Here is a 72,089-nt window from a genome sequence, read left to right on the forward strand (position 1 = left end):
TACCGTCAGTGATGTTCCTATTGTTCGGGATTTCCCGGATGTGTTTCCAGATGATTTGTCAGATGTGCCATCAGATCGCGAGGTCGAGTTCCAGATAGACCTTGTGACGGGTGCAAAACCCGTTGCTCGAGCCCTTATCGTCCAGCACCAAATGAAATGAAAGAACTTATGGCTAAATTGGAAGACTTACTCGACAAGGGCTTCATTCCACCGAGCATCTCACCTTGGGGTGCCCCGGTCCTATTCGTAAAGAAGAAGGATGGTACCATGCGGATGTGCATCGACTACGGTGAATTGAATAAACTCACTTTGAAAAATCAGTACCCTCTACCAAGGATCGATGACTTATTTGATCAGCTCCAAGGAGCTAGTTGATTCTCGAAGATTGACCTTAGGTCCGGGTATCATCTGTTGAAAATTTGTGAGGAAGATATCCGTAAGACTTCCTTCCGCACTCATTATGGACATTATGATTTTCTCGTGATGTCTTTCGGTTTAACCAACACACCGGCTGCATTCATGGATCTTATGAACCGGGTGTGTAGGCCGATGCTTGATCGTTCTGTTATTGTATTCGTCGACGACATTCTTATGTATTCCAAAAGCGAATCCGATCATGCCAGTCATCTCACGAAAGTTTTGGAAGCACTGCGAAAGAATAAGTTGTACGCGAAATTTTCTAAGTGTTCATTTGGTTACGCGAGGTTCAGTTCTTGAGTCATGTTATTAACCCGAGTGGTATTTTAGTTAACCCTGCAAAGGTGGAAGCCGTAAACAAATGGGAATCTTCTAAGTCTCTGTCTGAAAATCGTAGTTTTCTGGGCTTGGCGGGGTATTACCGCCGCTTTATTCCCGACTTTTCAAACGCTTTGTCGTTGACCAAGTTGACTAAGAAGAGCGTTAAGTTTGTTTGGGGTACTAAGCAGGAGGAGGCTTTTCTCGAATTAAAGAACAGGTTGACGCATGCTCCGATTCTAGCTTTACCAATGGCACTGACGATCTGGTTGTCTATTCTGACGCCTCTTACCAGGGGCTTGGGTGTGTTCTGATGCAGCGGGGCCGAGTCATAGCCTATGCCTCGCGGCACTTAAAGCCTCGCGAGGCGAATTATCCTACTCATGATCTGGAGCTGGCAGCGGTTGTGTTTGCGCTTAAGTTGTGAAGACATTATTTGTACGGTGCCCATCGTGTTATCTATACCGATAATAAGAGCTTAAAGTATTTCTTCGAGCAAAAGGAACTGAATATGGGTCAGCATCGGTGGTTGGAATTGATTGAGGATTATGATTTGGAGATTATGTACCATCCCGGTAAGGCTAATGTGGTACCGACGCGTTGAACCGGAAGGAGACCGAAACCTATTCGTGTGAAAACTTACCAGCTTATTCTCAAACCCGATATTTTGAAACAGATAGCCAACATTCAGAGTGAGGCTTTACAGGTGGAATGGATTATGTCAGAGCGTATGTGGGATCAGGAAAGATTGTTGGAAGACGTTGGTGACGGGGAGAAGTATAAGGATGGTCGTTTATGGGTACCCAGGTATGGGGGATTCAGGAGTAAGATATTGGATGAGGCACACGAGTCGCGCTATTCCATTCATCCGGGCACAACCAAGATGTACCAAGAGCTAAAAAAGAATTATTGGTGGTCTTCTATGAAGTATGAGGTGGCTCATTACGTGAGTAAGTGTTTGACGTGTCTACAAGTTAAGGCTGAGCACCCGAAGCCTTTCGGGAAACTTCAACCCCTGGAAATACCTTAGTGGAAGTGGGAGCATCTTACGATGGATTTTGTGACTAAACTGCCTCGTACTCCTAGGGGTAACTCTGACACCATTTGGGTAATCGTGGATAGATTGACTAAGAGCGCTCACTTCTTGACGATTTGAGAAACTTATAATTCCGAGCAGTTGGCCGATGTGTTTATTCGTCAGATTGTTTCTAGGCATGGGGTGCCTGTATCTATTGTTTCTGATAGGGATACGCGTTTCACCTCCAGGTTTTGGAAGAAATTTCATGAGGAGATGGGTATCGAACTCCTCATTAGTACCGCCTATCACCCACAGACGGATGGTCAATCAGACTCTCGAGGATATGTTGCGAGCTTGCGTAATTGATTTTGGTGGTAGTTGAGATCGTCACTTACCGTTAGTCGAGTTTTCTTATAATAATAGTTATCACGCCACGATTGGATGCCACCGTTCGAGATGTTGTGTGGTCGAGGTGTAGGACTCTAGTCTGTTGGGGCTCCATTGGTCAGAAATAGTTGGGTAGTGTAGAGGTGGTGGAGGCCACGACGGAGAACTTCAATTAAAGGTTGGTCCTACTTGGTTGTCCGATTGGCAGGTAGCAGCAGCACTAGGGGACTCTTTTTCTTTTTTGGCAGCTAATTCCAAGCGTAAAACATCAATTAAAGGTTGGTCCTACACCCATGCTAGTCTTTTACACCTTAATTCATCTTTATACCTCGCGTATTGATCGTTAAACCTCTTGTTTAGGCTTACCGGGTGGCTGTCAATTGAGCAGTTCCGGGGCTGTTTTGACTAAGGTTTTTTCTCCACAATCTTCCTAGGTATGTCCAATATAACATACTTTAAAATCATGTGCATTGGTGTTCGTTTGATTGGTCAACTAGTTGTAGATTGAAAGGTAGTATTCGGTTGTCGAGAATAGTGAATTGTCGCGTTTAACGCGAGGGTTGACGTAATTAACGACCAATTCAATTCGGGTGGCTTCGGTTAGATGTATGGGCTGTTGGAAAATTATTTTTATAAGTATTGGGGCTGAATTGGTTGTCAGTTACTCGAACAGGTCGGTACAACGCGTATTCGCGTTTATTGAATAATTGGTGCGTTGTGCTAACGAGTTAACGACCCATCCAACTCGTGTAGTGTCGTGTGGGCTAGTAGGCTGTGAATTTATCAAATTGGGTCCACACGGCGCTTAGTTGGATGTTAAGTGCCTAAACAACTCTTAAACGCGCATATTCGTCACGCCTAGTACTTCCGGGGGTAATTTGGGAATTCTTTATTCTCGGGAGTATCTAAGGGTCGTTTTGGTATAAACAAGGCCTCGGGGGCTATTATAATTGAACTTGCTGAGGTCAAGGATTTATGGAACTCGAATCATATTAGAACGTCTCGTAGGATAAACGAGTCCTTTCGGTATCGTTAGTAATTATTGTGTATAATCCGACAGGCGTGTGAGTTGTGGGAGTACTTAGAGGTTCTCTAGCTCGTGGTGACTTTATCCCTCATGTCAGGTGAGTTCATGATGCCCCTTTTTACTCTTTTCAAGTTTTAGGCTAGCATACACGCCTAACTGATTTTGCTTGATGAACCGTTTAAATTATTTTGCATGGGCTTACTTGTATTAGAGTACGTCCTGGAATGATATTTATGTATGTTTGTACGTATGTTATATTATAGCCTATGATTAGTGATGTTACTTAGTTATTACTAACTATGGATGTTTGCGTATGCCTACTTTGTGTTAGCATACGGTGGGTGGTGATCTTGGTCGGGCCAAACTATACTACTCAGGTTATAAAATCCTGTGACGGGCCCTGGAAAGCCCGTAAGGGGGGAGGCTCGTGTGGCATGATCACCATCGGATGGAATGTTACGTGTTTGGGTTGTACGTGTGCTCGACCCTGATGTTATTACTTGGATGTTATGCATAGGGATATAATTATATAGATATATAAGTATGACTACTTATCATTTACTATGGCCTAACTGCTCATGTCCCGTATCATATCTAAACTATTGGAATGATTTATATAAATTTCAATTATTAAAAACTTGAACTCACTCAGCTCAAGCTGACTTTGTGTCTATGTTAATGTGAGTTTCAGGTTAAGAGGAGGATGCTTACCGCTTGGACATACTCGAGACTACTTGGAAGGTTGAAGGCATATCGAGTCGGGAAATTCAATAATGAACACTGTTTCTTTGCAATTATTGCTAGACACATTTAAATTGGTTTTGGGCATAATTCCCGGGTTTTGTGAACTTGTTTCAGTACTTATGATTTTCCGCTGATTTTATACTCTGAACTAGTTTTTAAAATGAAATGAACTATCTTGGGTTTTAAAATTTTGTTAAGTTTCATGTATGATTACCAACTGTAGGATTCCCGAGATTTGGGGTCTTACAATACGAGTGTTACGTTACGCATGAGTGTTTAAAGAATGCGATCTAATTATGAATCAAAATATTATGAAAAGAAAGAACGTTAGAACTCACTCAGCGACAAACTTTTAGTATACATGCAAGTATTATTGATGACGTGGCCAGCTTGGGGCGTGCTCTAGGCTATCCATATTGAAGATCTAGCTTGAGTTAGAAGTATTTTATGAAAGTTTAAATTTCAGCTGCAATTTGTATAGACTTCCTCTGTAACAAACTACGTTTATGAGTAAATCCAACGCTAAATCAGGGCACCCGGGATCGGGACCTTACATTACGATAGTTAGCCGTCATACCAGTCACCTTTTGTCGGGTCGGATTATGGAGGTCAGTATTCCTCATCGTACCAGATACCAGTAGCAAATGATCAGTTTTACAGAACCCAGTCTTCATCGTGCCACGGGCGAAACAAGTATGCTGGGGTAAACCTAAATGACGATGATGAGGATGTTGTGGTAAACCCAATTGATGAAGATGATTACGTCGATGACTACATACGCGAGGCGACGGTTTCGTATAAAACAGATGATCTAAGACAACGTGTGTTTTTTTAAGTTAATATTATTTATTTGTACATTATTTACTAAATAGCATAAAACTGTTTCAGATTTTTGAGAGCCACCAGGAGTTGGAACAGTGGGTCAAAAATAGAGGACGGGAGAATGGGTGTGTTGTTGTGGTCCAACGGTCAAGGAAAAACGGTGTGGACCTTGCATGCAATTGTGGAGGAGAACCTAAAATAAAGGCCACGATGAGATGTACCGGAAGCATTAAAAAATGTTGTTCGTTTAAGATCCTAGGCAGGTACGACTCGAGGGATGCAAGTTGGAGGGTTGAAGTGGTAAACGAGACTCACAACCACGATCCCATTGAATTCAAGGAGGGGGTGCACGGAGCTGAGAAAAATGACCAGCGAACAGCTGGATCTAGTTGTGACTTTACACCGGAAAGGTGTGAAGCCCCTTCAAATCCAAACAGCCGTGGCCGGAGAGTTTCCCGGTATCTAACCCACACTAAAGGACATATACAACTAGACGAGTAAAATTAGAAGTCAGGAGTTATTTGGCAATACCCCTATAAAGGTAGTTGAAAACCTTCCTAGTTTTACTGTGTAATTGTCGTGCTTGTAATATTTATTAAAGTTTTATTTCATCCAATGCAGGTGCTGGAAAACTTTCTCCATGCCAACAGTTTCGCGTTCTATACCCGAGAGAATGCAACCAACGACATGACAGAGAATATTTTTTTCTGTCATAATAAGTCGCATAAGATGTGGCGTGCATTCCCCGAGGTATTGTTGATCGACACGACGTATAACACCAACATGTATGACTGGCCGTTGGTTCAATTTATCGGTGTGACGTCGACATCACAGTCGTTTTGTATCGCCCACACGTTTTTGATCTGGGAACGGCAGGGGAACTTCACCTGGTTCTTGAGAAACTTAAAAAATGCTCGATGGTTGTATGGAGCCGCGCGTGATTCTGACAGACGCGAACCAAGCCCTTATGAACTCCTGCGATGCAATCTTCCCTAATGCCACCAAAAATTTATGTAGGTGACACATATCCGAGAATATAAAGAAAAAATTTATGAGTCTTTATTGGACGGATATAGGGACGGACTTCGCGTATTGGTGGAAGGTCCTGTATCAGTTTCCGATGATACAACTGTTCGACAATTGTTGCATGGAGATGGAACGTCATTTAGTATAGTACGACAGAGCAGGTGAGTCTTCATATCGGTTGACAGTTTTTAATAGTCTAGACATACGTCTTATTAACATTTCCCTTTATTTTTTCAGAGGTCTGGCAATACATTCGTAACCACTGGCTGGATATATACAAACACAAGTTTGTAGCTTGCTGGATCGACGAATGGCGAAACTACTAGCACACAACAAACGAGTTGAGAGCCAGCATGCCAATATAAAAAGGTACCTCAACGAAAGCAACAACTAGCTCAACACCATTACGAGGCATGTCCTTAAAATGGTTAACGCAAAGATGTAAGAAATTGGTGCATCTTTTCAAGAGTCCCGTTCCAAGGTCATGGAAGAACATCAACAGCACGCCTGGTTAAAAAGCTACTAAACAGAGTGTCGATTAAGGCTCTGAATCTACTTGTGAACGAGTATAATTTGATACACAAGATGCGTGACGGAGGCGCTTCATGCGACCACCATTTGTTTTCGTCTTCGCGGTTTCCGTGTGCTTGTCGGCTGGAGGAATACATAGTAAACGACATGTGGATCTCAATAAAGGATGTGGGCCCGTTCTGGAGGAGGCTTAATTTTGATCCAGCCTATCCGCGGAACGAAGAGCCAGATTATGAAGCAGGTCTGCAGGACATCAGAAATACGATTTCGTCCATAAAGGACCCTAATCAAAAGAAAAGTTTTTTCTCCAAGATCATATCTGCTCTTCCAGAGAGATCTAAAAAGAAGGAGCCCAGAAAAAAAAGAGGATCCTCAGGGATGTCCCAAAAACCAGATCCCCCTGAGGCACAGCTCATACACACCCTCTCCAGATCTCCCCATACACGGCTCCTACACCCCTCCTCGCACAGGTGCCCACACATGAAACCCCCACATGCAGGCACGAGGGTCCTTGATGGGTGGCACGTACGTCACGATGACGACGATGTCAGCGAGGGCAGACGACGACGACGATGTCAGCGACGTGACGTTTAGAGACTTTGACATCGGGGACTTTATGTAGCTTTTTATGTTTAATTTGTGTATTTACTTTTATTTGTATATTTTGTGTATATAATACTGGTTTTGGTGTATAAATGTGTTAATTTTTTTGACCGAACTTTTACCAAATGATCTGACTACGAGAAGCAATTATAATTAATATTAAAAACAATTTATTATTCATACGCTTCAAAATTAATCGTCGTACTAGAGTTTGAATTTTTGTCTTCTTCAGTAACTCTAAGCTCGTTAAACTGTTGTGTTACGTTATAATATTGGCTACTGTCGTACCGCTTTGATTCTGAACATGAGCGTGAAATTGTCCACCACCACGGCCGGTGGACCTACCGCACGGCCACGGCCGTCGGAAGTGTGACGTGGAATGTAGATGTCGCGTTGGTGAGGTGGAAGGTAGTTGGTTCGAGCAGGTTTTGAAGCGGCGGTGGCGTACGTGTCGGAAAAGTATGACATGGTGATGATGTGGAAGGTGGAGAAATGAAGGTGAGTATGAAGGTATATAATGGAGAAGATGAAGAGATTAAATAAAAAGTTGAAGATGAAACCCTAATTATCATTATATTATTATTGTGGAGGTGATGGGGTGGTGGTTTATGATGGTGGAGAGAGAAAGCTCTGGTGACAATGGGGTTAAACAAGACAAAACTTTCAGGTTTCCATATTTCGACCCTATCGATGAATATTTAAGCTTGTTGGATTGTTGGGATGATGGTCACTTACCATTTTCGAGATGCCGATAACGAAAGCAGCCAAGAAATTAAATGTTGGTTTGACAATGTTTAAAAAAAGATGTAGGGAGCTTAACATAAAGATATGACCTCATAGAAAGCTTAAGAGCATTAAGTCACTAATTCAAAATGTTAAGGTAAGTTGCTATAATAGTATAATACATATATTGAAAGTTTGGCAATGTCAATTTTCCCAAATAAGCCATGTAACTGAACACCCTTTATCAAATTTCTAAAGTTCCAAAACCCTAAATTAAACCATATAATTTGTCGATATAACAAGCGGTGTATATAAAAAAAAAAGTTAGTGGCTCAAAACGTTAATCAAGTAAGGATAAATGATATTTGCATTTTATCGTGTATGATTCGAAATAAATATTTAATTCGTCATTAAAGAAAAATATAAATCCATCGAAAAAATGGCCATCCTCACATTACTTAATACTTACTAGCAAACTAAATATTCAAATTTTCAACCTTCCCGCTAACTGTCACCCATAGCAAACTCACCATCTTCCTTCCTCCACACCACACCACTCAACTCATGATTCTATTTAGCCTTTCAAAATTTTCATTCGGCTTTCGATAATAACAGTTTCCAAACCCTAAAATCGAATTTCCATTTCACTGTTCAAATCATGGACTCCGTTAACGCTACCGTTAGCGGATACCACTGACCCGAGAGATTCAAACTCATCAAACTAATATCTCAACCTGGTGCTAGTTATGTTGGAGCAATGAATTATTCTACTACACATCTCATAAGTTTTTTTTTTTCATTTTTTTAAAACCCTAATTTTCTTCCAATACTGATAAATAACAATAATAATAAGAAGAAAATAAAAGAAAACAAAGAAAGAAAAAAGGAAAAAAAACATAATAGGACAAATTTGGTGGGTTTTTTCTAAAAAACCCACCAATACGTCGCGTATAGCCCTATACGCGACGTATTGATCGATGTATTAGCAAAAAGGGGTGGTGCCCCTAGAAAACCCGTTTTTATTATTTTAGGTTTTTAACGACTTCAACATAGGGCATAATTACGGTAAACGGACAAAATACAAACCGGAAACCATATCACTATCGGTTATACCTCTTTGGTCCAGTCTTCTAACACTTCATTACCTTGTTAAGTTGTTTTCTTTTAACCAATGGTCCATAGATTGAAAGCCCCACAAAGAAACATGGGCATCAGATCAGACTAGAGGTGCACAAAATACCCGAACTCGAAACCGGACACAAAAAAAATACCCGAAACCGGTTTTTTTAATACCCGGGTTTTTCATACCCGAACCCGTACCCGACCCTACCCGTAGGGTACAGATAGGGTATGCATTTCAGTACCAAACCCGTACCCGGAACCGGACCCGATTTATACCTGGTAATACCCGAAACCCGGAACCGGTTCCATACCCGAAACCAGGTTTCTCCAATACCCGAAACCGGATTTTTAAAATACCCGATTTGTATCCGAAAATACCTGAAAAATACCTAAAAAAATCCGAATATACCTCTAAAAAGTGAAACCTCTTAAAAAATCCCATCTATACGCGAAAAAACCCGAAAAAACCGAAAAAAAACCTGAAAATAGGGTTTATTCAATACCCGGAAATAGGGTATTCAAATACCCTGTTTTATAATACCTGGTTCTATACCCGACCCGAACCCGATGCATAGGGTATGGTTTTTAGAAACAATACCCAGACCCGAACCCGACCCGGGTATTGCCAATACCCGACTTTTCAATACCCGGTCATACCCGAACCCGGTTCCATACCCGAACCCGGGTATTTGAAAAACCCAATTTGTGCACTTCTAGATCAGACTACGCCAAACAGCCATCGTGGGCCTTACAGCATGAGACAGTTATTTCATTTCATTCCATCATTAAATAGTTGACATGCTAATTATATTTTAGGGCAAGCTGCCAATAGCGGAACCAGAACTTTTTAACTGTGAGGTCGTAATAGAAATAGAAATTTTTAATATTCGTAATTCATTAGTGTAACTGAATTTGTTTTACCAACTGTTGATAATTGTAGGCAAGACTGGTGGAGCGTACATGTATTTTTGTATAAGAGAAAAGAAAACAATAAAATTATTAGGTCGTTATTTGTGCTTTTAACTATGTTAGAGCATTCACAGCCAATTCCTTACAATATATGATATACTAGCTTTAGAGCTCGTGTAATATACGATATGATCCAAATAATAAAGTTATAAATAAAAAAGTATCCCACCTTTTATGTATTGGCTGATAATAATCTCACCTTTAAAAATTACTAGCAATGGTCCCACCTTTTAACTATTTTTGTCTCACTGGTCCTCCGTTAAAAAATACTTAACGTCGTTATGTTTTTTCCCTAGTTTCAAACCGATGTTTTAGGGCTTTTGATTGGAAGAACGATACGAGTCGACTGATGTAAAACTTATCTCGAAATGGTGATCCAAACGACGAAACAATGTTTCAATTCGGTTGCTTGAATTTTCAATTAACAAAAATTAAGCCATTTGAATCACCGTTTCGAAATAAGTTTTACATCAGTCGACTCATTTCGTTCTTCCGATCAAAAGCCCTAAAAAATCGGTTTGAAACTAGGGAAAAAAACATAACGACGTTAAGTATTTTTTAACGGAGGACCAATGAGACAAAAATAGTTAAAAGGTTGGACCATTGCTAATGATTTTTAAAAGTGGGATTATTATCGGCCAATACACAAAAGGTGGGATTATTTATTTCTAATTTTCCAATAAAGTAAATAAGTACATATTGTATATGGAAAATGATTACATCTATACTTATATCTATACTATGTGTATATAAATTGATTTTATTTATATCAGAAAATGATTTTTTTATCAAAAAAATGTACTTAATAAAAAATAATAATAATAACAAAAACAACGCAAGTGCAAAAACATACCTGAGAACGATCCATCTATTGGAAATTTGATACACACACACACACAATTGAAAAAATTTTGGTTATGAACCAATTTCAAAAAAGACTTTACATACAATAATATTTCTGAGCTATAAAATGATTTTTATAATTTTGAGGGAGCTTCTCGACTTTGCCATAATGACAACATATAAAAATAACACGTTAACCTATTCAGTTTTGTAAATGTTTTGCTTCACTTAAGCATAATTTTGTAAGACATGTTTCACACACTACATTTTAATCACCATGAAAGAAAAAGTCAATGCTGACACAACTGTTTCAAATTTGATAAAAGTTAGAAGCATTGATAGGCCTGGAGATAGCATGTCGAAAGTGTACGCCGTCTTTTCTTAAATTTTAATAGATGTGGTAAAAATAGTCAATTAGCCAAATCTCGAATCTTTTCATTATTCCAACAATGTCATTGAAAATAAATTCGAAACATAAATCACGTTTAAAATTCTAACTTTCATTTTTTTGACATTTTCAAGTCAAAACTTTGAACTCATAACAATTTGATGATAAATCTACTTGCATTCTCACACTTTTAAAAATACTCATATTACACTTTTTTAACACGTAAAAAATTTTGAGTCAAATGTAATTAACTTGTACCACACAATCTATTTACCAAATTTTGACCCGTAACAATCAAATTTAAGTCCCACAAAAAACCTGAAACAATCATCGATAAAAAAACCCAAAAAACTGACTATGATAAACTTCATTATATATAAAAGTGAATGGTATATATTATTACATTTAACATATATATAGTTTAGTAAATTAACTGAAAAAATAAATGGATAGATTTAAAGCATATATTTATATAATTTATAAGAACATTTATTTTTATAAAAATGCATAGTATATATAATAAAATAAAGTTTAAAGAAAAGTGAATAATTTAATCATGTTATAGATATAATATAAATGAAGTGTAAAAGGAAAGTGAATAATTATTGACATAATGACATAATTATTAGTTTGGAGGGAAAAATTATGATGTTTAACCACAAACTGACACGTGTCCACAGTTATTTCATTTTATTAGAATAGGTAGATAGGAAAATTAATATATAACATATAACTGCACTAAAAATCACTGTATTTTCTCTCCCCTGTTTAATTAAATAATACTCTTTATACCTTTATCATTATATTTTCTCTCATTCGCTCACAACCACTTACAGAAAATATTAAAATATTATACGGTATGAATAGTGTAGCCTTAAATTTAATTTTCTCATATAACATTTTCTTTCCCTTTACTCACAACCACTCATAACCATACCATATAATTTATAGATTTCCTCATATACTTTTAGAGAATAGGTTGAGAATGATCTTAAAGTGGGTTGGTGTCTTTTCTTTAAAAATGACCCATTTAGATTTATTTACATTGAACGTACCCTACAAGTAAAGGTGCAAAAAAAATACCGAACCCAGAACCGGACCTGAAAAAAGAAACCTGAACATGTTTTTTATACCCAGGTTTTAATACCTGAGCCCATACACATAGGATACGGATAGGGTATGCATTTCAGTACCAAAACCCGTACTCGAAGCCGGACCCAATTTGTACCCGAGAATACCTGAAACCCGGAACCGGTTCCATACCCAGAACCGGGTTTTTCCAATACCTAAACCGGATTTTTCCAATAACCGATATATACCTGAAATTACCCAAAAAATACCTAAAAAATAACCCTAAAACATGAAAACCCTTAAATAATCCAATCTATACTTGAAAAATACATGGAAAAAAACCTTTAAAAAAATAAAAACTGATCATATATATACACCCCCATGGAAAAGAAAAGTAAAGGATTTAATGTGACATATTAGGTTCGTAAGAAAATATAAGAACTGATCATGGATCTAATTAATGGCATGGTTTAGGTAGACTGTCAACCCACCAACTTATACATCATTTAACTTAAAGCACGCGCATAATTGAAGAGGGGTAGTACAATAGAAAAGCATAAATTGGTGAATAAGTTGAGAGTGGTCTAATAATAATAGAACTATTATTATGGAGTCTGCTTACATTATAACACTTTTCATCTTTGTTACATTATCACACTCCAAATCCATCATCAAGTACCTCCCTGGCTTTGCTGGTGATCTTCCTTTCACTCTTGAAACTGGGTATATATATATATATATATGTAACTTATTTTTTTTCTTCGAATAATATATACTTTTATTGCTTTTAACTTATTATTTATGTGAAAAGGTATGTAGGAGTGGGCGCGGATGATGAAATTCAATTCTTTTACTATTTTGTTGAGTCGCAAGGAGATCCAGCACACGATCCTCTTCTTATTTATCTGACCGGTGGACCTGGCACCTCCGGGCTTTTCCCTTTCCTCTATCAAGTTGGTAAATTTGTTATGCTTAATTGCCCTTTAAACAAATATGATATCATGGCTTGGTTCAGTAACGGTTTTTTATTATTGTAAATCGAACTAGATGGTCATTTGATTGGCCGAATTAAGTTGTTAAATTTTAATAAAACTATTTTTTTTTGGTGATAAGTGGCGGATACAGAAATTTTAGCCGATGAGCGCAAAAAAGTTCAACCTAGAACGAGTCAAACCTAAATCGGTCACGCCAAAAACTTGCATTAAATAAACTACGTATTGTAAACATAATAGCTGAAATACACATTAGACTATACGGAGTGGGTGTCGATTTGCCGTCCAACAGCACACCTGGCCAGCGGCGCCGGCGGAAAACACCACTCATGTCTTCTTGGTGCCGCTCAGCGGTCAACTTTGTGTGGAAATTTCCCCGCTCAAACTGTCGCTGAACCTAGTATTTTCCATGTAATTTATATAGCTACAAGCCTATTTAATTGACCTTCGCGTGATTTTATTTTTTAAAAAGGGTCAATTACAAGTTCATTCGTAAACTTACAACTGCTTCTTTTTCAACACTTCATTTAATTACAACTTAATTGATAATTTCCAAAACAAAATTAAACATGTTGGACTCAAAAAGTTTGGTTTGATCCTAAAATAATTATGAATCTTTTATGAATCAGGTGCTTGGGTCTTTGAGCATAATATGTTATAAATTTATAAAAGAAACTATACACCTATGCCTTCCCGGTCAAACACTGAATCTACTCTTGATGGTGATGTAGGTCCACTTACCATTGGTTTAGATAGTTCCGGGTGGAATAATTATACACTGAAGTTAAATCCTGATACATGGACAAAGGTACTTCAAATTCTTAATTACTCATTTTAAATTTATTAGCTTTTTTGTAGTATTATCACCGGCGGAATCAAGTGGTTAAGGAACACCCTTTAGGGGTTTGATGCTAGCCGAATTTTTTATTTTCCTACAAATTGACGGTAGTTGTTTAGTTGTGAACCTGGGACCCTGTTTCCGGCGGCCCTGAGGGAGTAGGGGAGGGGGGTTGTCAATACGTTTAAAAATTTTCAGAGAAAAAAGCGTAAATTTACGCTACTGAGGAAGAAAATGACGGAAAGGAGGGGTGTTATTTGGTTATATAAGCTTGCCTCATGGTTGTCTCTTTGATTACATGATGAAGCCTGAAAGATAACGACGTTTTGTATTTGGTAATATGAAGTGACCCTTTTCATGGATAGCCTAAAACGTCTGGAAACTCAACCACCAAACTTTTGATAAAGACGACATGGTATGGATGTCATTTTACTTTTCATTTCGTAAATATCAAGTCAACGTCACATATGCTTCATTTTACTTCACTCTCTTTCACAATATTATGGAAATGATCACTAATTCACGCTCCCCCTTTTCAAATAAAATAATAATTAATATAATACTTATATAACTAAGACTAATTTAATATAACTAAAATTAATTTTATTTTATTTTTTAAAGTTGCAAAATATAACTAAAACTAAAAAAGCAAAATATTTGATATATTTAAAACATCACATTACATTTAATAAAATAAATTAAAAAAATTATATTTAAGAAAATAAATTAAAAAATTATACATTTAAGATATTAAATTAAAAACATAATATTAATATAAATAAAGATAATATTAGCCGATCTTCTCTTCTCAAACCGCTTCATTTCTTCCCTACAAACTCTTTTCTCGTTCTTCTCAACCACATCTTATTTTTCTTCTCAAGCAACTCTGGCTCTTGCAACTCACAAAACCCAAACATTTGTGCTTTGGTTTATTAAAAAAAAAGCTCCAAAGCATCACGCAGTGAAATTTCAACAATAACTTTGCCCTTGGGCGGCCCCGATCAAATTGGGGGGGGGGGGGGGGGGTTGCCGCTGACACCGCTCGGCCATGTCAGCCGTATGAAGCCATTAAGCACCTCAAAGTTATCTCCAGTTTTGAAGAAAACCCACCCAAGTTATCTCCAATTTTGGAGAAACCCACCCTCCCGAAGGCCCACTAGTTGTAAAACCCAGATGCACTTAGGATCAAACTAGAGATAAAAAAAAAAGATCCAAGTATTCATTCAATGAGCCACCCATGCGCCATCCCCAAAGTGTTATTTTTGAGTATTGAATCTGTGTATTCATTAAAAAACCCAAGCTTCTTACTGGTACCCCAAATTATAAAGGACCAAAATCAAAATGAAAATGTGTAGATTTGTTTTGTTTATTTTCAATTTTTGTTGAACGGCTGACAAACAGAGAATTGGCTAGGTACTCCGTAGTGTCACACCCCGACTCAGGGCTTGGGTGCGACGCCCGTTAGTTGGTATCCGGTTTTGAAAATATATCAGAGTTGCGGATTATTAGCGGAAGTCTTATAATATTCATTTATAAAATGCCGGGTCAGAATACCCGTTGAATAATATATAAAATATCAGCGGAAGTCTTTTCAGGTAAAATATTATTATATTAGAATCTCGGGAGTTGAATACCCGTTTAATAATTTAAATACATATCTTTTGAAAATATCATTCTTTATAATATTCTGAATAAAATATCTAAGCCATCAGATCACCTCTCATGACTGTCTCCAATCTTCTATCAGTCTTGCCTGTCAGTTCTATTCTTTACAATTTCCCTGAAATGTGGGGGAAAAATACGTCATCACACAGCCGGTGAATGACACTGACTCAATAATACCAGTGTGTAAAAAATAACAATACCTTTGTGACAATACTCATTAGGCACCAAACTCAATTGGGTTAAAATTACCCTAAGTACATGTACAATTAATCATAATCATATACACAATATCATTTCTCTGATCAGTCCCGTAGACTACTAGAGGCATGTATGACGATATGCATGGCCTCGGGGAAATCCGAGTCACCATGTATGTATGGATCCAGAAACATGTATACTCTTAATTTGTGTAAGGCCCCGTTCCCGATAACCCTACTTTGGTGTTGGATTTACTCATAAACACAGTTCTAAAATCAGAGTTAATTAAAACTTTCGCGGAATAATTTAAAACTTCATACATCACATTACAAAACATTCATTATTGTCTTAACATACAAATTGTGATTAATTAAAACAATCTTGACACTTCTTCGTAGATGCCAATCTCTTCCGTCCAAGCCATGTGTCCCTCCTCAAGCCAGCTGTCTCAATCTATTTGCCTGCGTGCATACTAAAAGTCAGCTATGCTGAGTGAGTTCTAGTTAAACATTTAACATACAATACATTCATATCCTTACTCATACGGATCCGAAGATACGTATTCATACCTTACTTACTCTTACTTCTTTCATACAAACTTTATATACATGCACACGCGCTTACATACTTTCTTTCATAAGGCCTTGTGATTTACCATAGGCTATTCTATCTCTACCATCACAGATATTATTAGGGTCTGGTCCCTTCTGTCTGAGATATTATTAGGGTTTGGTCCCCTTTGTCTCATATATTATTAGGGTCTGGTCCCTTCTGTCTCAGATATTATCAGGGTCTAGTCCCTTCTGTCTCAGATATTATTAGGGTCTGGTCCCTTTGTCTCCAATAACTATACTTGTCACGTCACTCGATCATACATTCATTTTCATTCATGCATACTTTACATATCTTCTGGTCATGTATATACGTATATGTACTCATTCGTATAAACATTCCATAATAACATTCACTATTTAGTCATACATATATCATACACATATCATACACTTACCACTTAAGTTAAGTGTATTAACAACTATCACAAAGGAGTAAGCACACAGCCCCAAAAACATAACGGATAAAGGGGCTAGAAACTCACCTGAAGTCGGTTTCTCTCGTCGTTAATAGTAATGCCCTTCTTTAGCTGTGCACGGCTAACTGTATAATACAATACACGTGTCAATTATCTATTACCACTACTTTCTACATTTAAGTTTACGAACCCTCAACTAACGAGGGTCCGGGGGCAGCGCCCCTGCTAACGGGGTCTAGGGGCGGCTGCCCCTAGCAGGGTCCAAGGAGCAGAGTTCCTGGCTGGGGTTGAGCTGGAACTTTTTCGCTTCGCATGGAACTTTTTCGCTTCGCATGGTCATGCGATGCGAAATAACCTTTTTCGCTTCGCATGGCTGTGCGATGCGAAACAACCTTTTTCGCTTCGCATGGCTGTGCAATGCGAAATTACCTTTTTCTTCGCTTTTACCATTTTAAAGCCATTTTTCTCCTTATTTCCTCCTTAGGACCCGGTTTTACCCTTTTTATGGGTTTTGGGTCGTACCAACTTTGTATACCCGTGTTTTATGAGGTCCAAACATCACCTTTTTGTCCTATTTCATACTCGTGAGGGTAAGACTCACCAAGTTTATGTTTTTCTTACATCCTACAACCCGATCTACTAAGATATCGATTTGCATGTCGAACTCAACCACAAAACTTAACCTTGTTGGCTAAAACTCACCTTTGGCTTCGGGTTTGGTTCGGATCTGGACAACTCGAGGATCTGGACGTGATCTTGTTGTTTGAAGACACTTGATCACCAAGATATTCCTTACTTTAGCCCGGAATCAGATTCGGGTCTTGAGAGAGAGTATGTGTGTGTTCTAGGGAGTGTGTGTGTGTTGTGGGAAGAAATGGTGAAGGGATGGGGGGATGGCCTTATATAGAGAGCTATGGACCCCACCACCCACTTCCTTCACCAATCCTAATCCTTATCAAATATAAACACGCACCCATTTAAACGAGCGACTCACACGAAACAATAATTTTCTTTTATTTAGTAATCTCGTAATACGGATGTTACAATTTGAGTATGCCCGTTTCTTATTATTGCAACACAAAGTTTTAAGGATTCGTAAATCCCTTGCAAACAGTTCAGACTCTAAAAGAGTTGTAAAAGTTTGGGGTGTATTCACCTTTTATGATTGTAATCAGTTTCTGACACTGATTCCTATATATTGATCAGTTTCGGTTACTGACCCCTGTCTGTAAATCAGTTTCTGTTACTGATTCCTGTCTCAGTTTTCAGCTTTCGGATTGATTGATTGGTTGTTATCTCGAACCTATAGTACAAGTATAGCATTTGTATAAATATCTAGATCTACGATCTAGCTTCAGACCCCGTATTCTTTTTTGTCTAGCTGTAACCTTGATAATTTATTTGTTTGTATAAAACATATGGACATTTAGTCCCTTTGTTTATTTATTAATTATATATCAAGTTTCTTCTTCATGAAGAAACATTTATACCATGTTTCTTCTTCAAGAAGAAACATTACTTTACCTGTGTGAATGAATAGTATCTTTCTTAGTCATTAAGAAATACTATTTAACTATAACTTTTTCATGTAAATGATTACGTTTCTTAATCGTGAAGAAACTATATTTAACTATAACCTTTGCTTATGAAAAGCTATATTATATTTGACAGTGATCAAGGTTCGGGCTATACCCCCGACTATGGTCTAAGCCATTATAATAATAATAAAATAATATTGAAACAGAACCCCTACCTCGTACGGGTATTCAGAGTTAGTTATCTAAGGCTGATCGAGCGACACTTCTACTCTATATTGCGTACTACACCTTAAACCGTCAAAGCTTCGGGGCTTGGCACGCTTCACGAGACCGGCAAACAAACCTAGGCTAACTATGTGAAAATGTGTGTGTTGGAGGTGTGGAATGAAATGTCGTGAGCCTCCCCTTTTATAGCCGAATTTGGGATCCATCGCGTAGCGCGATGGTCCCTTGTCTTGAGCCATCGCGTAGCGCGATGTCAGGAAATTGACACGTGGCTGCTGACTCAGCCCTAGCGTCTGCCACGTGTCTGTTGCGTCATCATGGACCGTCGCGTAGCGCGATGGTCTTGAGGCTGGGCTCATCGCGTAGCGCGATGGGTTCCAGAATTCAGATTTTTATTTTTAGTCCCTCGTCTTTGATAACTTGCCACTTCTTGATCATACTTCCATTTTCCAAAAATACTAAAGCGGCCCTTGGCGATGCGAGCGTGCGAAGTGCCAAGTGCGCCATCAAAACGCCACATTACGCCCATCGCCCGAGTCCGTGTCCGTGTCCGAGCGCGTAGGGTGCTTCGCACCCTTCGCTAGGACTATGGAGAGTGGTTAGCCACATTAAAACATTTCTATGGAAACTTGCTTCCTTATAAAGAGCTTCCATTTCTTTGTTTGTTTCCATGTGGGATGAAAATACCTTTTCCTTATTTATACCCATGTGGAATGCTTCCACTTTCTTCCATCTTTCCAGGTGTGAAGGATTTTCCTACTCCCTTAAACATAAGATGCTTAATTTTTTTCTTATCTCATTTTTCTCATTACTTGCCTTTAAGATTATTTTTAATCCTTCAACTTTCAAAGTTGGCAACTTTAACCCAAAATAAATATGAGTTTTTCCTAGATGTTACACGTAGGGGGTGATCAAATGGCAAAAGGCCACCGCTAGTTGGCCCAACCTAGTCGTACAATGACCTTAAGCTACTCCAAGTTACCTCAAGTTCTGGGGGAACCCACCGGCCCGAAGGCCTACAGGTGATAAAACCCGGACACCCTCAAGATCGAACTAGAGACCTCAAAGACCTTAGTCTTCCGTCATTGATCCGCACATGCCCTATCCTAAGGTTGTTCAGATTTCAATTCGCATTCGCAATTCGATTCGATTCGAATTAGGTTTTAAAAAGTTGGAATTCGATTCATATTCGAGTATATTGATCAAATATGAATCGAATACGAATTTATGATATATTTTCGATTGCATTCGAAATTCGAATTCAAATTATATATAAATTTACATATATGTATATATAAAATTATTTTTTTAAATTTGGGTCAAATCCATAAATAATAAAAGCCAATTACTAATTGATTAAATCAAATAGGCCACATTTTTGCTTATTAGCCCATACCATTATAGGTGTTATTGACTTCTCGTTTTGAATATTTTGAATTTTAAACTATTTGTACTTTTGTTTTGAACTTATTATCATGTGGTATTGCAGCTAGTTTAAATTTATATTGTCACACCCCGACTTAGGGCCAAGGCGTGACACCTGTAGTTGGTACCTGTTTTGAAAATATATCAGAGTTGCGGGTTATTAACGGAAGTCTTGATAATAATTTATTTTGAAAATCTCGATAATAAATATCCAAGTATTTTTGGTTTACAAACCTTTGTTTATTGTTGTTTACAATATTTTATTTATTTAAAAAAAACTGAGCCATCTCCATCTGCGAGCATCTAACTCCCCGAATGACTATTATGTCTTGCTATCTGTACTATGCGTGCTTTCCTGTAATGAGGGAGAAAAATACATCAGCGATATGCTGGTGAATCGTTGACTCTGAAAACATTTTGATGGACAAGATAGTTTGGAACAAACTTAGCAAAAACGTCTCTTATTTCTGGGAACTTGTGCCACTTCCATACACACACAATTATGGTTCTCCAAGAACTAATGTCCATTGGAGAACTTTTGTTATGACTGTTTAGCCTACGGCCACGTAGCCTTGATTGTAAGACTAGATAGTTATGTTTAGATCCAGACACATGTGTATACGGTCTGAGTTGCTTTTATTATCTACCTTGTGACTTAGGGATCACGTAATCCCTTAAAATTAGAGATCACGTAATCTCATATTTGACTTAGTTTAAGATAAACAACTCGTTTATCTTAATGACTGACTGAAAAAGGTTTAACGTATTCACCTGTGATTGTGATTGTCTTTTCTGAATGATGTGGTGATCTCGTTTGAAAACCTTTGTGAATGATGATCGATCTATATAATAGAATAAATTTATATAAATACCTGGATTGTCTCTTGATCCAGCTACAGACCTTTAGTCTGGTTTTGATAGCTTTAAACCTTGACTGATTATTTGTTGGAATAAAATATTTAGACCCGTAAACTTTTCATCTGTTTACAAATCATGTGTTGAGTTTCTTCTTCATGAAGAAACATCTATTGATAGGTTTCTTCTTCAAGAAGAAACATTGAATAACTATAATCCTGGTATGTAAAAATCTTACGTTTCTTAGTCGTGAAGAAAACTGTATCTCTTGTATATAAAATGTTTCTTAATTGTGAAGAAACTACTATATCTTCTTGTATGTAAAAGCTTAGGTTTCTTAATCATGAAGAAACATTATTTTAACTATAATATTTGCATATCTAAAGCTTTTGTAAATATACTTATGATCAAGGTTTGGGCTATACCCCTGACTATGGTCTAAGCCATATAATATAATAATAATAATAATAATAATAATAATAAAATAATATTTAGGCAGAACCCCTATCTTATGCGGGTACTTGGGGTTTGTTGCCTAAGCTTGTAAAGGCAGCACTTCTACTTTCTATCGCGTATCGAGGCTCAAACCGTCGGAACTTCAAGGCTTGGAACGCACTACAAGGTTGGCACGCAAACCGAGGCTAAATGTGTGTAGAATGTGTGATTTGTGTGTGAGTTGGGAAGTGTCGTATTCCCACGTATTTATAGCTGAAATTGGGCACCATCGCATAGCGCGATGGTCCCTTCTTCAGGGGCATCGCGTAGCGCGATGTCAAGGTTTGATGCGTGGCATGCTGACTCAGCCTTAGCATCTGCCACGTGTCCCCCCGTTGCGACACGTGTCTGGTGACTCATACACCCCCATCGCATAGCGCGATGGTGTAGTTCCTGGGCTCATCACGTAGCGCGTTGGGTCCTGGAATCAAATTTTTCACTTTTGGTCCTTCTTTGATAACTTGCCACTTCTGGATCATATTTCCATTTTCTAAAAATACTAAATCGGCCCTTATGCGACTTGCGGCGATGCGAGCGTGCGAAGTGCAAAGTGCACCATCAAAACGCCACATTACGCCCATCGCCAGATTCCATGTCCGTGCGCGTGTGCGTCGGGTGTTTCGCACCCTCCGCTAGGACTATGGAGAGTGGTTAGTCACATTAAAACATTTCTATGGAAACTTGCTTCCTTATAAAGAGCTTCCATTTATTTTCTTGTTTCCATGTGGGATGAATGTTATCTTCCTTATTTATACTTATGTGGAATGCTTCTATTTTCTTCCATCTTTCCATGTGGAATGAAATTTTCTTATTTCCTTAACATGAGATATCTTTATTTAACTTGTCTCATTTTTTCTCATTACTTATCTTGTGAATATTTTTAAACCTTCAACTTTCAAAGTTGACATTTTTAGTCCAAAATAATTATGGGATTTTTCTAGGATGTTACATATATGTTTGTTTTGCAATTATGATTATGGTTTTCAAAGTTCTTGGCATAGGTAAACTTGAATCAGATCGAATTTATTCGAATTCAAATCGAACTTATTCGAATTCGAGTTTCAGATACGAATTTTGAATTGGGCATATAATACGAATACGAATCGAATAGTTCAACTTTTAATCGAATACGAATACTGGCAAAAAAAGTAATTATTCTATTTGATTTAACTTGGTAATTTGTTACTCGATTCGATGAACAACCTTGGCCCCTCCCAATTGTTGTAATTGGGGATTGAACTTGGGCCTCTATTAAAAACTCAAGCTTCCTACCACTACACACATTGTATACAATACTACTAAAATAAGTTATTGTTATGAACATATTAGCAATAGAGAGAATAAGGGAATGATTTCTTATTTTCATCACAATATGAAGTATAATACCATTATTTATAGGTTCCTCACATTAACACAAAACTAAATTAAAGAGGAGTTAAACATATTAAGAGTCATCATTTTATGGCAAATACATGTGGAGAGTCACTTGAATGGCTAATAATTTATAACACTCCCCCTTAACTATCCATTTGACGAAATATGTTTGTTGATGATGTCTTATTAAAAACCTTGCTAGGAAAACCCAGTGGGATAAAACCATAGCTAAGGAAAAAAGAGTGCAGCTCGTATTATTCTTCCCCTGATGATTTTAGCTCCTTGAGTCGACGCATCACTATCCCGTGAACTAATTTCTTGAACGTTGAGGTCGGAAGTTTCACACCCCGACCAAAGGCGGAACATGTCGGGGCGTAACGTATTGATTGGACAATAGCTCAAAAGACACTAATTAAAACGATAATAATTATTTAATTTCATTAACATTAAGCAAGTACACAAATTTAATAAGTAGAACTAATGTACATCGTAACTTGTAATTTGAATTAAATATCCTAAGGCGAAAACTAATCTCTTCCATCTTGAACAACATCAATTACTTGTACCTGTAGCATGTATGAAAATGGAGTTTGTCAACACTAATGTTGGTGAGAATACCTAAGTTTTAGTTGTATCTATGTATAGGTAAATCACAATTCATATGTGGTGAGCATTACAAAACTTATGAAAATGTAAGCAACTAAATAGATGTGGACTCATTCCTATTGATACAAAATCAATATACTTGGGTAAATGTGTGATCATACTAGATGAGGATGGGATACCAACCACTACATAAAATAAACAATTAAGCACATAGAACATAATCATAAAGCATGCAATAATCACACATAAATATAAATTGAATTGTGTTTTGACTAGGATGAGGAAATAAAACAAGAGTAAAGTTAATAAGGTATACATGCTACCCCCAAAATATAAAATATGAAAAAAAGGGTTATGTAAACTCACATTAAAGATAAGGTAGTGGTGAAGTAATAGCGGTAGGGGAAAGGTCGTTAAAGCGAACACGTAAGTTAGTCTTCTGAGGAGTCTTGATGATAAATCCTAATTATAATGGTACAATAAAATAAATAACTAATCATAAATGAACAAAACATGACATAAGGGTTTATAACGGATTTGGGATTGATGACTATATATTATATAAATTTTATGGAAGTTAAAATAAATGCGCAAATACTTTAAATATTAGTCAAATTTTCTTTTTGATAACTAATAAGATCTTAATTTAATATTATTAAAGCATATATTTTTTTAACAAAAACTTGTTTTGAAAGTTTTTAGTGATGACCAGGTTTGTTTAGAAGAGTATAATTATTTTAGTTTATTTATTTGAAAAGTAAGATTAGGTTAAATAACTAAATAAATAAATAAAGTAATATATATATATAAGCTACGTATATAAATAATTCGTACACACTCGAAAAAATTTAGTCGAAAGAAAAGTTTAACTTGAGTGTCTAGAGATGTTCCGTTTGTTTAGATGGGTGAAAACTATTTTTTTGTTTATTAATAAATATAAGATTAAATATTAATGTGTGTGTGTATAATGCATATATTAGAAAAGTTTAAGCGACAATTTACTCCGAGTTAAAGAAATGGTGTTCGGTACGTTTATGGCTGAAAATTAAATTTGTTATATATAATAATAATAATGAAAAAAAAATAGCTAAAACAAAACCAAGCCTGGGGGACTCGAACCTGCGCCCCAAGGCAGGTTCACGGGTCTATAACATAAGGTGTGACCAACTGAGCTAAGCCTTGCGATTGTTTAAAGATGGAAACATATTGAATTAAACAGGCAGTTCAGTAGTCCCTAATATCATATAAACCCTAATTCAAACGAAATCCAATTGAACTTTGGTTGCCCTCTGTCAATTGAAATTGATAGAGGGTTTTGATTTCTCGTATAAAAACGTTCAAGAAACATCTATATATTAACAGAATCGGGCACGAAATGATGGAGAACGATATGCTAGGGTTTCGGTTCAGAACACAAACACAAAATGATCTTAAACGTCTTCCATTACTGCAATTGACTTAGGGCTTTGTTTCGAGATGATGTGAGGAAGGTGAAGGTCAATTTAATTGCGTTATAATCATGTATTTATAGGTGAAATTGATAATGGTTAACCACGGTTCGTCTTGATGAAATTAGCTCATTAATTAGCTGTCAAAATACGATTAAAGCTGTGATTGAGTGTGTGATTGACCGGCAAACGAGTATAACAGTTCACCTTCGTGATTTGCGGCTTAATTTGCAAATTGAAAAATCAAAGAAGGAAGAAAGGAAGGCCGGTGGGAGGCAGGGAAAGAAAAAGAAAGAAAAAAATAAAATAAAATATTATTTGAAAATTTTGCAATCTAGTCCCTGAATTTTAGAGTTGGGTGCTCAATAGGATTAAAGATTATTAAGGGAGTTGTTTTGTACATAATTCATAATTAATATCAATAACTAAATAAATAAACTAAATACCTATACTTATACGAATGCGAGATTTCGTTTAATAACGAAAGTTCGAAAAATGAAAGAGAGAGAATAATAATAATAATAGGGCCGGGGTTTGAGTTTTAAAAATAACGAATGATACAGGAAGTGATTTAGTAAACAAGTCTGCCAAATTTTCGCTAGAGCGAATCTGTTGAATGATAATATCTCCATTCTTTTGTAAATCATGTGTGAAAAAGAACTTTGGCGAGATATGTTTGGTTCTGTCTCCTTATATTTATCCTTCCTTAAGTTGTGCAATGTATGTTGCGTTGTCTTCATGTAAAACTGTTGGTCCCTCGTCTGTAGACGAAATACCACAAGATGCACGAATGTGTTGTATTATAGTTCTCAACCAAACAAATTCTCGACTAGCTTCATGGATTGCCAATAATTCTGCATGGTTAGATGAAGTCGTTGTGATTGTTTGGTTCACAGAACGCCATGAAATTGCCTTGCCTCCATATGTGAATAAATATCCTGTTTAGGATCAACCAGCACAAGAATCAGACAAATACCCTGAATTTGCAAAACCAACCAAACTTGTTTTCAATTGGTAAGTAAAATACAAGCCCATATCTTTAGTTCCTTGGAGATATCGAAATATTTGTTTTACCCCATTCCAATGTCACCTTGTTGGGCATGAACTATAACTTTCCAACAAATTTAACGAAAATGATCTGGTCGTGTATGGCTCGCAAGGAACATTAATGCACCAATTGCACTCAGATACGGTACTTCTGTACCAAGAATTTCTTCGTCTCCCAGTGATCAGAATGGGTCCTTTTCCACATCAAGCGACCTTACAACCATTGATTGCTCAGTGGATGTGATTTATCCATGTAAAATATTTTGAGTAATTTTTCTATATAAGTTTCTTGATGCATAAGTATCCCACCTTTAAGATGTTCTATTTGTAACCCAAGACAAAACTTTGTCTTTACACGGTCTTTCATTTCAAACTCCTTTTTCAAATATTCGATAGGCTTTTGGAGCTCTCCAGGAGTTCCAATTATATTCAAATCATCAACATATACGGCAATTATAACAAGCTCAGATTTTGATCCTTTTGTAAAAATGCATAGACAAATCGAATCATCTTTGTAACCATCTTTCAACAAATACTCACTAAGGCGATTATACCACATACGCCCATATTGTTTCAGCCCATATAATGATTTGATTAGTTTAATTGAAAGATGTTCTCTAAAACTTGATTTACATGATTCTAGTAGTTTGAATCCTGCAGGTAATTTCATGTAAATTTTTGTATCGAGTGAGCCATAAAGGTAGGCTGTCACAACATCCATCAGACGCATATCAATCCCTTGTATTACCTGACTAACAAGATAACGAAAACTCATTGCATCTACCATGGGAGAATACATATCCTCATAATCAATTCCGGGTCTTTGCGAAAATCCTTGTGCTACCAATCGTGCCTTTTAGCATGTAATCTCATTCTTTTCATTACATTTTCGCACAAAAACCCATTTATAACCAGCAACTTTACACCTTCAGGTGTTTGAACTACGGGACCAAAAGACTTCTCATTTCGTGAGGGAATTTAATTCTGCTCCAATTGCGCCTTTCCCTTTTGGTCAATCATGTCTCTATTTACATTCATCAACATATATTGGTTCATGATCCTCATTGTTTCGATTATTTCTAGCGCTACATTATATGAAAATATATCATCAACGTCGTCTTGGTTTCGGTTCTATACCTTCCTAGACATGATATAGTTTATTGAGATCTCTTCATTTTCTGGTACCTTATGTTCATCTTGAACCATCATGTCTAGTGTCTCTTTAGGAGACTATTTTTCTAGCGTTACTGCTACCCTTATCTGACTATGTTCATTATTTGCTCCTTTTTTCTTTCGAGGATTTTTGTCTTTGGAACCAATTGGTCTGCCACGCTTTAGGCGTGCATTAGATTCATTACCAACATGTGCTGGTCCTTCAAGAACACTGATTTTTAATTGGAGCATTAAAAGCTGGTATATGTGAGTTAGTGACTCTCTTTAGGTCGTTAAATGCGTCTGGCAATTGATTTGCTAATCTTTATAAATGAATTATTCTTTGACTTCAAGTTCACACTGTTTAGTTCAAGGATCCAACTGAGATAACGATAATTCATTCCAACATATATTACCTTTTGGCTGCTTTTCATCTCCCTCTAATTTTGGGAATGTTGATTCATCAAGGTTACAATCAACAAAACGAGCCTTAAATAAATCTCCTGTTGTTGGTTCTAAATACTTAATTATAGATGGTGATTCATACCAAACATATATTCCTAACCTCCTTTCAAGCCCCATCTTTGTATGTTGTGGTGGAGTGATTGGAACATATACGGCACAACCAGAAATCCTTAGATGGGAACATTTGGTTCATAACCAAAAACCAACTTTAGTTGGGAAGAAGTATGATAACTCGTTGGCCTGATGCGAATTAGTGTTGCTGCATGTAAAATCGCATGCCCTCAAGCAGTAACTGGTAATTTTGATTTCATAATCATTGGTCTTGCAATTATATGAAGTCGCTTAATAAGTGATTCAGCAAGCCCATTTTGTGTGTGTACATGAGGTATAGGATGCTCCACACTTATCCCAATAGACATGCAATAATCATTGAATGTTTGGGATGTAAATTCACCAGCAATATCTAACCGAATTTTCTTAATGGGGTAATCAGGGAAATGTTCTCTTAACCTTATTAATTGAGCAAGTAGTCGTTCAAATGCCATATTACAACTTGCTAATAAACACACATGAGACCATCTAGTTGATGCATTAATTAGGTCCATAAAGTATCTAAGTTGTCCAACAACGTTTGCCTCTTTTATAATTAAATTAGAGAAAAAATTCTTTTCTTGAAAATTGTATGCATGATTGCAATGTCGATTAGGCATATGTCTTCATTGTTAATAGGACGTTTTAAATGCTCCATATACTTCAAAACAACAAAAATAAATGACATAAATAGAATGCATGGCATGCCCAAAATATCTCATACGCTTAGAAAAAACATTATTTCAAACAAAATGTCCAGACATAACATTACATAAATTTAAGTCCAATCACTCATATGTAAGGGAAATTGCAAGCATCCATCTTGGGTGTATCATCCATGATATGACCAGAATTCATATTGGTTGGATCAATAATGAAATCATTCACATCAAGAGCAGTTGTATTAGTATGTTCATTTTAACCATTGGGGATATCAATGTTGCCATCTTCATATGCAAATTTCATTTATATTCCTTTTCCCTTATTTTTTATTAATTGTTGGTAGAGTGCCACCAAGTGATTAGGTGTATAACAAGTACGTGTCCAATGGTTATTACTTCCACATCGATGACTGGCATTTGATGTGGTTACATTTGTCTTTTTATCACTTTCATACTTAGGCTTCTTTCCATTTTATTGCCCTTTATAATGAGATATCGTGTTCTTAAATTGAACACCATGATAACTTCCCCGGTTATATCCACATCCACTACCACTACCACGACCACGACCCCGATAGTAACCACGACCATGACTTCCACTTTGATCGTTATATGCTGCCACATTCGCTTCAAGGAATGGGGCTCTGTCAACCGGTCGGGTCTCATGATTTTTCATCAAGAGCTCATTGTTATGTTTGGCCACAAATAAATATGAAATAAGGTCACAATATTTTGTAAAAGCCCTTTCACGATATTGCTGTTGCAATAGCACATTTGATACGTGAAATGTGGAGAATGTTTTTTCCATTATATCCTCATCAGTTATATTTTGTCCACACAAAATCAATTGTGAGGTTATTCTAAACATAACCGAGTTATACTCGCTTATTAATTTAAAGTCTTGTAACCTTAAGTTGGCCCAATCATAACAAGCTCTTGGTAATATTACTGTTTTTTGTTAGTCATATCTTTTTTTTTAATTTGGTCCACAAGTCAAGTGGATCCTTAACCATTAGGTACTCGGTTTTTAAGTCGTCGTGGATATGATGGCGAAGAAAATATCGCCTTTGCCTTATCTTGGGTGGATGCTATATTATCTTTCTTTAACCAAGATTGTTGGCATTTAGGTGTATTTTCACATCCAATACCCATGACAAATATTCTTTCCGGTAATGATCAAAGCTACAAATTCAAGTTTTGCTAGGTTTGACATGATGAATGCTAAAATACAAAATATATTAGTTAATATGTCATTCAAAGTATATGTAAATCAATCTTGAAAGAACATTGGTTACTATTTTTTATTATTGTGAAGTAAAAGTATAACAACATTTGTGTTTTTTTCCTACTTTGTTAATTATGAAAAAGATAAGTAAATAATAATGAGAAAAGTACAAATAAAAACTTTGCTAACAGGATCATGTATGCGTGAAAATAAAAATATGCATGCATCATTTTAACATATTTATGTTCAATATAAATATCAATGAAAAATAGCATGGCTCATATTTGGGTGTTTATTAATTGTAAAGAGTATAAAAAACAAAAATAGAAGCAATATGTATGTTTAAGTACAAAATCTAAATCAATGGATCATTCAAATTGATCATATTATATTTAACTCAAGAAGAGAAATAAAAAATGATACATAACTTCTTGAAGATGCACCAAATAATTTAAACCATGTTTTGATAATTAAGAACATCAAATTTTCTACATTTATCTTGCACCAACAAAACTCTTATTATGAATTATAGCTTCATTCATTCACAAGTACCCTACCTATTACCTCAAGCATTTTCCTTTCAGAAAGTAATAACCAAAAAGATTCGTAGTTATTAACATGAATATTAATAATAACAAGCAAAGAAACGTAAAATCACCAGCCCCCGTTTTCATTACAGAATCAAACCATCAATCAAAGTTACATTAAGAACACATGCATCAAAATAATTTAATTCATTTAATTCAAACAATACGCGTACAATAGATTGTATGGGAACAACAAAATCACTCAACACATCCCATGATTGTATCAATTACAATATGGGTTATTTTGAGATATTATATGCATAATCACCGAATGATAGTGTGGTTTAAAATTCCAAGAGTTGTGTTGATACGTGCTATGAACCTATTAGCAATAGAGAGAATAAGGGAATGATTGTTTATTATTCATCACAATATGAAGTACAATACAATTATTTATAGGCTCCTCACGTTGACACAAAACTAAATGAAAGAGGAGTTAAACATATTAAGAGTCATCACTTTATGGTAAATACATGTGGAGAGTCACTTGAATGGCTAATAATTTATTATAATTATCCTTTTCTTTTTTTTTAATATTTCTTCATCCAAATACCAATCGTCATTTAATTAATGATAATTGTTTTATTTAATTACCAAATATATTTAGGTCCTTTTCTTCACGTTTAATTTATGATAGTTACTTTATTAGTTATCAAATATGTTTATATCATTTTCTTCCCTCCTGAGCTCCAACTCTCTCTCGCTCGCTCTCTCTCTTATATCATGGTCATATCATTTCTTTTAAATCCCAACTTATTCATCCCTAAACGATATTTGGTTTTCATATCGGTTATAAAAACTTATTTTTCAAATTAGTTAATTCAAATAAATATTATTAACATTAAACAATAATAGTAATAATAACAGTAAAAAAGTAATTTATTAAATTTTTTATTTCTTCATTCATTAAAAAATGTAATTTCTTCATCTTAAGTAGATTTTTCATTTTATTTAAGATCAGATATACAATTCTAGTTAAACTTTTTAATTTCTTCATTCACTAATTATTATTCATTTTATTTAGTTTTTGCTTTATTTAATTATTATATTGCTTTAGTTATTTATATATACTTATTTAACTTACCGTTTATTAATTTATTTTAAGTTTATAAGCTTTTATTTTTTATAAATATGTCATCAGGAGACATTCTAGTTAAACATTTCAATCTCTTTTATAAATATCCATATGCTTATTTAACTTATTATTTTTATTTAACGTTCATATGCCATTCATTAATTGGTTAAAGTAGTTGAGTTAATTACAACATAGAATAAATATTTCTTTGCAAGCCTTTAGTTGAAACTTGTTAATTCCATCACTGATTATTTTAATCATATAAAAGATTGATACGTACTCACGTAACTAAATTTATTTATGTATTATATGCAATTAATTATTAGGGATTTTCAAATTTAATTGTAGGCCGCTAATGTAATATTCCTAGATCTACCGGCGGGTGTAGGGTTTTCGTATGCCACGACATTGGATGGATGGAGAAGCAATGATACCATCTTATCTTTTCGTACTTATGAGTTTCTAAAAAAGGTGAGATAATTGCTTATATCTTTTTCATTTCAGTTATGTTTTAAACGTATCACCAAAAAAAGAAAAAAGAAAAAAAAAACACATTATACATATGTGACTAATTAATTAATGTATATATGTATGCATGTAAATACAGTGGTTTGTGGAGCACCCTAGGTTTCTTAATAATTCATTGTACATATCTGGGATTTCATATATGGGCTTGTTGATACCGATTATTACTTTGGAAGTGTACAAAGGTAAAAACATCTTGCTTGCTTGCTATATATTAACTTGAAAACATGCAAGTGAAATGCTAAATAATTTGTGTATCATTCTATTTTCCTATTTTTTTTTAGGTAATGAGCGTGAGACTCAACAACAAATGAATATTAAAGTAAGTATTTAACCCTACAAACTTTATAATATCAAGTTTTTCAAATCCTGTAGCGGGTTTTAACTGTTGAAACTTTTTTAAATGTTGTTAGTAAACTACTTTGTTTGGTTCCACAACCTACAGTGGAATATGTCGGGCATAATGTTGATTGTTCAGTAGCTCAAAAGACACTAGCATTATGTGACAATAACTATTTAATTTATTAACAATTACTCAAGTACACATTACAATAAATATAAAACAATTCAAATATAATATGATTTGATTATTACAAAACCTAAAGTCAATCTAAGTTGTCTTCTAGATTCTCTAAGTCTTCGCTTATCAGGCTTTGGCTACTAAGACGGCGTATGATCATACTTTAATATGATTATAATAGACCTCTCCGAATGCGATAAAGTAAACAATTAAACACTTAAGCAATTAGCATTCAATTGGCAACACACAACACTCACAATTTGCTAGTGCGAATAATATATAATATGTAAATACTGATAAGTACGCAAGTGTCCCCAAAACGTTTAGCTATAAAAAAAATGGGGAATGAGCGAATAAACCGAGAGATAGAATAACCGAGCAAAGTGAACGGGATGATTGTTCTAATCCTACCAGACCTGAGACTTGTACAAAATAAATAGAGTCAAAACCGAGAACATAGCCGCTGGAATCAATCCAAACTGATGTATAGAACTCCGGATATAAGGTTTTCAGTAAATAAGCGAGCTGGTACTAACCAGAATCTGAACAGCAATTCGGGAGTTGGGTTTTGGTCAGTACACTCAAAATCTCAAGATAAAACTAAAAAGCCTTCTAGCCCGAAAGCTAATTTCGATAAGAAGATATAGTAATTGAAAAAATCTTAAAATTAACTTTTATGCCCTTAAACGGATCAGAAAGCAATTGACCGACAAAACCCCATCAATCAGTAAAATTTATTGAGGGATTTTGTTAGTTAGATAAAAAAAACAACAGTTTCATGAAGACAACTTATCCAAAAGATGAATGGAATAAGAGATAATCGAGGTTAAAGTGGTCTTGAACATTAAAGTCAAACCGTAGATGAAAGAACTTGAACAAACTTTATGAAACTGATAAAGGAGAAGGATAATTTCATAGGATATAGGGAGGATGGCTGGAATTAGTAGTTTTTAGGGTTTAAAACATGTTTTGATTAAATACAAACCCCTTATATTCTTTATTTAGTTACCAACTCGTTTAAGGAAAACCGAATAATCAATTTTCATGATAAAATCATGTCCAATATCTTAAAGGTGGCGTCTTGAGCATCAAGAAAACAACTTGGGATATTTTAAACCATTAATTGACATATCTTGGAGCTTAAGTTTAATTAATTTAGTCAAAAATATGAAATATTTGGCAAAATTAGTCCCTCTACTTCCATAAACACAATTTTTAACCGTTTTAAGCTATTTTGAGAGTTGTTAAGGACTATTTGGCATGATGAAAGTTATGAAATTATAAACTAAGTTAAATATAAGTTTTTATTAATACAAAATACCCTATTTATATTCCCGAGCCGGGTAAACGAATACAATTATGAATGCGAAAAATCTGAAGTGTTACGCGCAAGAATCAAGATTGAATTGAATGGTGTGTGTCTATCGAAATCGATGAGAGGGAGAGGAGGCAGTAAAGATCCGTTTATGGGTTTGGGTTTGGGTGTTGGGTTGGGATATTTTATTTAATATAATAATAATCATATTTACAGGAATGACCCTTTCGAATGAGTTTGTGCTTAAATGAACTTTTTAATACCAAACAGGATTATAACGATCATTATGACTAAAATACTGAGCCAAGTATAAAATAAATCCTCGTTGTTTCATAAATATTATTCTTATGAAATCCATAAACAAACAAATTGCGCGCAAACGATCGAAATGTCATGAAACAAGCTACTAACTAAGCACATGATCATTTTACATGTAATTTCACATAGACAATATTATAAATATATCCTCGAGATACTATTTTCATATTTCACCAATGTTCGGATATATCGAAGTGAAAAAGAATAAGTCCGGAAAATCCGAGATGTTACAAGTTCAATTAGAGGTGTACAAATAACCCAAACCCGAAAAAATACCCAGAACCAGTTTTTTTTATATCTGGGTTTTTATTACCCGTACCCGACCCTACCCGTAGGGTACGGATAGAGTATGCATTTTAGTACCAAAACCCGTACCTAGAAACGTACCCGATTTATACCCGGTAATACCTGAAACCGGAACTGATTCCATACCCGAAACCAAGTTTTTCCAATACCCGAAAACCGGATTTTTCAAATGCCCGATCTACACTCGAAATTACCCGAAAAATACCTAAAAATACCCGAAAATACCCCTAAAATTGTAGCCCCTTACAAAAATCCAATCTATAACAAAAAAAAATCCGGAAAAAAACCCAATAAACTCCCCAAAAATAGGGTTTTTTCAATACCCGGAATTGTATTCAAATGCCTGGTTTTAGAATACCTAGTTCTATACCCGACCAAAACCCGATGCATAGGGTATGGTTTTTAGAAACAATACCCAGGCCCGAACCCGACACGGGTATTGCCAATACCTGATTTTTCAGTGCCTGATCATAGCCGAACCTGGTTCCATAACCAAAACTGGGTATTCGAAAAACCCGATTTGTGCACCTCTAGGTTCAATGAATTTTCCTTTTATCAATGTACACATATTTAGGGTATGTTTGGCAAAACTAGCTGATGACTGTTAGCTGAAAGCTGACGGCTGGTGTCTGCAAGCTGGTAGCTGTAGTTTTTTTAGATATATTTATGTGTTTGGAAGAGTAGCTTGAGCTTTTAATAAAACTAGTTGGGTGCTCGCGCGGTACAAGATAGTGGGCGCGCAATCTGACATCAACTGCATAATCAGTGTCGGTAAATGACCTGATAACAGTGCATACATAACCCGAATGTAGACATGTAATTCGTGCAAAGGCAGTAAGTGTGTAAACGGTGGCGATAATCAAGAAGCAAAGTTGAAATATACAGTAATTTCAAATAGATAATTTTTTAAACCAGCCTGTTCTGATCTGAATCCTTTTTGACCCGGCACTATTATGATCTGAAACATATTTTGACCTGACTCCTTTCGACTCAAAACTGTACCGAAACGAACCGAACTAAATTAACCATTTTTGTATCAACTCGTTCCGACCCTAATTTGGTCTTACATATGACCCGATCGCCTGGCTTGAATTATTGCCAATCCTAACCGGTAATCACGCAGTATGCTAGTTTTTTAAAGTTAAAGAAGTATAGCAATACCATACTCAAATTAAAAGGAATAAAATGCTTGTTTTTATGATGTAATTTTCTTAATATAAATATTAATGTGCAAAAAATTTACGGTCTCCTAAAAGTCATGGGGTAGTTAGTTTTGAATAAGGGTTAAAAGTGTAACTATTATATAATTTAGCAAAACTTGATGGAAGTTCAAGTACCAAACTTGTAAATTTAAATATAAAAACTTGTAGTTTTTTCTCTAACTCTAGTAGTAGTGTTCAAAAGTTCTCAAAGTGCGCATTTTGGTTGCGAGAGGTGCAATTCCTAGGTCATATAATCAATTCAGAGGGGATTACTGTGGACCCAGCCAAGATCGAAGCGATAAAGAATTGGAAGACTCCGCGAAACCCGACCGAGATACGCAGTTTCCTAGGGTTAGCTGGCTATTATAGGAGATTCATTCCAGGCTTCTCTAAGATAGCCGCACCGTTGACAGGTATGACCCGAAGGACTGTGGTGTTCGATTGGGGTAGGTGGCAAAAAGAGGCGTTTGAAGAGCTAAAGAAGAGGCTCACGCAAGCTCCAATCCTTGTTCTGCCCGATGGAGAAGAAGATTTGGTAGTTTGCACTGATGCTTCATATCAGGGGTTAGGTTGCGTGTTGATGCAACGAGGGAAGGTCATAGCTTACGCGTCTAGGCAATTGAAAGTTCACGAATGTACGTACCCGAAGCATGACCTAGAGCTAGCCGCTGTAGTACTTGCTCTTAAGATCTGGAGACACTACTTGTATGGTACCAAGTGTACTATATACACGAACCACAAGAGTTTAAAATACTTCTTTGAGCAGAAAGAGCTGAACATGAGGCAGAGAAGGTGGTTAGAACTGATAAAGGATTATGATTGTGATATCAAGTATTACCTGGGAAAGGCTAATGTGGTTGCTGACGCCTTGAGCTGGAAGAACGCAGAAGTTATCGCGATAGTAAAGTCTTATAAGCTAATAATCAACTCAGATTTCTTTGAAGAGATCAGCAAGGTTCAGTCAGAAGTATTGGTAGATGAAGGGTTGATGAAGAAAGAAAGGATTTTTGGCCAGCAGAATGAATTGATAGATAATACTCATGGTGTAAAAACCAGGTTTGACCGAATGTGGATCCCACGACATGGGAAACTTAGAGGTCGAATTCTAGACAAGGCCCATAAGTCTCGGTACTCGATTCATCCAGGATCTACCAAGATGTATCAAGACTTGAAGAAGGACTACTGGTGGCCGGGTATGAAGAATGAAGTATAGATTATGTAGGTAAGTGTTTAACTTGCTTACAGGTTAAGGCCGAACACCAGAAACCATATGGAAATATGCAGCCGTTGGAGATACCATAATGGAAGTGGGAACACATCACCATGGATTTCATAACTAGGCTACCGCGTACAGCTAGAAGTCATGATACCATATGGGTAATTGTGGATCGTTTGACTAAGAGGGCTCACTTTTTGCCTATACGAGAGGCTACCTCGTCAGAAACGTTGGCAAACGTGTTCGTCAAAGAAGTGGTTACAAAGCATGGGGTGCCGTTATCAATTGTGTCAGACAGGGATACCCGCTTTACTTCAAGATTCTGGAAGAAGTTCCACGAAGCCATGGGAACAAGACTGAACATCAGCACGGCGTATCACCCTCAAACAGATGGGCAGTCTGAAAGGACTATCCAAACCCTTGAGGATATGCTACGTGCTTGTGTGTTAGACTTTGGAGGCAGTTGGGATGATCATCTGCACTTGGCAGAATTCTCTTACAACAACAGTTATCATTCAAGTATCGGCATGCCTCCTTTCGAAATGCTGTATGGAAGACATTGTAGAACTCCTGTATGTTGGGGAGAGATTGGTCAAAAGGAGATTGGAAGTTTGGAAGTAGTGCAAGAAACCTCTTCGAAGTTTGATCAGATTAAGGCTAGGATGAAAGCTGCTCAAGACCGCCAGAAGTCATATGCGGATAAGCGGAGACGGCCCATTGAGTTTGATGTTTGAGACCACGTGATGCTTAAAGTCTCACCTTGGAAGGGGATTATTCGTTTTAGAAAAAGGGGAAAGTTGAGTTCAAGGTACATAGGACCGTTCAAGATCGTGGCCCGAGTGGGTGAAGTGGCTTACAAGCTTGATCTACCTGATGAGCTAGAAGGAATCCACTCTACCTTTCATGTTTCTCACTTGAGAAAACGTCTAGCTGATGACACATCCCATGTGCCACTGCTGGACATCGAGGTGGACGAGCAATTGAATTATGTCGAGCAGCCCATTGAAATAGTCGACCGCAAGGAGAAGCAGCTTCGTCGTAAGGTTATTCCCCTAGTAAAAGTGATATGGAAGCACCGTAAGGGATCGGATGCCACTTGGGAAGTTGAAGAAGAGATGCGCAAGTTTTACCCGCTTTTGTTCAGTAGTAATGGTTAGATTTCGGGGACGAAACCTCTTTTAAGGAGGGTAGACTTGTAACATCTAACTTTTTGTTAAATAATAAATGAAGAAAGTTTTGTTATTTAACTGTGTGTCGTTAAGTTAGTCGTGTGTTAAGTGTTTGGATAATATTTGGATTTGGAATTGTGAGTGGATTGTGGGGCCCATGGCCCCCTATATAAGCCTAACCTCTCCATTCTTTTCACCATTTTGTTACACACACACTCAAGAACACACACACTTTCTCTCTACATTCCGGATCCAAATCCATGTAAAAAGGAGGAAGAATCTCGTGTGTAGACATCATCAAACAACAAGAATCACGTCCAGATCTACGTATTGTCCGGATCTGAACTCGAACCCGATGCAAAAGGTAGGTTTCGGTTTAAATGGTTAAGTTTTATGGTTAGAATCGACATGCAAACCGATAAAAGGATAGATCGGGGTATATGATGGAAGAAAAACATGAACTTGATAAGTTATAACCCCATGAGAATGTTATATGGTAAAAATGTGATGTTCGGGCCTTATAAAACGCAAGTATGCAAAGTTGGTACAACCCAAAACCCCTAAAAAGGGTAAAATCGGGTCCTAAGGTAGAGTCGCGAAGTAAAATGGCCATTAAATGGTAAAAACGAAGAAAAAGAAGAATTTCGCATCGCATGACCATGCGAAGCGAAAAAGGTAATTTCGCATCGCATAGTCATGCGAAGCGAAACGGTTTCATGCGAAGCGAAATTCTTCCATGCGAAATTTTATAAAATTCATCTTCTAATGCATTTTTGTTAAAGGACTGTTAATGAAAATAAATTTTTTCCGAGCTGACCTGGCAGCTCAACCCCAGCCAGGGGCGCTGCCCCTTGGACCCTACGAGGGGCTGCCGCCCCTAGACCCCGCTACCAGAGGCGCTGCCCCCGGACCCCCGTTAGTTGAGGGTGTCATTGACTTAGATATAAGAAGTAGTAGTAATGGATATTTGACACTCGTAATGCGTTATACAGTTAGCCGTCAGCTAAAGAAGGGCATTACTATTAACGGCGAGAGAAACCGACTTCAGGTGAGTTTCTAGCCCCTTTATCCGTTATGTTTTTGGGGCTGTGTGCATACTCCTTTGTGATAGTTGTTAATACACTTAACTTAAGTGGTAAGTGTATGTATGTGTATGATATATGTATGACTAAGTAGTGAATGTTATTATGGAATGTTTATACGAATGAGTACATATACGTATATACATGACCAGAAGATATGTAAAGTATGCATGAATGAAAATGAATGTATGATCGAGTGACGTGACAAGTATGGTTATTGGAGACAAAGGGACCAGACCCTAATAATATCTGAGACAGAAGGGACCAGACCCTGATAATATCTGAGACAGAAGGAACCAGACCCTGATAATATCTGAGACAGAAGGGACCAGATCCTAATAATATCTGAGACAGAAGGGACCAGACCCTAATAATATCTGTGATGGTAGAGATAGAATAGCCTATGGTAAATCACAAGGCCTTATGAAAGAAAGTATGTAAGCGCGTGTGCATGTATATAAAGTTTGTATGAAAGAAGTAAGAGTAAATAAGGTATGAATACGTATCTTCAAATGCGTATGAGTAAGGATATGAATGTATTGTATGTTAAATGATTAACTAGAACTCACTCAGCGTAGCTGACTTTTAGTATGCACGACGCAGGCAAATAGGTCGAGGTAGCTGGCTTAAGGAGGGACACAGGACATGGACTGAAGAGATTGGCATCCATGATGAAGTGTTATGACCGTTTTAATTAATTATTTACGAAAAGACAATTTGTATGTTAAGACAAGAATAAATGTTTTATAATGTGACGTTTGAAGTTTTTAATTATTCCGCAAAGTTTTTAATTTACTCTGAATAGAACTATGTTTATGAGTAAATCTAACACCAAAGTAGGTTACCGGGAACGGGGCCTTACACTTATTTCAATTATGTATCAAAAAGAATATTTATATATATATATATATATAGAAGAAATAAAGGAAAGACAAAATGAAACTTCTGATGTTCGTCTTCTCGAAGTGGGTTTTGAGGTATGAGAGTTATTATAGAGGCGGGGCCATAATTTCTTAATCGAAACTCGTTGGCATTGAAAAATGAGAAAGAAGAATGATGGTTGATATCCGTTTAAGTTTGTGAAAATCAATTGTAAAAACGTGATGTTTTTATAACTCAAGGAAGAATAATAATTTGCAAAGAAATCTTTAGTAAGTGCTAAAGTTTTCAAACTTTATAAAGCCTTTTAGTGTAAAGGATTTCCTGTCGGGTTGTGTCTTATGAAAACATTATGGAGGATCGTCAAATTTTATAACTTGTTGATAAAGCTGTTATAGTGATAATTTTATATAAATGGGACTCACGAACTTAAACGAGTATGAAAAAGTTGGTCATTGAGTGAATGATGATAAAAAAAATTTTATTTAACTTAAGTATAATCCTATTTTAACGATCTTTTTGGAATAACAATAATAATATTAATAGTAAGAACATTAATAACAACAACAACAACAATAGTAATAATCATGGTAGTACGGATTGTAATAAAAATAATATTGGTAATAACCCATTTGGTTAAAATAAGATTTTAGTTAGAAAAATGTTTTGATTATACTTGTGTAACGAAATATTTTTGTGAATATGTAGGGATATATATATATATATATATATATATATATCTATATATATATATATCTATGTATGTATGTATGTGTTAAGTGACTATTTAAAATAATCTAGATTTTAAATTTTACGCAAAAGGTAATTAAGCATGGTTGATGAGTTTGAAAAGATTAAGCATTTGACGCCAAAAAAGAATAAAATTTTAAGAATATAAGGAGCGCGGGGTAAGTTTTCACATAGCGGAAACGAGTTAGGTTTTTTTTCAGCGTCTTGCGGGTGTGCTCGGGTTCTACTATAGTAGCAGAATTGAAGTATGAGTATAAGATAGGGCAGAAGGTCTTGTATGAATGGTTGAGTAACAGGTCGTAGGAATAAATGTGTGGAGTTGAGTATGTATAGTTACGTGATGAGGTGGCCGAATTTATTCCCATTTGGAGCATTTCGACATTGCGGTAGCGGAGTGGTGGAATCGCACGTGCTACATAAAGGGGGTTCCCGTGAATATTTTCATTGGGTTAGGTTTGAGTATCCAAGAGTTGTGTTGGGTTTGGATTGACTTAGGCATAGCTTTGGGGTTTGAATGTGTTGTTGTGGTTAGTGATGAATTTTGGGTTAACATGGTCGGGATTGCGATGGTCAATTGCTTGATGATTTGGGTTATCGTTTTGTAGGTTGAGTTTCGAGGGCTGCATCGAGGAAAATAAGAAAACATGCTACGAAACGTGAAGAATTACCGTGACATGGAACATAAATATGAAGTTCGTATTAACAATTAATAGAAACTTTACATGAAAGATTCCCAAAAATCAGAATCAGTCTTTATAAATAAATAAAGAAATGAAATCGCATGAAGCAAAATTTGAATCCAAATTGAAATGCTCATGAGTTGGCATCAATTTTCGAATCTCAATAATAATCTCGTAAATTTTTGACACGTATGAAAATATATCAAATTTTGAAATAAAATATGAACTTAAAGTAAACTTAGTGAAATCGAATTGAAAATCGAGTGTTCATGTACCACCATAACTTTTCGAATTTTCAATTAAAACCATAATAATAAACGAATTATATAAAGAGAACGAATTGAAAATCGACTATTCATATAACCCAATGACTTTATAAAATCGCAGCATAAACAATTGACTCTTCAGAATCACACGTTGCATGAATTATCATAACTTGTATGCTCCAATAAAAATAAAAAATGCTTAATCGAATCAAACCGAAAGTTGGGTATTCGTGTATCACCACGACTTGGCAAACTTTCAGTTAAAACGCACCAACCAAAATTCATAATCAAATCGAACCAAAATCTGGTTATTCGTGTATCACCAGGACTTGTCAGACTGTTAGTTAAAACACATTGTAAAACATCGAGGGTCGAAGTCACACGTCGCATGAACCACCATGACTTGTGTGACATCCTTAGGAGTGTAATCATATTCTTTTCACGAAGAGAACATGGTCACGTTTGAAAGCATAAAGTTGTGATTCGTATGGCGTTTGGTGTGGTACGTTTTGGCTTAATAGGTTTCATGCCCTTCCCGAACTTTCTAGGTAAGCAACCAAGTCCCGCGGCTGATTGGGATGTGTGCGCACTGCTTATCCTTAGGTTTCAATAGCCTTGGTGTCAAGAGTTTGGAAAACAAGCACGTACCCTTACAGTTACTACATACCCGCCACATAGAACCTGAGTGCATGATCGGGGGTCCCCTTTCCACTCGATACAATGAACCTGAGTGCAAAGGGGGGTATATGATCATACTTATTGAGGCAACCACTTGAAATTGAAATCAACGCACGTAAACAAGTAAGCACATAAACACACAAGTCTATGATATGAATTGTAGTTTTGTAAGTGACTCCATAAACCATTGAATATATAGGATGTATATGCTACCCCAAAATGTATAAAAGCGTTAAAAATGGGGTGTGAGAAACTCATCTCGAAATCGAAGATAACTTGAAATATAAACCGAAAGCACAATAACGAATCCGAAGCAACCGAACATCTCGAACTATAAAATACAAATATTTAGTGACTAACTAACAAAATTAATAAAGTTATTTATTGTATAATTTGTTGGAATATATCTTATTTTATTATAATTTTTACTAATTTTAAGGTATTTGATTATTTTAATAATATTTTATGTTTTTAACGGAATTTTAATGGTTTAACAATATTTTAATATTATTTGATTACTAATTTAACGTAAATATGATGTTTGTAAGGCACGGGTTAACATTTACGAGTTAAAGCTAATTTTAACGGTTTAATGAGTAAACTAGATCATTAAGGTTTCACGATTTACGATTATCGAACGAATTAAAATTAACTAGTAACGATTATGAAAGTTTGGTTTTTATATGAGAAATTGTGAAATTTTAATTTATATTTAACTAGGATTTCAGACCTGCGCGTTGCGGCGGTGGCACTAAACCATACCAAAATGATGTTTCAGCTCGTTATAGTGTCGTAACTCGTATAGCAATCAAAAGAGAAAACCCAAAAAAAATTGGCAATATGTTCAAAAAGAATAGACATGCATTTTACATCAATTTAAACTCTATATATAACATAATAAAAACATTTACGTAAACCCATAACTTTAATTTAATTTATATTATGACTATTATTTGATATAACATATATTTTGATAAAATTATTTAAAAATAGATGATTTGTCAATAAAGTTTATGAATAACTAAGCAATTCATATCATTCTAATCCATTAACACGACTGGCACATGAACTTAGATTTCTTAGGATACAAAAACATTCACGTGCCTTTTGTTTGGTTGTATAAATAAAAGTAAATAGAATTATTTGTGATGTAACAAAACTTAGGGGGAGTGCATTAGATTTTGCAAGATATTGAAGGGGCATTTTTAAAATTTACCACATGAAATTTGACAAAGTCATTGACAGATTGTCACCAAACCACTGCTTCATTTTGACTAACTTATCTTTTTGATTGTTACCTGAATTAACTAAGTATCTTAGTACAAATGAAATAGCATGTGGTACAAGTGAATTAAGCAAGAAATCAAGTATATAGTAAGTTTGTGAGACAACTTCTTTTTGATAATTGTTATATGTATAATTTATAAAAATTTTATTTGGTTTAAAAAGATTTTATTTGATTTATTATGATTTTTAAATAATTTATTTAATTAATAAAAAAGGTGTAAAAAAATTAACAATAATATACATGCACTGGCGGGTGTTATAACCAAGCCTTACCCACTGGACCAGATGACTAGATTGATATTAGAATAGAATTAATTATATAAACATTACATAACAAGTTCATCTTCTACCTTCTAAACCCTAGCAATCTAATTCAACCAATTCTTTCCATGTATGGCCATTTTATGTTAGGGCTTTTGTTAGACGAATAAAAACAATGAAAATACATATATCAATTATCCGGAAATGTGATGTTTTGACGATGAACGGAGACTTGGCCGGAGACGAACTTGCCAGAGAATTTACAAGTTTTAGAGGATGTTTTAGTATAATCAGAGGTTATGGGCATCTTTAGTTGGTGTTGCTTGGTCTATTTATAGCCCTAATCGAGCCGTTGTGAGTTAATTAGCTGTTATTATGTTTAAAATAAGAATCTGGCCGTTGGTCGGTTTCAATTCCCCATCAAGAGTTGTTATTACGTGTGAATGATGATGATTAACGAGTTTGCGGTTATCTGTGGATGGATTTATGAGTTTTAATTGATTAAACGCATGCTTTCGGTGATGATTTACCGTTTACCGGAGCCGCACCTCGCCGACGGCGGGTCTTGCCGGAAAAACGTGAGGGTAATTGCGGTGAGGGTGGGGGGGATGGGTTGGTTTTAATTAAATAAGTTATTTTAAATAAAAAAGTTACACATTAGGTCCCTGTTCTTTCATATTAGATTAAAATAGAAATAGAAGTATAAGTTGAACCTTGACCTTTGAGATATTATATAAATGAAATAAATTTTATAACGTGGATAGTTTTCTAGTAATACTCGATTAGACTACGAATTGTTTAAACATTAAAATTCAGAGTTTTAATAATTGATTGAAAGTAGTATAAAACGAACAATGAACTTCAAACCTCGAGAATACTATATTAATTAAAAAATAATAATGCATCGAAACGACCCAACGGGACGGGTTAACGAATATAATTACGAACAAAAATATCGGCGAATAAATACATGAAACGAAACTTGAGAATTATATATGTGTGTGTGTATATATATATACATATATAAACAAAAACCGAAAATTTAAAATGGGTATGATTTTCAGGTTTGAAAAATAACGAATGTTACATGTATATACCAAGCAAACTAATTAAGTAAAATTATGAATAAGGATGCATATACTAACATTGTTTTGTTTTACTTCAGAGTTTAAAACTTCAAGCCTACTAATAGCTTCCTTGAAATACAGGGATACCTAATTGTTAGCCCTTTCACCGATAGATTCTTTGATATTAATGAAAGATTAGAGTTCGCTCATCGGGTTGCACTTATTTCAGATGAGATCTACCAGGTACCAAAAGACATTTTTATGAACTTCATGACAAAATATGTTCTAACATTTTATTGATTGTATTATATACCAGTCTACTGTTGATACATGTCGTGGTAACTATGCGTACCCTGATCCGAGCAACGCTTTGTGTTTGTATAATCTTCAGCGGGTGGATGAGGTACATAAACGTATATAACTTTGACCATGCATGTATTGTTAAAAATGATACAATACCAACTTGAAGGAACCTAATGGTTAGTACGGGAAAGCACAGGGTGGTACAGTTAATCTCTATAGGGGTGGTCGGGGAGATTAACAAGGTCCAAGGTCTAATTTAATTAGAAATCTCGGTGGAACAAGTCAAGATTGAGAGGGAGTTTTGAAGAAGTAAATATTGATAGGGCGTGTTAAACCTAAAACAATATTTGTTGGGCACATTCAAGGATGGTACAGTTCGATCTCATAGAGGCGGTAGGAGGAGATCAAGATTGAAATAAAAATATAATAATTAAAAGATTTGGTTTATCTTTTAGTAGTGTTTGAATTTATCCTTAATTGTTTTTATTTAGTTCATTTGAATTTAAAGTCCTAGTTGAGTTTGGTTAGGATTGCTATATATGCATAGGTGTATATAAACCCATTAGTGTCTTTCTATTTATTTTGTATCTAGGTTTTTTTTTTGTAAGTTGATTTATAATAACAAAAGCTCTTCGAGCAAACCGTGAGTCGGTGCTTTTGTGTAGCATTGTTCTAGATATCCACTTCCAAGTTCAACATGTATGACCACAACTTTAATCCTAGTTGGTTTCTACTTTCAGTGCACAAGTGATATTAACTTTTCTAATATACTCGGGACGGTTCCAGATGATACGGTAATATTTATCATTTCCTAAGTAAATAAGCAGTCATATATGCGCGAGCACGTCATTTTTACATAAAGAACAAAATGAGGAAAATAATGTGATTTTACAACTCATTTTGTTTTTAGGCCGAAATTAAGGTAATTTTAGATGGTTGGGCAAATGAGAAAGAAGTCCAGAAAGCTCTCCATGTCCGCGAGGTATGTTGCTCACATCGACTCTTTCTGCCCAATTGATATGTACGTTTTGCATTTCTGATGACCTTGAATAGCTTTCTGAATCATGTATTAATAATACCGTCATTTTAAACTATGTATAGTGTACGAATTATAATATATCTTTATCTATATAAGACAAATTTTTTTGCAAGAATAAGAATGAATTCTCCGAGCATGGGTGAAGCTCTTTGGGGATCTGGGGTGGCTCCGGTCAGTGTCGTTTTTTCGGTTAGTAGGGTAAAGTTTGCGATTTTTCCTGAAAATTTTTATAAGTATTAACCGTGGTCATCCTCGAGGTATTTTTCCAAAAAGCTATAGTCAACACTTATTTTTTTATATATATAATACCCTATCGTTTGATTTTTTTATAAAACCTCGTAGTTTTTATAAACAAAAGTTACAAAATAATTGTCGAATAGTAAAAAAAAGCTTTGTTTTTATAAAACTCAAAATTAGAGGGGACTATTTGTAAAAATAAAAACTTGTTTAAACAACAACATAAAAAAACAGGGATGATTTGGATTTTGAAAACCAATAAACCCGTTACCTTACCTCATTTGCGCCCCTGTTCCCACCGGAGACCACCAGCCATTGCCATCCATCGTCCACTGCCTACCGCCCGTTGCCATTGCCATAAAAATAGATATATAGATGTCATAATGTTTGAGCCGACCCGAAACGAATCACCGACACGGACGGAATCGTCAACCCAAAAATTTTTGGTTCCGTGACTTCGGTCATCCACGTGACGAAGCCCAAGCTTCGCCACAGTCCCCGAGAAAAACGAAGTTATAATTTTATGTCTTTGAATAGACCAAATATGTGACTTTTATAAGTAAAGAACTATCACAATTTAAAACATTGTAACTCTTTGTGAAATAGTATGAAATTTGGCGGTTATAACTTATTGCAGTTTTATCAGCTTCACTTCTTTATCGTGCAGGGAACAATAGACGTGTGGGAGAAAACCAATGAAACCATCCATTACACTTTCGGGAAAAATGACTCCATCTATTACCAATATAATGTATTCAGCACGATTGACGACCATAAACAACTTGTTACAAAAAATTGTCAAGTGTTGATCATGAGGTAGATATATGATGCTCATTTGAATCTTGTCTCTAAAATAATAAACGATTAATATCTAAAACATTGATCTTCATAATGTTTATATAACTTCCTCTAATAATTTCAATTAACAGTGGTGACCATGATATGATCATTCCATATGTGGCCACAGAGAAATGGATAAAATCTCTTAATGTCTCAATTGAAAGCCCATGGAACCCATGGTTTGTTGATACTCAAGTTGCAGGGTGAGATCAAATTTTTAGTCCATTTTAATTTATGAAATCGCATGTTTTATACAAAACTAATCTCGCAAGGTTTTGTAGATATAAAATGACTTATGCAACCGCAGGATACTCATTAACGTATGCAACTGTTAAGGTAAGAAACATGACACTTGGATTGATCTTAAGATTTTCGGTTATATCGTTAAAACCTTACGAAAAATAATAGTAACTGAATCATTTGTATCATGTAGGGTGCTGGTCATTCTTTGCAACTAAACAAGCCTAAAGAAGCTTCAGTTCTTGTGGAAGGGTGGCTTGCTTCTCAAACTTCCATAAGTGACTCTTGACTTGTAAGTATGTCTTTGTTGTTGTTGTTGTTGTTGTTGTTGTTGTTGTTGTTATCGTTGTTGTTGTTGTTATATATCTCATGAAGGTCCGTAATATCATGGGATATATTGGGACTGATTCATGGCTCATATTTAAGTATATATATGAGGTTGTGTGTTGGTTGTAACTTGTAAACTTATGAAGATTTATGGTGGTTTACGTGTCTATTAGTTATTTGTTCATCATCATTAATCTCCGTCACTTGAAAATGATAGATTCTCAAGTTCTTAAGAGTAGAAAGTTTTGGTATACCCTTGTTCACTTTTTCATCCATTATCGATTTCTTTTTGACTTTTCAGCACACTCCATTAGACAATTCTTTGTGGGCGATCTGGGGTGATTTAGGGGGTTTTAAAGCTCAAAACACCATAGAGGGGCATCTTTGAGGGCAACATGGGAGTGGGGTGATAGCGTGAAGACGGGCGACTTGGGTATTTTCGTGGAGCCACCCTACCTCTCTCTCTCTCTCTCTCTCTCTCTCTCTCTCTCATACACACACACATATATAATGAGGCGGTAAAGAGGCTTTAAACCACAATGGGTCGACGTAATGGAGAGGGGCTCTGATGTCCCGTTTCTTACGTGGAGGGGCGACAAAGCCCTTCCATAGAAGATGGTCTTGTAGGAACACAATTGAAGCAATTAATTCTCTACATTCTCCTAGTTATTTTATTTGTTGTCTTGATTTTATGAACCTCCACCATGCTAAACATATATATTCTATTCCATCAACTCCAACTTTATAGTTTCAACCTCTATAGCTTGATGTTTACAAGAGGTGGATGATCACAACCACCCTTACAAGGATACTGAAAACTTATAGCAACCACCCTTTTGGTTTTTGTGGACGTTTCTGTCACCAACGATCATGACACTTGGTCCTTCCCCATGATCACCATCATAAGGAAGGAGAGGTTGATATACTCCAACACAATATGCTATCAGGATATTCACGAGCTCTGACACGACATATATAATTGCAATATGTCGAATATCACCCGAGGCAGATGTGAAAAAAGATTAAAAGAAAAGGAAAAATAACTCTTCAAGACAAAAGCTTGTATCTCAGTGAACGCATAATCCATTACATGAGAAAATTTTAACACTTTTCATCAATTTGACAATGAAGAAACTAACGTGACAACTAATACATTGATGAGTCAATGACAACTCGTTATCATGAAAATTCAAGTAAATCTCTAAATCAATTTCAGATTTATTTCGATTTCTTCACGCATCTACCAAATTCCCACCAATTCGTATACGCTCTTGTTAATTCGTTTATTTTCCTTCGTCACAACCCATTTAAAACTTTCATACAACCTGTTTTAGATAATCAGATAACAAATATTCCAACCAACCAACTCGTGAACACAACCACTTATATTGCTTGTTGTCCATCTGATTTTCTCTTTTATACAAACTACATAACTTATGACTTATGAGGCATACAAGTAGGTACTATATATGAATATGATGGTCCAACATTCTTGTGTCTGGCTGTTGGATGTGTTCGGCCACTATCAATATTCTTCCTTGGTTTATAACTATGTCTTCTTCTGGACCAGTGTGTGGCACGAGGTATAAACACCCCGGTGCCACCACCGTTTGCTGCCCACAACCTCCCCATCCAATCAGGAACCTAAACCTCCCCACCATCCCAATCCCACCAACTAAAACAGTCTCCGGAAGCACCGACCATTTACCAACCAATCGCTGGTTGAACGTTGTGACATACTTGTTTTTAACTTGTACTTGATCATCGTCTTCATATTTAAGAAGCAATAATATTTGCCTTGTGAGTTCCGTAAAGAAGGCGTTATCCTCTACATCGTCCGGAGTTGACCTGCTAATTAACTCGTGATCCATTGTACGCCGGTGGCATGAGGTGACAGTGCAGGATAGGTGGACTTATATAGAGAGAGGGAGGGAGGGGGTGTTGGCCTTGTTTAGTTGGGATTAAGAATAATGAAATAAGAAAATGGATAATGGAAAAATACAAGTTCACAAGTCATATATTATTGTAAGGACTATAATAATGCTACCAAGGTACTAACCCGTGTTAATAGGCATTACATGGCTTCAATTCAACTGTATTTTAATGGAACTGATGATTAAAAAAAGTAAAAAATAATAAGTCAAAACGGAGATTTAGACAGACATGCATGAAGTGATTTTGTCCCAACTCCAAGGAATGATGATACCATGGAACAATTAATTAAGAATTTCTGGCCATTGTGACACATGGCTGTAAAAATATATGTTCATAGTAGGCAAATTGTTTTGACTTTGGTTCAAATGATTTTTATGTTTAGTTTTTAACTTTTTTTCCCCTGTCCTCATCTCTGAAGTGAAACACCCATGCCAAATGATTGATATACAATAGGACACAACAAATGGTTAGAACATTCATTTTTCACTAACATTCAAAGAAATAATAACTGAACTTGCAACAATTGTACTACAAATCTTCAATGCTTCTTTTCATTTATTAAGAAGTTACATGGATCTTTCAATTCAATTCAGTTTGTTCGTTAACACGAGGAAATATGAATGTGCTCTTTTAAATGACCAAATCATAAAGATAAAGAAAATTAACCGTTGTAAAACAAAAAAAGAAAGATGACACTTGAGACGAATTCAGCTCGGGTTTCCCTAGCTTGAGCTCTTGTTATCGATCACCTGAAGTGCTTGGTTTGCAAAAAAACGGACATCAACGTCCGGATCCTCAGACAACTCGATCAGGCATGGTCGAATCGTACTTTCCACAACCTGAACAACAAATATTATGAAGGCCGCTAAATGGATCGTGTTCAACTGTCAATGGGTCAAACCGAAAGAACCCAAAATCATACAAGACACATGAACTTGACTATGACATGCGTTTGTACCGGTTGACATGAACATTGCCCATTTAACCCGAACTTTATTTCATTGTTTATATGGATTTTATATTTTTGCATATTAATATTCTTAAGTTACAGATTTACAGCCAAAAATACAAATGTCTATTAAAAAATCACATTATACTATAAAACACGATTTTGGCAAAAAATACTCAAATGAATCTGAGGCTTGTAAACAAACCAAACGAACATGAAGTTCATTTAACTTTAACCAAACAAACGATTGAACACGAACAACCAAGCGCACGGGGTTTTCTTGTTCGTATTTGTTCGTTAATAAAATGAACATATTGGAATGGTTCCGTTTATATTCGTTCGTTAATAGTCTAGACAAACGGTTCACGAACGTAAATGAACGAACAAAACTAAACATAGATGAACGAACATAACTAAGCAAAAACTAACTAAAAGTAAAGTGAAGAACAATCTGTTGGCCCTAAAAAGTTATTAACTATGCTAAGCTGTTATGGGCCAAAAAATTTAAATGAATATACTTGTGAACGTAAACGAACGAACTTAATGAACGAACATACACGAATGTTCACGAACACACATAAATTAACGAGGCATGTGTTCATGTGTTCATGTTCCTTAATTAAATAAGCAAACTTCCCGCCGAACTTTCAAGAAATGATCACTGAATGTTCGTTTTGCCTACAAGCCTATTTGTGACAAATAACACTTTTTTAAAACTTCATTAAAGTAAACAGGTCAGGTCAGCCATGACCCAAACCGGTGATTCATGTTAGGTTTGTGCTGTGTCAGAAATTCACAGCCTTATTTAAATGCCAAGATATTAACGGTTGTAAATATATTAATCGGGGAAAAAGTAACTTACAGAACGGTCAACAATGGGAGTTAGGGATTGTAAGGACTTTGCTACATTGAATTTGATATTTGGCACTCTGAAATAACACAATATGTTGATTATAAATAACAAAATACATAAAAAAATATAATAATAATAATAATAATAATAATAAAAGAACACCGATGGATATAATTTGAAAACCATTATTCACCTGTCTTTGGAGACTTCAACCACCACAGGAAGCAACTTAGAACACGTGATTTCTGACCCCATAACAGGTGCAAGTAGAGTAATTGCACGAAGAACGGTCATTCGATGCAAGTAATGTGGGTTTTTAATCATATCTAGCACCTGCCAAGAAAAACACAAACATCAAAATGCAACCATTAGCTTTAAATCTAAATTAATAATTAAATTTGGAGTTAATTAAACAAAGGGTCCCTGTGATTTGAGCAAAGTAACACCTTCGGGGTCAATGTTTAGAAGTTGCAAGTTTGGGTTTGAAGTTTCATTTTGTAACAAATTTGGGACCCAAGGCTAATTCTTATTAGCTTTAAGTCAAATGACCAAAATACCCTTTGACTTACCTGTTAACTCGAGGTTTTTTGGTCATTTTATATAAAGTTAACAGAAAAGTAAACGGAAGTTAGCCTTAGACCCCAAACCTGTTAGAAAACTGAAACTTCAAACCCCAAATTGCAACTTCTAAATGTTAAGTTTTACTTTAGGTAAGAGACCAAAATACCCTTTGACTTTTCTGTTAATTCTAGCGATTTATTGATCATCTTACCTAAAGTTAACAGAAATTAGCCCTAGACCCCAAATTTTTTACAAAATTGAAACCACAAGCCCCAAACTTGCAAATTTTAAGCATTAACGTCTACTTTAGAAAAAATGACCAAAATATCCTTTTACTTGGACAGTTGGACTTTTGTCATTTTTTCTAAGGTGACATAAAAATTAACGAAAGCTAGCCTTAGACCCCAAAATTGTTATAAAAGTTGAAACCTCAAACCCCAAACTTGCAACTTTTAAACATTGCCCAAAGGTTTTACTTTGCCCAAACCATAGGGACCATCCTTGTAATTAACTCTTAAATTTATATAACAAACCTGCGGAACAATGTGCTGCAATGCCCAATCAGGCCCAAATTCCTCCGCAAGGCGCTTTAAGTTAGTAGCAGCAGCATCTCTGATTGAATAAACCTGTAGCACATAATGCATTATTACATATATTGTATATATTATATATATACATACAGACATGAGTGTGAAGAAGTGACTAACCTTGTCTTGTAGCCATTTCATGCAAAGAGCACCTAACCTATCATCAAAAAAACCTACACCTAATTGGCTAGCCAATAAAGGTATGTATTCAATTATAGCCAACCGAACCCTCCAATGTCGGTCCTCTGCCAGCTCAACAATGGCTGGTAGTAAAGATTGTGACAAAAGATCAATCCCAATGACCTGCATTAACGATGATACATCCATAATTAAGTGGTTCTAAACATAATATTAATCATAAGTCTATTCTTTAATATAATATAAGAGTATATATAATACCTCATTCACTTGATCTAGCTTACTAATAATACTGAGGCGCACGTCAGGGAACTCGTCCTTTAGAAGTGAAAGGAATATAGGAAGGAGTTGTTCAATTGTTGCTTCCTGCAAGTTCCATTGATTAGCACTTAGCAGGGTATCGGTGAGCCCGTGACAGTTAGCAAAAATAAAAAATAAAGATCAAAACATAATAAATTGTGCTGAGGTAGATAATATGAAACACTTACTTTTCCTAAAACAGGGGCCATGCCCATTATAACAGAGGCTAGAGCAGATCTAACATGCTGAGAAGAATCTGATGACAATTCCTAAAAAGTATAGATCCAAAGTTAAGAATAACACACGAAAAAGTCTTAATGACGGTGTTTGACCAACAGGAAGATAGTCAACATACCTTTACACATGGAAGAATATGCTGAATTGCAAGTTCTGAGTTTAAAATCAGAGAGAATTTGGTGACTTTTCCTGCAGCTGCGATACGTACTTCAGCTTCATTATCTCTAAGTAACCGCACGTATGCTGGAACCAGTTCTGACCTACCATTTTTAAAGGGCAGAATAGTAATTATTGAATAATTCAATAAAAATGAGTTCATCAAAATGACTGTGACAATGATGCTATAATATTAAATACAAGATTACAAGCTCCTAATATTCAGCCATTGTGTTATATAAATATGATAACTTTCATCATTTCATCTTGAAAAATAGCTTCAAATTAAGATATAAACGTACTTGGTAGGTTCGGGACCCACAGCTTCACATAGCTCATATAACTGATTAGCAACCATATACCGAACACGCCATGACTTGTCCTGATTCAGAAGAAAGATGTATAGAGAAATGAATAACTTATATAACGGATACACAAAATATGAAGAGAAAACTGTTATCACAATAAATGCGCATCTTCATTGAAGAAAGAATATCAATATGAAGAACATATTGTGGCCTTCTAGAATAGACACCTAAACTCTAATAAGGGCAACAATAACACACTAACAATCTATCAATATAATGACAGATTAGGCCAATGTCATGACTCATGACTGTCATCATTCCCAATAAAACTTACAACTTCAGAAAGAAATGGATGGAATCAAATATCATTTCACAAATACCAAACTATATAGATTATTAGAAAGGGTTCTACAAAACTAAGTACTTCAATACAATATGAAGTGAAGTTTTTAGCTACAATATTCTGTCTGCAGAAATTTATGATGGAGAATAATAAGGCAGGAGTTGGCCAAATAATAAAATGTATAAACTATCAAACTATAGAAAGTATACATATAAGTTTACCTGAGAAAAATTGACAATGACTGGAAGAATATGTTTAACACAATCTTGCGCCTCAAGCAACTTCCCAAGTGCAGCACAACCCTCAACAGCTAGTAAACGTACAGAATCTTGATCTGCAAGAAGAAAATAATCTCTCTATAACCCTATTCATAACCGAAAGGCTATAACTTCAAGCAATAACTGATATAAGCACAATTTACCATCTTGTGTAAGATCCTCAAATATTTGCATAATATCAGTCTTGAGATGAGCAGGTTCCATAGTAGCAGCAAACTTCCCCAAATTTGTAGCAGCAGATCTTCTAACCATAGGCATGTCATCTTGACATAGCTGGCTGTATACTGACCTCAGTTCTGCTTTCAAGCTCTCGGGAGCACTAGGATAAGGAATATGAAATAACCCACAAGCAGATACCCGTGCAGTGAACCATTCACCAGCTGCCAGCCTCTGCACAACAGTGTGATCATCATTAAAGAAAAGCTTAGTGCTGGTTTCTGGGAATTTTATCTTCTACTACTAATATACACTTTATCTTATTTGTATTTCATGAGGAACTGATCCAGAGCTGGTAGACTTGATTGGAGTTAAGGGGCCGATAACCAGCGAATGGAAAGGTCTCAACGAGCCGGATCATAAGGCAAATAACCATCGGTGGTTTGATCTAGCTGTCAGACCCAAATTCTTTGTATTAAAGCCCCGATTTCGTAAATCAAGATTCTTCCCCAATTTCATCAGTCTTTAGTACTTTATTTTTTTAACCTAAACCGTTATTTACGTGTCTATTATGGTTTTAATTTTAAGTTTTATTAGCCAATTTATAATGCTGAAAATTCGGCGAACCTGCCAAATTTAGAAAATCCCTATAAAAGGGCATATCTTGTCTTGGTCTTAAAATGCATGCATCCACATGATACAATCTGATGCGATCTTATGCTTGATGCAGCACTTTATGCGATTGACCAGAATTTGAACAAATTGGATAGTCGATTGCAATGGGTTTGAGTACTTGATCAAATTAGACCATTTGTTAAACATGTCTGACCAGAGTTGATATAAAATATATCCCGCATCACGCATTTTAGTGTTTAAAAGTTACCAAGTTCAAACACTATGTATAAATAATTTTTAGTACCTTTCTAATAATGAAATCTTAGCAGCGCACGCATCGGCTTATGGGATCAAAACACATTGATCGCCATAGTGCTTTTGAAAACCAAGTCTCTTGTAATGGTCTGTTCATTCAGTTGCTTTCAAAGTTTATTGAAATTTATTCCGTGTTTATGGTTTGTGCTTCAACTATGCATCAGTATTTGCCCTCATCTCACCCTCCCAAGACCCTACTCTTCGATTGTGATATTATTAGATGCGTTTGTTTGTTTATAGTGTTGGGGTCAAACTAACCTTGACCATTGGTACAAAATGCTCAACCAAATCATGCTCTTTCATCTGTGATCCAATCTTGCATAAAGACTCAACAGCTTTCTCTCTTACACAGGTTTCTTCAACAGTGCACAATGTTTCAAGAGGCGGTAACAACACATGCGCGTGCTCTACTCCTCCAACATAAGGAATGAACGCACCCAATTCTTCCGCCATTGCAAGAAGAACTTCATCAACATCATCATTGTTTTCACTCAGAAAAGGGATTAACTCTTTTCTCGTCCGTTCTTCCCCAAGCGCGCGTGCAATCATTGGAAGCCTTTTGATAGAATTCAACCTCAACTGAATATCTTCATTCTTTAGCTCATCTATCAACACTGCTATCGGATACAAAGGCTCGTCCCCCATCGACATTGCAGTTCACAAAATAACTGCAGAATAGCATCAATGTGTTCTTATTTTAGAAAGTGTTTATATACTTTAATGTAACTATCAGTTTTCCTAAACAATTATAGCTTTTTTGATGCTGAAATGTGAAATTAATCCTTCGAACTCAGGCTGTAAACGAACCGAACACTTAATCGGACAAATATTTGTGTTCAAGCTCGTTCATTTAAAAAATGAACATGCTCGTGTTCATTCATTTAAAATCTAAACGAACAGTTCACGAAGATAAACGAACATAAATGAACAAAGATAAACAAACATACATGAACAAACGTAAACGAATGCACTTAAATGGACACAAACGAACATATATACAAGAATATTAAGTAGATGACTTATCCAAAGTTTCATCCGAAAGGTACATAAATAAACGAACATAAAAGAATGAAGGAAAATGTCGATCATTTATTAAATAAACAAACTTCCTGCCGCTCGATACACGAATAGTTCAGTTCATTTACAGGTCTAGTTGTAACACGAAAAGTAAGGTAAATCTTCATCACATCACATCACATCACATCACAGATTTGATAGAATAATAAAAATATATACATGAAAAGAAATCATTAAATACATACATACATGACATTTATTTAGGTCAATACAAATTGAATAGAAATTAAGACAACTATGGGATCTAATCATCTAAACCTAATCCTAAATCTAACAAATCTGGATAAGTGACGAATAATAATAAAGGCGAATTGAAATCTGGGACAAGTAATTGAGGGAAAACAGATTGGAACTGAATCATACCGGGATACAGAATGCGGTAGTTAGCCAGAGATTATTATTAATTAGAGTTTTTGTATGGGGATCATCATCATCGTTGTTATTCACTAGAGAGAAGATTATTATTATTATTCTTATTATTGGTTTGGAAATGGAGGAGCGTATGTATGTATGTATGTATGATTATGATTATGAGCAGTGCCGAAACAAATGGAGAACTTGCACTTTTTCAGGGGACATTGTTTTCGAATGCACCCTTAATTTTGCTTCTTTTCTTATTTTAACCACCTAACCTAAACAAAACTATTTCATGTTTTCAGCATCATAACATTTTTATTCTTATTCGGTTTAACGGGGTCGAGTTATCGGGTTGAATTATACGATTTGTGCACGGCTCGTGTATTTATTTTGTATTGTTATATTTTGTTGTGTTTGGGTAATACCCCGTCACAGCTAAACCAACCAAAATACATTGGCTCAAATGAAACTTTTTCTTTCTTTTTTGTGATTCGGGTCATTTTGATTGTATTTGTTTCGTAAGCCTATTGACATTTTCTGAGCGTACCAGCTATACCCAGATTAGATATACATCCCAGTTTAGTATTGAGATTATAATAATATTAAAATATTAATATTGTTGTAATATTAATTATAGAGACCAGTGATTACGAGTCAAGCAAAACCTGAACTGTCGCGCTACTGAATATTGATTAAACCGTGAGTTTCATGACCCCACTTTAAACTGTTTTACGAACTTTTGAGGTGAAAAACATGTTGATACATATCTATATACCCTGAATTGTTTGATGATGGGAATTATCTAAGTGCTAACACACAAAAGTCCCCATGAACACAGTGAATAGTACCATTGGTTTGACAAACCCAAACGGAGCCGGCACGGTTTTCCGAGACATACAACCGTTTGCACATGACCATTATTATACAAACACGCTATGTAGTGTTAGACATAGCTACTCGAGGCATTTTGTGGGCGGAAAGGGGGCCACGGTGGTTGACTGAGCGTGGGAAATGGATGCACGCAGCACGAACAGACAGTCAAGACTTCACTGTAGCTTAGCATAATTACATCATAAACATACAAACAAACATACTTGTGAACGTACATACAGACATACTTGCGTATTTACAAACTATAATTGTTATACGCACAACTGATTATTTGAACTTGTGAAACTCACCAACTACTTGTAGTTGACATGTTTTAACATGTTTTTCAGGTATACCAGACTTGGACTAGGAAGTCAATGTGCTACATGTTTGACTTGCGGTCAATGCAAGGTGAATTGATGCAAGTGTGCTAGTAAGAAGTAAAGCCACTTAACGTGCTGGATTTAGTTTGTATCACCTAGTTGTAAACGAAGTTAGATCAATGTAGAATATTGTAACTAGTTTGTATTGTTCTTTATAAACAATATGGTTGATACTAGAGGTGTCTGTTACATTTCCGTTTTACGCTTCCGCAAATCGCTTAACGGGGTGTGACAGTTGTTGCGACATCGACAACATGTGCACTAACCGTGACGGTGAGATCAGTTCACGGCGTCTCTTAAGTACACGTGTGGTACATATGGCTATTAGGAGGCATATGGATCGATCCTAGAATATGATTAAGGAGATGGATAGCAGGTATGCCAACTCACCATCTCATGTGATAAATATGCAGAAGTAGCTACCTGTGTGTTGTCACGTTTTATGTTCGCTCATGGGTAAATTCGTATGATATGATTCAATTTATATAATAAGGTTACTTTATATAGTATCATTTACAGTAAGTTCAATCTAAGTTATGTTTCATTAAATCATTAATTGTTTGGGCCTATTATTTCGTACTGAGAATTCGGCTCATTTCGTTATTTATATTTTTGTATACAGGACCGTGTGTTATTTTGGGCGGGATTAAGAGAGAAGAATAAAGCATCAGGATTACAATAAAATATCTTTTAACCGTGCTAGTTTGCAAACTAACCTTAAGTTTTCTTTGTTTAATGTATTATATATTTGACAAGTAAATAAATAAAATTATGTCTTTTGTTCAGAAACCATGTTTATTGTGACACGTCAGCCCCATCCGGGCCAGGGTGTTACAGCTATGGTATCAGAGCAAAGGCTCTTTCCTGTTGAAAACTTAAACATAGTAATCAGGCCTGTGAGGAATTGGTAGATTAGTACTTAGGCACGTCAGGATTTTAATAAGTTAGGATTTAAGTAGATGTCTTTTCTTATCCGACTTCATTATTTTAACCATGTTAGATGTCTCTTACCGTTAATTTCGTAATAACAACCACTGCGCAATTACCGAACCTTAACTCCGTAGGTAAAGATAATACGGCCTTCGATTCTGTAAACCATGTTTGTGTAATATTAAAGTTTTAACCAAATATTTTGAACTGGAAATTAATTTCATGATAAAGCATTACATTGGAAGAAATTAGTTCTCTTGGATCATCAGTTTAAAACACGCTCCACAAAACAAGGGTAATATGTTTGAAACCTCTAACTAGCGCTTTAATTTACTAAGGTTTTAAAATCCCCACTAGTTTAATAAGTAAAATAACATTATTTAAATATCTGCTTTGCAATTGATATGTCACGCACAATGTTTTTTTAATATAAAAATGTTTTAATAATTAAATCTCTTATTTAAATGTTTTTGTTATACATACACTATATAAATATAAATGTGTTGAAGTATTTTCATTAAATCATCTACCGTTACAAATAAAAATACTGATTGTTACCGTTTACCGACACTTCTTTGATTGACTGTTACCGTATACCTCAACATTTATTGCTACTATTTTGATTTACTTTTTAAACCAAAATTATGTTGCCGCCATTTACATAACTATTAAACTATATTTTCAGCATAACCATTTTTTTTACTACCAACTACGATAACTAATTTAAATTACCTTTTAGCATAACCGTTTGCACCATCGTTGCCGTAACTATTTTACAATAATCATTTACTACCTTAATTGTCCAACAATTATTTCACTACAACCATTTTACTACTATTTAAAAGTAAATGTCGTACTGCATTTTTAACCATAATTATTGTACTATCATGATTGTTGCTTTATTAGATAAAATTTTACATACCATTACAAATATTGTTTCAGTTATCAAATTGATAACCGATTCTCTTTTAAATTGCCGCATACTAATACTATTATGACACACCCCATATCATAACCGCTACACCTTCGTACATTTTAGTTGTTTTAAGCCATGTACTGTAATGCTTTCATAATTGATCAAGTTGAAAATAAGTTTAATACGAGATGTATAACATTTGCTTATTTGAATAAACACTTTTGATAAATCATCATTCAAAGTCATAACTGACAAAGGTATTTCTGATTTTTATATTATTACCGTCTTGAATAATGATATTGATAATGGATACTAATTCATAATAATGAAAGTGTTAAACTCGTTTAAAGTTTATATGTATTCAAACATATATATACACACACACACACACGTTAAAAGATTGTCTGAGTTGTTAAATGCTCTTTTAACAAAACTAGTTATGAAAAGCAGTCATAAATAATTTTTGTATTATTTTAAATACAACTTTTAATAATTTTTCTATTTAAAGATAGTTAAACTTTGAGCATTTATATTAAAATCTGAATTTTCTAGTTAATGCATAGTATTTCTAGTCAATTATGAACCGCATCATCTGAAACATGTACTGAACACTTTCTGAATCGCTGCTAAACTTTGTGAAACTTATTGCTGAATTTGTTAACGCCCTCAAAATTTTTGTAAACTCCCTCACTAATAAATCGTTTTTTATGTAATTAATTTTTTTGACACCATGAGTCACTTTACAAAGCTTCTTACTCTTTATTCTTAACTTTTAAACTTTAAACATTCATTTACAAGAATTTGAAACGTTGTTATTTTATTTATACCTTTTTAAGACGTCAATTTAGTTGTGTCTCTCTATAGTTAAATAAGATTTTATAATTCAAAAATGAATATGCCATAATGCAATTTAATTATAAACGACACCATTGAATAAAAAAAGGGCCTTCTTTGACACTAACACGGCTCAGGCAACGTTTGGGTATGATCTCGCTAAGAGCAAAAAACAAAAGTTGTATATATGTATGTATATGGGTATATGCATGCATAAATTAAACCTTATATAGTGAGAGTTTGATCAATAACTTTGCGTCAAAATATTCTAGGAGGGTCGCTTGACTCGTTTAATTTTGTTTTGTTTATCGTTTAACTTTGTTTTGTATACGTATTATTGCTACAAGTAAATAACTTTGTTTTGTTTTTCGTATTACGATGACCATCAATCTTATGAGAAATATATATTTATACATGCGTCAAAAAAATTTTTTTACTCATATTGGGCATGCGAATTCTCAAGGATGACCCTGATTAAAAATATAGAAGACGAAACATGCCAACCTTGCTAAAAAAATGTGCATCTAACTGCTTTCATAAAAGAAACCTTTTATATACGTCTTCACTAACTAAATATTTTGTGAAAAGGTTTATTCAAAACCCTTTAAAGAGAGCTTCAAATATAAAAATATGTTTTATTTAAAACATGAATATGTATTTTATGAAATTGGTAAATAGGTATTGCAAAAGATATGCATGGGTATACTTTGAAAATGAAGCATTGATTCGTTATTAAGAATCTAAAATAAAATAATTACCACTTTCTATATAGCATGGTTTTAAACTGTTATGACTACTTTCTTAATCAAATAAATGAATTTATCCTGATACCTAACTAAAAAAAAATATTAAAACATGATTTCTACGTCATGAAATAAATTTTCTGTAAATATAAGATACCCGTTTTTATTCAAAGCATACGATCGCTTTTGACGTCATCCTCGGGTTTGATTTGCTTGACTCATACCATATTACTTAGGTCTCGTAAATCTTTTAGGATTAATTTTATTCATAGAACTCACAACTAAATCTTGCAAAGTTGTCTAGATTAGAAGGTTTGACTAACAAAATCTCAATAGGAGATATACATATTAATATTCTTCCTGTTGTCCGTAATTATCTTGATATGTTTCCGAGGGAAACAATCAACACTACTATTAAGATGTAAAATAAAATTCCCCGTCAACACTCTATATGTTTATCTGGATGAGTTATTAAGATGCATTATGGGAAAACATTTAGTACGCATTTGTAAGTTAATTGACAATTATGGAACATAATTGTGAATGCATTTACCAAGGTGTGTTATGGGTTTCCTATTATGCATATTAGTGTCTATCTGGATATTCGAATTCGTTAGTTTGCTAAGGTATTGTGTGAAGATCGTTAGGGCATGATTGTATAGTAATTGACAATTATGGTCTAGAGCATACCTATGAATTAAATATCACGTATGTACGCTTTTTGGGAATCTTAGGTGTGAATTAGTTCTGATTGATTCATCTCTAGTTCAAGTAACTACGAACTTTATTTGCTGATCTATATTATTAAACTACCATTTACGTATGTTTTAAGTCCTAAATTTCAAGGACGAAATTTCTTTTAAGGGGGTAATAGTTGTAATGACCAAAATTTATAATATTACTTTAATATATATACACACATATATATATACAAGCGTAAAAGTATTAATAATAATTGATAATAATAACAATATGCAATGAAAAGTAACGTCCCAATTGATATTCATCGTTTTTCGTAAAAATATATAAATACAACAACAACAACGTAAGTTTCTAAATGCAACCAAATCTTAAACAAAATTTTGAATAATTTCTTAAACATACACTTTTAATAAGTTGTATATGTCTTAGTATAATAAAAATACCACAATATAAGTTTAATATGCATTTAAATATGCAAAAGAAATCACCAAATCAAATCTTATATATGACGTACATAAGAAAAGTTAATTGAAAATATATTAGATAATGTTGAAAGTAAAGTTATGGGTGTATCTAGAGAAGGTAAGATCAACCCAAAATTTTGCAAACATGCTTACCATTCAAGCTGATCACTTATTTATATCTTTACCTTAGCTTCCAAGGAAAATGACTATAAATACATGTCTTCCTAAAACCTTTAACAGTCACACCTTCTGACACTAAAATCCGATGACAGTTAACGTTTCCGACGAATCAAAGCAAACCCACCCACATAACAAAGAGATATCTGTAGTACTTATATCCATAAGTATTGGAGAAATTCGTGAGGTCTAATTATTCAAAAGCATCGGATAGAACTCAAACCAACTTTCAAACCAAACTACACTTTTTCCGGCAAACCGGTATGAACACCAAGTAACAAAAGCAACACCTTGCTCACTATCTCCACTTCACAACCAACTCCTACCACCTCTGAACTACGGCAACTAACTTCGACGCAACCGACGTTCACTGATGTGCTTGAAGTAGTTTATAATTATTAACTAAATTAACTAAAAATAAACACTAAGTAATACTCTAGACTCTCTAAAACTCAACTAAACTACTAACCGGCAAGTGAACCGGTCGACTCTGGTAAAGCTTAGTAAGTCCGGATATCGAACCCACGAGACTTTCTAAATTACGTTTATTAGCTAATTAGACTCGACTACAAAACACGACTTATTAATTATATTTGTTTGGGGGGGGGGGGGTATTTAAAATACTAATTTAATACTATAATTAAAAACTAATTAAGAAAACGAGTAATTTAAACGAAAGCAAAGTTTGTTATGAAAATAAGTTGATGATAAGAAAACTACCTAGGCTAGAATCCCCTAAATTTCAGTAATGAGTTAACCCGGGAAAATATTTAGTTATGGACTGGAATCCTAAAATAGACACTTAAAAGAAAACCCGAACAGGACCCCTGACCCTTCTCAAGAGACACCAATGGATTTCTAACAAGTTTTAACACATACCAGTATTGAAAATCAAGTTCCCTTAAGGTCACCTAATTATTTATGATTTAGTTCCTTTATACGAAATCCTACCTTACAGCGCGGAATTCAAAGGCAATTTACTATATTTAATTGATTTGATAAACAATAATAAATAATCAACCCTAGACGGACTCCTTACGAAGAACTAAATCTAGCAAGATTAAATAGTAAAGACTTATGAACTAAATCCTAAGTATTCATACGTATCAATTTAATATAAATAAATCTTTTACTAAACCATAAAAACCATAACGATGAATAATCCCAAAGTCAAATCAAAACATTAAAGTAGGTTCATCATAAGCCTAAGTAGTTCATGCAATTTATGTAACGCCCGTTAATTTCCGACAAAAGGTTTAATCTTGTAGTGTTATGTACACCTTTCGGGCTTGACCCGGCATTCTCCCGGGAGCTCCTTGCAAACCTCGTAAACGTTCTCACTTAACTTTCCACCCAAGCTGCTACATACTTCAATTTGGAGGGACTTGGATGTTACTATTTTATACCATAAAACAAAAGAAAACTCAAACCCTAAACCTATTTGCAGCCGTCGGACCTGGACCCCCCCTGCTCGTTTTTCTTCTGCCTAGCCAAGTTTCAGTCGTGAAAACTTCAATCCAAGGTCGGTTTTATGATTCCCATGTCTTTTACACCTTAATTGATCATATGAACGCGCTTATTGGTCGTTAAGATTGAGTTTTGATGATAACAGCTTGCTGACAGATTCGTATACGTTTATTTTAGGGTCTGTAACGCAATGTTAATCCACTGTTTTTGATCGATTCTTGATTCCATGATGTTCTACTTTGAGTCTAGTTTCCAGAAAGGTATAATACGTAATTTTTGGACGAGATTTGAATAGTTTTTATGAATTTATAAAATCGAGTGTCAAAGCTGATGCGGGATGACGGATTCTGGTCAGTCTTCCCGACATCATAACCTTTTTTCGACAAGTCTAAATTGGTTGGTTCCACTTCTGGAAGTTAATATTTTGAGTTAGGAACCAAACCCAATTAGAATCGTTTAATTTGGCTAGGTAATGAATTTTATAAAAATAAAACCATTTTGTTGCGCAGCTGAAATAGCTGCACATACCTTTCTGTGTTAGAAGAATTTTTATGATTTTTTTGTCCACTAGAAAAATATAATAAAAATATTTTTATAAACTTAAGATATTTTTGTAACACTGGTAAAAATTTAATTTAATTCCATGGTTTTTCTATGTAATAAAATACATCTTTGCATGCTAAAATCTGCATGTTATATTCGTATTGATCAATAAGTTCGTTTTAGGCTTAACCGGTGGCTGCCCTTTCTCGCATCTTTCAGGGCTGTTATAATTAAAGTTCGTACTCCGTCATATTCTTAGGTATGTCACTTACAATATACTAAAATTTCATGGCCAATTGAGGTGTTTAGGTCGGTCAATCGATTTTAGTTCGAAAACTAGGGTTTATCGGGTGTAGGATTGGCAATTGTTGAGTTTGATGCGTTAAACGATCGGATGACCGACCGAATCAGTTTGTACAGCCCTAGGGGAGTTTAAGGGCTATGGGAAAATTATATTTTTGATGTACGGGGCTGTTGGGGTTAGTGCTTCGTCAATCGAGTCGGCGGTGCGTGAATTTTCGTTTAAATGTTAAAGTAAGAGTTGTAAAAAGGAACCGTCAACCCTATCAATTCGGGTGACAAAATCTTGATGAATGAAAAGATTTAAAATAGAATTTGGTCCATTCGGGGCTGATTCGTTTAACAAATGGTTTTAAGGTTTATTTCGCGCGCATTCGACCCTATTTGATTATCGTTGGGCCTTGGGCCAAGTGTTGGGCCTTGGGCCAAGTTGTTGGGCCTTGGGCCAAGTTGTTGGGCTTGAACGGCCCATTAGGCTAGAGTGTTCTTACAATCTAGTTTAGTAACGCATTGTGTATAATTTACAGGCCCTTGCTTGTAGTTGTGCACTTAGGGATTTCCTAGCTCATTGCAGGTGTTCGGTTGATTCAGGTGAGTTCATGATGCCCTTTTTACTCTTTTACGTTTTGTGCTAGCATACACACCGAAATACAATTTTAAACGATTTTACTCGTTACAATGATTTGAATAGTTTTACATGGTCTCACTCGTGAAGGTGCATTTTGAAAGCTATATTTGAATTATTTTATATGCCTTAGGATATTTTAGACTCGTTCATGGTCTTGTGTCCTTAAGGTTACATACACTATTGATGGTCTAGACTCGAGGACGTTAGCAGACTTGGTAGTAATTGAATATGAGTAGACCTATCTACTTAGTTCCCGTATGGGATGATATATATATATATATATATATATATATATATATATATATATATATATTTATGTAGGAATATATATATGTGTGTATATATGGAGGTATGTATGTACGTATGAGGATGTGTACCTTATAGCCTACGATTGTGTAATGATATTTAGTTTCTCGTGACTAAGAATGATGTATGTAGGCTTATTGTTGTGTGTGTGCATGGTGATTCACGGCCGGGTCAAATATATTACTCGGGTTGTACCCGTGGTGAAGAGGCCCGTGTGACGTGATCATCATTTTGGCGGGTCAAATATATTACTCGGGTTTTAAAATCCCGTGGTGAAGAGGCCCGTTGGATGTTGAGCCGTGATCGGGTCAAATATATTACTCGGGTTGTACCCGTGGTGAAGAGGCCCGTATTACGTGCTTGGATGTATGAGCCGGGATCGGGTCAAATATATTACTCGGGTTGCACCCGTGGTGAAGAGGCTCGTACCCCGTGCTTGGATGTATGAGCCGAGATCGGGTCAAATATATTACTCGGGTTGTACCCGTGGTGGAGAGGCCCGTATCTCGTGCTCGGATGTATAAGCTGTGACCAAGTCAAATATATTACTCGGGTTTGACTCGTGGTGGAGAGGCTCGTGTCACATGCTTAGGTCTTACCGCGTCCGGGTCAAATATATTACTCGAGTCTTGACTCGTGGTGGAGAGGCCCGTGTACGTGTGTTCGACGATGATTGTATTACTTGGTGAATTATATATATAATTTATTTTATTTATACCTTCTCTATTGTTTATAACTATAGCTTTGAAATAAAGTATGAATTATTGTTTATGAAAACTTGAACTCACTCAGCTCAAGCTGACTTTGTGTGTATGTTAGATTGACTTTCAGGTTGAGGATTAGAGATTTCCGCTTGGACGTGCTAGAGACTACTCGGACGGTTGAAGACACATCTAGTCGAAGAATTAATAACGTAAACTGTTTCTTTTAAATTATTACCATAAGTATTTAAATTTTGATTTTGGTCACTTTCCCAGGTTTTGGGAATTTTGATGTTATCTATTCCGCTGTTTACTACGCTGAAACGATTTTAATGAGATGAAGATTTCAAATTAAACGAATATTTTATTTACAATTGATTTTGGACACCTGTACCCGTGTTTTGGGATTTTTAATACTTAAACTTTTCCGCTGTTATTTACTCTGAACTTGTTTTAAATACAAAGAATCGTTTGGTTTTAAATTTTTGTGAATTTGTAGACGTGATTACCAACTGTAGGATTCCCGGGATTCGGGGTCTTACAATTTAGCCTAACATCTTAGGTTTAAACGAAACAAACAAGTAAGAATTCATAACGGTAAAATAACGAAAACGAAAGAAACAAAAGATAGAACCCGTGTTCTTCGTCTTCAATTAATATGCGCAACACCGGATGATTCTTCGACTCAAAATCTGCCAAAAGCTGGTCTCGGACGCCTCGGAACTCACCAAATTCAGCTGGAACTTCACGGTATGCTTAAGGGTGAATTTAGGGGTCTTTAAATAGGCAACAGGGATCCAAAAATACGTAAGACGGTTAAAAAGCTGGAAGATTCTGGAATGAGGGCCGTCGAACCGCGAGGCGGGCTTGGCCTCCCCGCTCGCGCGTCGCTCTGGTGTGTAGGGTGGGGGCTGGCCGGCCAAGCCGGTCCGGTTCTCTTCCTGGTCCAGTCCGGTTCGTTTCCTGATCCTTCGGTTCTCCGGTTCAGCTTGTTTTTGCTCATTTTTTGCCCTCTTTTTACCACAATTGAAAGCCGAAACCTAAAATATAAAACCATGATAGTAGTATACAAATCTTACAAGAAAACGAATAAAACTAATAAAATAATAAATAAAATGTACACGGGATTAATGTATATTAAACATTATATCATTCACCAGCAACACGTCGTTCGTCTCTTATATAAGGTACCCCTACATGTACACTTATATTTATGCTTGCTTACATATGTGTGTGTGCATACACACACATACATATAAAATTACTCAAAATATATTTCCGTAAAAGTTTTCCGACGATACTTCACGATCATCGGCGAGCTAAAAACAAACCAAAACATAACAAGATAACCACAATACCTACCTTCATCTTGTTATTACTTTTGGTCACTTTGCCACCGCTCTTAGAACTCAAACAGTTTTCCGACCAAGCGCTCGTTTTCTGGCTAAGCATTGAAGAAGATGAATTAGCATCAAGATATATTTTAAATATTATTTTCGACACTTAAATCACTTAAACGTGGGATTCCGGTTAAAATGGCTAACAAAACTCTTTATGCAAAAGGTGGGATCTATGTTTTGAGTATGTGTTGTGCCTCTCCACTAATTGTTTATTTCATTATTTATACATTTTTTATAAAAGTAATAAAAATATCAATTTCTAAAACATATGATAGATTACGTAAATTTTATAAATTGAGTTCATAACCAAGTATAAGTAATAAACAAAATCTTGTTCAACTAAAAGGGCTTTCACATGAAAAACTTTTATATAGTTTGGGATTGATACTTATTCTATGTTAAATGTATTTAATTATATTTCCTTTAAGTTTTCATAATAGGAATATGATGAACCCACTTGTTTTGGTTAAACGGAACCAATGATCGATGCTTGATTTTCCTACATATTAATTTAAATAGATATCGAAAATGATTCTTAATGTATATAAAGTTTTAAAATATTAGAAGAATGTTATGAGCTACAAGTTTTAGACAAACAAATACGGGTGCATGACAACCTTACTAATATATTAAAGCAAGATGATTCTCTCCACATGTCCTTATTCTATCTTATCTACAAAGGATTCTATGTAATCACATTTCCATATCAATAATTTTCACATATTCACAATTATTGTTAATCCACTAAATTAAAATCAGCATTCCAATTTAATTCAATTAATTCTACAATTAAATCTATTTATTCAAATTAATGCAATTAACTCCATTATTAAGTCTATTTATTTGAATTAATAAGCACCTTATCAATTATTTAATTTACTCTTGAGGAAAGAAGAAAAGCCGGTGAATGGTGATCAAACCGAATGTTCTTTAAGTTTTATTTATTTATTTATTTATTAAGAAATGACATGAAAAATGCTATAAAAATATAGATCTCTCTGAAAATTATTTATAAAAAAAACTCTAAAAGAAAAAAAGAAAAAAAACGTTCTTTAGAATAATTAGGAACATTTAAAGAAAAATAAATAAAGTTATTTACAAAAAGATTTTTGGAAACTTAATGTAATACAGTTTAAAGCTGATATGTATTTGTAAACTTAGTTTCAATTAATATTACAAAATCTTTTACTAATATGTTTTTTTTTTTATTTTTTTTCAGGTCTAATGGTTCATTTATGTATATTATTTCTTATTTATTGCATTGTTTATTTATAAAGTATTTTCTTTTTATGTTATAGGCTTAGTTTAACATCTTTTGTTACATCTGAGGGTAAAAAACTTATGTCAAATATTTGTGTTAACTGAATGCGTAGTTTATATTTTATATTGTTTGTTGGTATGTTTTTCACCTGTGTGTAACACAGGTTATTATCCTAGTTAAATTTAATATGGCTGATGATACTAAATATATTAAATAGAGGATTTTTAAAACTGAATCATAAAGTACTTATTAAACAAACCAATCATGAAATTTCATATATAATTCTAAATAAAATATAACTTCTATGTAGATAATCTTGAACACTCATAAAAAAATTAGCATTACATTGGAACATTGAAGGTACGGATCCTCACCCTCACTCCTTGTTACTTTATATTCAATTAATATAAACCTATTGAGTTCATATATATATTAAAAATCCTCACGTCTTTCGATTATCAATTCACTTGACTGTCCTTTGGATTCCAATTCTGATTATGACATTGGATTTAACTTTCATGTCATGCGATAGTATTATGTTTAATTATACTCATTGTCGCATGTTACGGTATATGTTACGATAATATATTTGCTATGAGTTATGTGAATAGGATCACTTGTATTCTGATACCCTGAGTGTCACTTCTCATGGAGTGTCCCACGAGCATGTTGTTGCGGCATCAACAACATGTGCACCAACCGTGACGGTGAGATCAGTTCAAGGCGTCTCTTAAGTACACGTGTGGTACATATGACTATTAGGAGGCATATGGATCGATCCTAGAATATGATTAAGGAGATGGATAGTGGGTATGCAAACTCGCCATCTCATGTGATAAATATGCAGGAGCAGCTACCTGTGTGTTGTCACGTTTTATGTTCGCTCATGGGTAAATTCGTATGATATGATTCAATTTATATAATAAGGTTACTTTATATAGTATCATTTACAGTAAGTTCAATCTAAGTTATGTTTCATTAAATCATTAATTGTTTGAGCCTATTATTCCGTACTGAGCATTAGGCTCATTCCGTTATTTATATTTTTGTATAAAGGACCGCATGCTATTTTGGGCGGGATTAAGAGAGAAGAATAAAGCATTAGAATTAAATATCTTTTAACCGTGCTAGTTTTGCAAACTAACCTTAAGTTTGCTTTGTTTAATGTATTATATATTTGACAAGTAAATAAATAAAATTATGTCTTGGTTCAGAACCCATGTTTATTGTGACACGTCAGCCCCATCCGGACCAGGGTGTTACATAAACTCAATTTCAATTTCTTCTAATTCAGATAACCATCTAGTTTATTTTCTTCCATAATATTCATGTGTTAGATGCATGCACTGATAAATTAATAGAACAGTCTGTTGGAGGAATTGCAGTTGCTGACATATTTAAATTGCGTGACGAGGCCTTTTTCAGAGATAACGAGGTTATTAAATTTGACCGAATTTACCCATTTTTAATATAGATAAATCTTTGAGTTTGACACGTGTGATTTCTTAAAGCTAAAACATACACAAATTGACCTTTTGTATATAAATGGGCTGAAATTTTTCCACCTAGAATTTTAACTATGCTTTATTTTTAACTTGTGGCTCTGAATATTATTATTTATATTAGTTGTATCATTCATTTTTCAGAGGTATTGCATAAGCTGTCATCAATGCATTAATGCGTCAACTCGTTATTTCTACAGGTGGAGGTGTGGTTGTTTGGCCTATTAATTGGTATGGCAGTATGACCATTATACGCTTCTCTTTCTCTTTCTCGTTACACTCCAAACTCTCATATCCTAATGCAAGTTTTAAGGAAGGGAATAAATGAGAAAAATTTAAAATTAATATATTTGATATTATAATATTTGAGTAAATTACATGGTCCATGTTATTTGATCCAAATTTTGGATTTCGTTAATAAAATTTAAAGTTGTCGATTTAGTCCTCACTCACCTAGTTTGCTTTCATTAATGGTTATTGGGTGTAGTAATCTTTTCTGACCCAGGGGGAATGGATCATTAATGAAAGTGAACTAGACGGGTGGGAATTAAATTCGTAGCTTTTGAACTTTAAGGACGAAATCCAAACTTTGACCAAACCACAGGGACCATCTGTGTGATTTACTCATGATTTTTTTTTGTTGGGTAAATATGATATTATACCAAGTTTTGAGGGATTAATGAGAAGTTATTCCTTTATATATGATTTCTTTATGTTTAATTTTAGCAAAATAATAGAACTATATTGTTTATTAAGAAATACATGCACAAGGGTATAAGTGTCTTTATAGAGGTGCCTTTAGATGCATTGGCACAAAGATTAACTGCTATCGGTACTGTATCTCACCCGCTGTTACTTCATGCATCTGGTGACACGTACACACAAGTATGTAATATTATCTTTCATTATAACTTTTTAAAATAATTTTCAACTTACAGTACTTATGAATATTACATTAATGTATCATTTTCTTGCCATATATAGTAGCCAAGTTGGGACATCATGATGTTGGCTGTATTAATCCAAGTCAAATCGCAATTGAGGTCTCTCTCTCTCCCGCACACACACATACACACGTCTTGTTGATGCTAACTTTACTACCCATTTGGCATGCACTCATTCAAATTGAGGACTATTTGAAGAAATTAACCCACCATTTAGGGTTCGGGTCGTGTTTGTTGTGCAACTAGCCTTTGATAAAACACTAGTCCTGTTATTGTTTAATATTTTATCGTGTTTCATACAAGTTTTGGAGCATCTCATTTTGACTAAAATGTTTGTTTTATCAA

At 35.1% G+C, this 72,089-nt stretch overlaps 2 protein-coding genes across 2 annotated transcripts; one reads left to right on the forward strand and one right to left on the reverse strand.

Moving 5' to 3' along the window:
- The first annotated feature begins 12,616 nt into the window (after positions 1-12,616).
- Positions 12,617-47,553, forward strand: LOC143547133 (serine carboxypeptidase-like 16). Its single transcript, XM_077038631.1, has 14 exons — positions 12,617-12,732; positions 12,821-12,966; positions 13,733-13,809; positions 31,350-31,472; positions 31,609-31,711; positions 31,811-31,848; positions 44,664-44,765; positions 44,839-44,925; positions 45,566-45,619; positions 45,736-45,807; positions 46,769-46,917; positions 47,031-47,144; positions 47,223-47,277; positions 47,375-47,553. The coding sequence occupies exons 1-14, from the start codon at positions 12,617-12,619 to the stop codon at positions 47,468-47,470; spliced, it is 1,332 nt and encodes a 443-aa protein (XP_076894746.1). The 3' UTR covers positions 47,471-47,553.
- A 2,573-nt stretch (positions 47,554-50,126) lies between these two features.
- On the reverse strand, positions 50,127-56,723 carry LOC143547136 (uncharacterized). Its single transcript, XM_077038633.1, has 13 exons — positions 56,680-56,723; positions 55,498-55,907; positions 54,297-54,543; positions 54,097-54,209; positions 53,527-53,606; positions 53,187-53,328; positions 53,020-53,100; positions 52,793-52,897; positions 52,514-52,696; positions 52,340-52,432; positions 51,439-51,578; positions 51,255-51,321; positions 50,127-50,282 (listed from the first exon to the last, which is right to left on the reverse strand). Exons 2-13 carry the CDS (start codon positions 55,888-55,890, stop codon positions 50,166-50,168), a joined length of 1,761 nt encoding a protein of 586 aa, XP_076894748.1. The 5' UTR covers positions 55,891-55,907; positions 56,680-56,723; the 3' UTR covers positions 50,127-50,165.
- Between the last annotated feature and the right edge of the window lie 15,366 nt (positions 56,724-72,089).

Source organism: Bidens hawaiensis, unplaced genomic scaffold (genome assembly GCF_021521415.1).
Source record: "Bidens hawaiensis isolate Kalapana, Puna unplaced genomic scaffold, B.hawaiensis_p1.1 tig00014644_1, whole genome shotgun sequence".
NCBI classification, from domain to species: domain Eukaryota; kingdom Viridiplantae; phylum Streptophyta; class Magnoliopsida; order Asterales; family Asteraceae; genus Bidens; species Bidens hawaiensis.

What these genes read in the sequence shown, in the direction of transcription:
- LOC143547133 (XM_077038631.1), top strand. Translation starts at nt 12,617, where the DNA reads ATGGAGTCTGCTTACATTATAACACTTTTCATCTTTGTTACATTATCA. An exon ending in AACAACAAATGAATATTAAA is followed by an intron (nt 31,849 to 44,663) that starts GTAAGTATTTAA and finishes CTTGAAATACAG; the next exon opens with GGATACCTAATTGTTAGCCC. An exon ending in ATCTTCAGCGGGTGGATGAG is followed by an intron (nt 44,926 to 45,565) that starts GTACATAAACGT and finishes TTCTACTTTCAG; the next exon opens with TGCACAAGTGATATTAACTT.
- LOC143547136 (XM_077038633.1), bottom strand. Translation starts at nt 55,890, where the DNA reads ATGTCGATGGGGGACGAGCCTTTGTATCCGATAGCAGTGTTGATAGAT. An exon ending in TGGCCCCTGTTTTAGGAAAA is followed by an intron (nt 52,898 to 53,019) that starts GTAAGTGTTTCA and finishes TGGAACTTGCAG; the next exon opens with GAAGCAACAATTGAACAACT. An exon ending in CTCCCATTGTTGACCGTTCT is followed by an intron (nt 50,283 to 51,254) that starts GTAAGTTACTTT and finishes TTTGTTGTTCAG; the next exon opens with GTTGTGGAAAGTACGATTCG.